Below are 71,483 nucleotides of genomic sequence, written 5' to 3' on the forward strand. Positions count from 1 at the left end.
TGGCCTTCAGCGGCTATCCTACGCAACCAAGTCTAAACATATGCAGAGATGGCAGGCTCAGAACTGATTTTCTCAGGAGAAGATGGTACTTCTATGCTAGAGTACCATTGCTAGATTATTGGCACGCAGTCTCACTTTACCTCATTATTGTTATTGCCTTCTTATAAACGTTCACAGAAATTCCACCTGCAGAACCAAAGGCAGAAAGTTATCTGTGCAATTCTTGTTCCATAGTAACATCTGGATGCAGTACCGTTGGGGAAAAGAAAGCAAATTCCTCACTGAACTATGTTTAACCAACTTGCAGGTGGCAGCTATCAAAACAACTGATGCACATGCACCGGCTAAAGTTATTAAGGGATGCTCTGACATACCAAGTCAGACAAATGCCATAGGTAAATAGATCTTCAAATGTATACTTACAAAAGCTGCTACTGTATCTAGATGATCATTTTCGTTTGTTTCTATACCCCATAGCTCTGAATCTATCCACTGAATGTTTACTCAGCACGTGTGGTATAAATATATTCATACACTAAAATTGACACTTGGCAATTTTTTTTTTTTTCTTTCTTTTTTTTGCTGACCAGCAACAAATTCTGATATCTTTAACTGTAAACCAATACTCAATAAATATGCCGTGTTCAGCAAAGAGACATGTTTTGTCGATGAGGGTTTTGCTGCACTCTAAGCCATGGGCTGGGGCGGGGGGCGTGAAGGAGGAGGTCCAGGAGGGGCTCGGGATGGGGGTGGTCCAGGAGGTGGCTGCCTGGAAGGGGGCTGCAGAGACACAGGGGGAGAAGGATTCCTTGGAGCATTGTTGAGAGGAACATCATCACGCCGCGGCAGCTTCGGTGGTGGGCTGTAAGGGGCAGAGGTTCCATCCGATTTCACCCGAGTGAAGTTTATGCATCTTCCCTAGAGGTAAACAAAAATTCATTATTCATAAAAAGCAGGTGTTTTCACTCATCAGTGGCTAGCCAAAGGGACTATAAGCAGAGGGGCCAGGCTGCACTTAGAGATCTTCATCCAGTATCATTCACTGGGTCTTAGACATGACATTCAGATGATGCTGTACTGAAGGTCAGCACTAGAAACCAATGCTTTTCTTGGCTTTCAGAGCTCCTGCCTACAGAGAACAGTCTAGGACTGGTTTATACCAAATGGGACCCCAGTGTGACTTCGCTCACACGTGCCCTCTGCTCTGCTCCTAGAGCTATGCAGAACACGCCTAAAGCCACAGCTCCACCAAAGTCATGCCTGCCGTGGTGAGATCTCTGACCGACAAACCTGTGCTTGAAAAAAAACTCATAGCAGAGACAGGATTATTCCAGAGGAACAACCTCAGCGAAGACTCCATCTGTAGCTTTCATTTTCACCGTGATGCTAACCTAGCTGGTGCCCGTGCTTTGAACACCACACTGGGATAGTACATCTATCTTCTGGGCTCCGAACGTAGACGTGGCCTCCCTCACAAACACCAACAAGGTGTGGGACTTGCACAAAGGGCTCTCCAATAAGTGTGTTTCCAGAATGGATACGGGATGCAGGCAGGCAGGACCTGATGGGAGAGCTGTGGGTGGGGATTTTCAAATAGGAGTAGCTTGGATTTGAACAAACAGCAGTCACTGGGGATGTCCTAGTCTGCTAGGGGCTACCTGCAAATACGGCAGGGTTTCTTTTAGCAAAAAAAGAAAGGTTTGCATAGGTTCCAGACCAATTCCAGACAGGAAGAGAGACAGACAGACCCCAAAGACCACCTAGCCTTCCCTGTGAGGAGCAGCCAGAGGCTCCTGAGCACATCAAAACCTTCAGTCAGACACCAAGATCTGTCTGCTGTATTTGATCCCCCCCACAACCCCTAAGTTTTGTTACAAAATGCCCCACTATTTCTGAAGAGGCCTCATGAAATCCTGCAGACACAATCTTGTGTGAGGAGATGCAACACTTGGCATCACTGTCTCCACCTTCTCACCTAGGGAGGTGGGAGGAGACGCTTATGCAAGAACCCAGCTGCCACAAGCTTGGCAGATGCCTGCCCCTGGAAGTCCAAAAGGCCTCTCGGCATCACGTACATAGGCTGGAGATGAAGCCTGCATATATATATACATAATATATATAATACAGAATATAATACAAATAATACATATATAATACAGAAGTGACACTGCCAACAGCCCAGTTACAGGAGCTGGAATGTGGTTTCCAAATAAGTAACCGTGGGCTGGAAAGTACCCACCCCATCAGTGATCAACCCCATTTGCCAGCATCTTTTCCTTCGTGCAGCACGCCTGTTTTGGTCCATGTAGCAATCACCCTAATGAAAATGGCCTCTACAATTTAGCACGGAGGGGAAGGTTACTTGTTTCTCTCATTCCAAGGCAAACACTAGCTGGGGAAAAGGAAGAAAACTGTCTTGTTTTGAAAATATTTGCCCCAGAAGGCACCTTCCCTCCATTGTTTTGAAAGACCCACAGGGCCACCGATGCCCAGCCAGAGGTTTAGGCTGTATGCTGGAATCAACAAACCAAATTCAGCTCAAGGTTATGCCAACATCCCCCAAGCAAAATTCAGGACAAGGACTCCAGGTTTAGCACAGCTTTTCTCAGAGCCAAGCAGCTGTAGATCATGATAACAGGGGAATACAAGAACCCACACCAGCGACAGACCGCTGCTAGCTCAGTGCTGCCCGGCATGAGGAAACTCTGAAGGTGTTGAGGGAATGGGCTGAGTTTCTGTGGCAACTCCACAAATCACAATTTCCCCTGGAATCCAGGCAAAAGCCATCACAGCTGAACCACAATTATCTGTTAAGTGACTTCCAATGCCTACACCTTCATTCGTGAAAACTATTCCTTTAAAAAGAAGGGAATCACTTAAGTCTATGGATTCTCTGAAGAAAGTCAAGCGGAGTAAGCTCCAGAGAGCTCAGAAAATTATTCAACAAAGGTACTAACGCCCAAAGGGCACCACCCTACTACTTGCTTGGCTTGGATGGCTCAGGGCTTCACGAGCTCAGCTGCAGACAAGGGTCGATTGAACGGGCATGTTGTTGCCTGTACGAGAGACATACTCAGTAGTTCTCAGTCCCAGCTTTCACCATCGCAAATTCACCAGTACACTTAAACAACAGCCTCAATAAGTAGGATAAAATACCTTTTCTAAAAAAAAGCAGGCTTCTCACAGCAGACTTTGGTTTTGAACCAGGTCCAGGGCAACACCGTTCTAGGGCCAGAGCCTCTGCACGGAGGTATCAAAAAGCAAAAGCGAAAGGTCTTGGTCACTTCTGCAACAAAGATAAACCACTGGATCAAAAAAACCCCAAGTCAGCGCTTTGCTCTACTCCATCAGAGAGCTCAAGCCCTCGCCAGCGCTGCAGCGCGCAGTCATCCTTGTCAGTTTACAACAGCCATTTGATTCTGCTGTGCTCTGTGGTACTCAGAGCCCGCTCGGAGAGTCAGCAATACTTACTGCTACGCAGTGAACGCTACAGATGTATTCGATAGCTGCACTGCTATCAATTAAGAAAACTTAACCTTGATATTCATAAAGTTATGGATTTAGAACAGCTAAATAATCACTCAGGACAGAAAAAAAAAAAAAAAAAAGGAAAAAAAAAAAAAGATGAAGGCAGGGGTGTTCCGCTGAGATGCAGCGTATGTGGAGGGAGAAAATTAACAGAACAACTTCCCTCACAGACTGCAAAGCTGCAAACCCAACGCCAGTGCTTTTGCCTACCACGCTCTCCTGCCCCTCTGTTGTGTCTCCCTCCCAAACATCAATTCCAAATATATTCATAGTCTATAATCAAAGGGGATCCCATAAATCTGTTTGCATTACTTTCACTTCAGTTAAAGTGATAGGCGACGTCAAACTGCTGCCAGTTTCTGCCACACTCACTGATTTGTCAGACAGATGGGTAATTTAAAGGCCACGCACCGCATTGTGTCATGAAAAATACGGTTGGGTTGGGAGAGTCTGACAGACAGAGGCTTGGATGATCGATGTATGTATTGTGACACTTCCTCACAAAAGATTATTGGTGTTAGCCTACAATCTCATATATCAAAGGCTTCTGGTGAATACTGGAGCAAATCCTCCCGAGCACTTCAAGCAGCCATTGATAAAATGAGGCCAAACTCCTAGCCAGTGTTAGGATTAACAGCTGAAAGGGAAAGGGAGGAACAAATAATAATAAATCATAGTTTGCATTATCAAGTGTATTTCATCAAAGGATTTCTAGGTTGAAGAATTAAGCTCTCCACTCATCACACTTGCCTAATAAAAGAGTGCCACAGCTATTCTACCTAACATGCACATCCCTCTGGAATCAGTTCAGAAGAAAATCCATTATGTTTCTCAAATAAACATGCTAACCACAGGATTTTTAATATGCTGTGTTTGAAAGGATTATGTAATTTCCTCTCCAAAGCCGTACGAAGGCTTTTAAACCACAGAGAATATGGACAGAAATCAGATATCCGACACACTCACCTACGCTCTCGCTGCACGGGGGATTAACAGGGGTGAAGAGCCACCACCGCTGTAGTAGCGGCAGCGGTATTTTTTTCCCAGAAGCAGGGTATACGCTAAGTGTTTTAGGGAAGGTGTCAGAGTTGCAAGGTGCGGCGATACTACGATGATCTCAGGCACAACTGCTGCCGGCAGCCGCTTTATTGTTTTCTAGGAAGCAGATGAACGGCGTAAATCCAGTTCTGCCCAGTTTCAGCCCCACTCCCGGTACAGCATCCCTCGGACGGTGCGACCCGCACCGCGTACTGGCATTCAGGCACCAACTGAAGGTCAGCACTGCACCATATGGAGTTACGCCCTTACTTCAGCTCACAGCTGCACAGTCTTCCTAAGGCACAATTATTTTGCCTCCCCATATGTCCGTCCACTTGTTAGGCTCTTGCTATGCTGCTTGCCAAATTGCCTTTTCAAAAAGTACAAATACTGAAGCAGCGGGATCTGCCCTTGCTCCGACTCCAGCCTTTATCCCAGTGTAACAATCACATGTGCAATTCAGGCACTTTGTACTTTCAGCCAATGCCTCCTCGACCACCTAGGATGTGTTTTTGTGTGTGGTTTAAGTGGGGGAAGGAAGGGAGGAACCTCTTGAAAGCCACCGCGTCTTGTTTCTGGGCTACTTTCATTATAGTGCACTCGTTCCCCCCAAATCTTTAGCTACTACTCAGCAAGTTTTCAATGGAAAGGAACAACTGTTAAAAGGATCCAGGCAATTCAAAGGGTGCCACGGGCAATCTCTTCACCCATGACACTAAGAGCACTTGAGCAAAAAGGCTTTTAAAAATCTGCCCCATCTGCCAGTAGCTGCCCCTTTTCTCTGTCCACTTTAATACACGCATTGGTGTTTATTTAACAAAACTCAAATCCAGTTCATGCACGCCAGTGCATGCCAGAGTGTTTGTGTACGCAAAAGTATGTCTGTTTCTTATTTTTAGCTACATTAGTTGACATAATAAAAGATATCCTTCCTGTTATAAATTTTGCTTGAGTTTTCATTCACTCTTAGTTTTGCTTATGGAATCTCAGTGCTGCAATTCTGACTAGCGGCGGGGGGGGGTGTCTGAGGAAGCGTTGGCTTCACTTAAATGTTTACTGAAATTTTTTGGCCTTTGACTTTGTAAGAATATGAACCTTGGCTTTAAATTTTAGAATGGATTAATATAAAAATCATGCCTGCAAAAGTTTGAGCATAGCAATCCAAAACACTGGACCACCAAATGAAAAAAAAATAAAGTAGCTCCCAATCAAAATGATTACGTTTAGGATGAACATCATTTCCTTAGGCTCAAATAAGTAGTCACCTTTCCCACCAGTTTTCTTTACGGATGTCACTGGGATGACTCTGCCAGCCTGCTTAGACATGGGTCGTCAGCATGTAGCTTCACTTCCCAGACAAGTATTGATAGTTCAGTGTAAAAGTAGAGCTCTAAAACTCAAAAGAACAGACTCAGGTTATTATGCTACCTACAAAACCACAAGAGCGAGCACCTACAAAGAGCCAGAATCACTTTAGCTAAGTGGAGGTTTTGATCCACACACCCAGAAACCGATGGGATACATACACCAGTGTGTACAGAGATATACACGTCAGCGACTTCTGCAGAAGCTGAATCTTGGCAGAATTAGAGGACAGGGATTATCTGTCCGGATAAAGAATGAAAGCTCTCTAGCAAAAACACCTCTGGTGAGTATCCTAAAGCAGCAACAGTATGGGAAACTTGCTTAGCAAATGTATTTATGAATGGGGTAGATTATGGATACGGTAATTTTATAGAGGAAGAGCTGAACCGCGGTGGTACCGAGTTCCCACTGTTTGAGCTCCCCGGGCAAGCGTCAGGATTAGCAGCTGGCCCCTCAGAAGCCAGGATCTATGCACATCAGCCTTTGCCAAAAGCTTCCGCACACTGCGCTGCTTCATGCTGACTGTGCGCTCAACGTGTCACGGCTCATTAAAACCTTCACGGATTTCCTGGGAATTGCACTGATTACCCTGCAGCATACAGGCTAGAAATCAGTGAGCCACTGAAACAGTTTGTCACATAAAACCTAAGCCTGCCTGGTTTCCAGGCATATTCAAGTAACCCTTACTAACTCCTGCTCTTACATTTGGGACTTAGATATTATTTTCGTGTTGAAAAATGAAGTATTGGAAATGTCAGAAATTCCTGTATCAGCAGTTTGGTAGCTGACCATGTTTTCAGGTCAATAAATATATAGTTTCTAATTATTTTCTCATTATATTATTTAACAATTAAATTTTAATAATCACAATTATACTGTGGTTATTGCATTAATCATTAACAATCAGTTTATTAACTTGTAATTAATTTTGATAGGGAGCCATTTAAAGTTATTAGGTCTCAAAACAAAATATTAAGTATCATCAATGTAAAATATTTGTTTGCACGAGAATCTGACTCTTTAAATATCTTCCAGTTTAATAAGTCCTCTCTTGTCAATAACAATTTTCTGGCGATCTATTTGGCAGCTCAGCAGCGATGCCTAAAACAATAGTAATCCAAAACTATGAAGAGAGAAGAGAAAATGGGGTTGACTGGAGAGAGGGGGATTTTAAAATTAAAGTCTAGTAAAGTGACACTGTCCAACAATGAGAATATGATTATTATTTTCTTTAGCGCTGCTTTTAAAAAGGAGCTTCAGTTCAGCCCATCCTTTATCCAGTGCATTAGCTGGCCTCTTTATAAGTAAATCCATATCGGTTCTGCTCCCTCCTTCTGTGATGGAGTTAGCGGAGGGGAAGGAAATCACTGCATTGTAGACTGTGAATCACTGATACGGTAAACAACGAGGACCCTATAGCAGCCTTAGGTACATCAGCTCAATTAAAACTGAAAATTACAAACCGTGCAAATGCACAAGGATGATCCAAGCAGCAGCAGCAGCAAACTCTTGTTTACAGCACAGAATGAGCAAGGCGGTGCTGCCAAGAGGTGTAACCTTACTCAACGTGCTTCACTCCGCAAAAGGAATTAGGCTGAGCTTTACGATGTGGGAGTTAACACAACTTTAAAAGAGGACACACGTCCTCACCCAGGAAGGGGCAATGATACTTAAAAGCAGCCGAGGCGTGCACGGATCCTTGGCACAGTCCACAAAGACACTCTTATAAGCGAGTTTTGTGCCTTTCCTCTTACTTTTTAGCAACCAAACTAAACCCGCCACAAGCCCCAGTCGCTGGCTCTCTGGTGCAGCACCAGGAAGACCCAGCACAGAAAGTCAATCCCTGCTTCAGACGCTCGGATGCCCGAGTCACAGATGAGAAGCCAGCTGCATAGGGGCCGGCAGCAGGGCACACGGTCACAGCGAGACACAGCTAAGCAATGCCTTGGTCTACTGGTACATTCAGGGTAAAAACCTCTTGGCTTAGCTGATGCCTGGCCCAGAAAGCCCAGGCGAGAGCCGAGATGCCTGAGCCCCTCTCACAGAGGCAACAGGGAACCAGCCGTGTTTTGTAAAGGCGCTGGGAGAAGAAATCCTTCAGAGGCCCAGTACCCTCTCAGACACCCTGGCTGTGGGAGCCAAATAGCTGAGAGAGTAGGATTTATGGGGTAGGGAAGGGAGGAGAGGGCACTGGAGCTCTTTTTTTTGCTACCAAGTGTGTGATAACCCTGTCCAGGGGATCCCCCGGGGGCCGAGGGAGGTAGGTTGCCAGGGCAAACCCACAAACAGGCCCACGGCATGCACTGCACACAACAGTGGTGATAAAAAATCATCTTTCGGTTCACTTGCTGGCCAAGTGAAAAGTCAACAACAACCAAAAGCCTTCATTTTTCAGGTGAAAGAAATATATCAAAATAAGTTTCACTTGGGCTTGGAACACATACATTGTTCAGTTCAAAACATCTTTTCTTTGAGTTTTGGACAAAAGAGGTGTTTCAAAACAAAAATTGAAAATAGTGAGACTTTTTGAAGGGTATTTTTTCCACTTCAGTTAATTCTACTAACATGCAAAAATATTTACAGACCATCTAAAGAAACAGATTTTAGCCAGAAACAGAGTCATGTGGAAAATTGTGTTCAGATCTACCAGGGGATTAAGACACAGATAGGAACTGTTCTGCAGTAAGATTAATAGTTGCAGTATCCCAGGCTACTGTAGCTTCTTTAACCAGAATACCCAGAGTTGAATACAGTCAGGTACTGATAGGTTCCCGAGACACCCACGTCTGCAGACACCGCTCCCCAGTTCACAGTCCCAGCTGTGCATGGCACTGCTTGAAACCAGGGATGGGCCTCCTGGGAGCAGCCAACTCAGCCTGAAGACCAGCGCAGGACCACGCTGAAGAGAAGCGAGCTACTTCCAACTTACCCCTGGAGTAACCAGCCAATATTGTGGAATCTGAGCGAGGAATAGCTCACCCAGGGAAACTGGCCTTTTAAGCTAGGACAAGGAGCCTTCAGCAAAAGAAACTTTGCGCTGAACATGCTTCCACCATCCAGGTCTCATATGCCTGATACCACTTTTCCAGCTTAGGCACACAAGGAAAGCGATGTGGAGCAGGTGGCATGGAAAATCCACCCCAGTATTGAAGACAGGGCTATTCAAGTAACTTGTATCACACTCCACTCAGCAGGGAGCTGCATGTTGTTTCCAGCCTTGCCTTAGCAGGAAAATGCTGCAACAGGCTACAGATACCTCCTGAAAGAATGGCCAGAGTCACAAGATATCTCGCAGGAATGCACAAAACATCACATGTCTTGGACCTTGCAGAGGTTGTGGCTGAAGTAACATGCAGTGCCGATCCGTAACAAAGCCTGTTGATTCTGAGCCCTAAAAAAGCCCAAGTGGCAAAGGGAACAGAAAAGGGTAACACTGGGCATAATCAAAGTTAAGGCTATCAGGCATACTTCGTGATCAGTATCGATCTCAAGGAACAGTCATGCCAGACCAAATCCCACCCAAACCTGAGAGAAATATCTTAACCTATACCTGCACTCACTATGCATGATTTACTGCCTTCCTCTTTTCTGAGAGCTTTTATGGATGAGGGTCCCAGAGTGGAAGAAGTGAGGAGAGCCACTGTCACATCATATCATCTACCCAAGGTTATGCAGCGGCTTCAGGGGGATAAAAATGGTATTTACAAGTTCAGGACTCGTGACTCACATCCCTTGTTTTAACCACAGCACCAACAACTTCCACACTTGAATGCTGGCCAGACTAGAATGTGGTTCAAGAGAAAAACAACAGTGGTTGGTTTGCAAAAGATTTTTCTCTTTCCTTTGGCATTTTCAGGGAAAAGAAGATTGTGTTTGTCCATCACCTAGAATGGGGAGGGTTTGGAGCATAGCAACGAGAGCAACAAACATTTGCTGGGTGCAACAGGCTCAGCCTTGAGGTATTGGCAGCCTGCTGACAGGAGCAAATTAGGCCACAAAGGACCATAACTGGTCTTGCTCAAACTGTAATTAAGTGTTATTGTGCTTTCCAGGGTGAATTATTTGATTGTCTCTTCAGGAGCAAGCTGGGATTATGGTGTGCACAGAGGAAGAGCACAACGCTCTTTACCCGCCTAGGGTATAGGATAATGCTGGAGACTCAGAGAGAATTTCTGGTGAAAATGGTTATTCTTTTCCCTTGCTTCAGCTAAAAATGTAAGATCCTGGCCCACCACACAGACAAGCTGTCTCTTTGTTTAGAGTCTGGAAACAGCTACAAGTATCCCCAACTCATCTCTGCGTAACTGGCCCTTAAACCGCCCTGCTGCTACCTAGAGCAAGTAGGGGGTAAACCCACAGTTCCCAGGTTCCTCTGCGCTTATCTCACAAGGATTTTCCTCCCATGGGATGAGGCTCATACATTCATTAACAGTGCTGGCATATTTACAAAGCACAGCAAACCTCTCCTCCCCCAAAAACTCCTACGTTAAGTTGGATGGAAGAACTCCTTGGGACCTTATTATTTCTAGGAATGAACACACCAGGGGAGCAACTCCAGTACCAAAGTCCTGACGTGGAAGTCTCCTTCCCATTTCAGGTATACTATAGAGACCTAACACTCTATGCACATATATCCCTGCCATGATTCCCCTACGCAGCTTGACCAGTCTATCGAGTACCAGCTCTGTATTTTGAAGTTACTCTTTTCCATGAGCACCCCATTGCCACCTCTCTCATACAGATTTTGTTATACACCCTGGCGTCAACTTACCAGAGACTGCCTGTCCCCCAGCAGTACAAAAAACCCAGGCACACCTCCTCTCATTTTTCAAAGCTCTGCTACCTGGCCGTTAGCACTGCAAGAAGGGACACTGCTCTTGGTAGGCTTCGCTTCAAAGTTTCAGTATAACCACACCTTAAAATTCTCAGCCAGTGAGGACTGAGGCATCTACTTGGGTAATTACGTTCCCTAGAAGAAACCCAAAAAGGAGCGGAAAAGAAGGAATGTGTTCACATGCCAAAAAAAAAAAAGGCTGCAGAAACCACCAGTGTTCCTGCAAAGAGCGCAACGTGTTTGCAGTCTTGTTCCAGGAACAGTTCCTATCTGAGATTTGTCTTCAAAGCAAGATTAAATTAAGATTAAGACTTAATAGACACAGCTCGTAAGCTCTTCAGGTTGTGTAGTATCTTTGTATTACTCGTACAGTGGCAGACATAGTGATTTGGGTTTTCTTCTGGTACCACGACATGAACCACAGTAGTTTGTACAAGAACAGAGGCATCCAGAAATACAGCTGCTCTGCAGAAAATAATGATGCAAAATCTTTTGATTTTTAGTTATCACTCTGTACAATAACTGTAATATGAATAATAGTATTAACATATTATCTTACACAGTGCTTTTTAATTCTAGAGCTCAAATACTTTCAGAGGAAGGTCACAGCATTACTCATTCTGCATATGGGGAAACAGATTCCTACACAGTTACTAGAAGTACGTAAGCAGAGAGCTAAGGCAGGCGGGATGGGCTGATTTCTGGACTGTTACTCAACTCAGAAGATGAGGGATGCACAGCTCCCAGCAATCCAACTGAAACAAGGCGACATGGGGTTCAGCATTGATCCAGGGGTGCTGCCAGGAAACAAACACACATATTGGCCGCAGCATATCTGTTCATTTGCGTGTGCGAATCATGGATCTGTACATGCAGTCCTAGTAAGACACTGCACGTGCATTTGTGCACTTGTCTTCTCAAGAAAGATGTACCTTCAGTTGTGGGCTTCCTCCTAAGCCCTAAGATAGTCACCTGACTCCAAGCCAGGCCTGCATAGCTTAGACGCACTGTACTCTTAATACGATTGTGGAGCATCAACAAAGTGCTGCCTGGAAAACTGATAACACCACAAAAGAGCCTATTATCCCAAGGCAGATGTATCAGACTTGCAGGTAACAAGGGACTAAGTCACCAGTTCTTATCCCAAAGTCACGTTCTCTATAAAAAAAAAAAAAAAAGAGAATCAGACCTGATGAACCTGTTCCTTTACCATAAATGTCAAAGAAATATCAGTGGCACACAGCCTTTAAGGGTTGCAGAAGAGCTCCCTGTCTACCTAACAGAGTCCATCTATGAAGTGCTCAAAGTGCTGTCAGGAACACTAACCTCCTCATCCTCCCAGAATTCACTGTTCATCTCATTTTTCACTGCGGAACTACAGTACAACAGAAGTGAAGTAATTTACATCATCTACAGCCAGGGTCTCCGAAGTCACATCTCAGTGTCTTAACCACAAGGCCAATCCCCCTTCAACCTGTTGTGTGCGAAGTGCCACCGGCCGTGGGATCTCACCCATCCTTCAGTGGTTGTTGCTACTGAGCGTGTCTCTGCCTCCCAAAGGTGTGGAGGGACTGCTGCTTCCACCCGAGGGCAGGCAGCATCTATCCCCAAAGCCTATTTGTGAATTTTCCCTCCACCTCAGAAATAACACGAACCTGGCAAAAGTGAGAGGTAATGCCAGTATGTGGGCTTCTTGCAGGACAGGAAAGTCATTAGCCACTGAGTACTTGCTTCCAGCCGCAGAGCTCGGCACGTCCTGGGAACTGCACGTCAGGACATTGCTCCCGCACCAGGCAGCTTTCTTCCCCCATGCCATGCCTGCTACAGCAGGAATGAACCTTACAGACACTGGCGTCCTTCGCAAAAAGACAAAAAGAAGTAAAATGGGAACTACATGCACCACGTTTTTATTGAAAGTGACAAAGTGGGATCACCTACTGTGGCAGGCAATATCCCCGTCTTTAATTTTGCACCAGCTTATGAAGGTAATTGGCTCCAGAAAGGTTAAGCAAAGGGAGAAAAGCCCCGGAATCAGGCACCAGTAGCTGATAAATACAGCCTGAAGGAGCTCAGTGTTGCTTTTCCAGCACCCCCTGTAGCTCCGCCTATTACTTGGGTGATTACAAGACATCTCCGAGCAAGCGGCAGAGAAGCCTATTAAAGGCCATTACTCGGCCTTGAAAAGTAATTAGAATGAGCTCCGAATAGCACCGGTACATGGGCAGCTACCGTGGAATACGGCAGACAGGTGCTGCCGTCCCCGTGGGCTGCATTCAAACTGCTGACCACCTGCAGGTAGCAGCCAGAAAGTAATTACTAGTCATTAATAATCCATAGGCTTGGTGTCCCACCATTCATCTGAGGCATCTCAAGTGCCTGAAAGGACTTAGCTAAACCTCACAGCTGTACGGAAGGTAAATACTGTGTTCTCATGATTATTTTGCAGTTGGAAAAACTAAGGTACATAGATACCATGGTCAGCATTACAAGGAATCTCTCAAAATTTGAGGGTAATCAGACTTTCTAAGCTTTAACAAACCTATCCGCTTAAGAGCGATCACTTTGAAAGAGACACACAGAAAAAGGAACCCAAATATTCTTGTTATCATTTCAGAGGCTCATGTTTAAAATCCCAGCTGCTGTGCTTTGTTCAAAGTCACAGTCACTCAACGGTGAGAACGTGAAAGGACTCTGAAGTCCTGGCTTAAAATATGACCAGCAGCTCATAGTTTGTAAAGTTTTTGGCTGCACACCGGCCTTTTTACCTTCAGTTTTATGGAATGAAGAAGGAAAAAAGGCTTTCAGATTTTTGTACAACAGCCTGCTTCTAGTCCCCTTCTCCAGGAAAGGGCTTTGCATGTGCAAACCGCAGGGTAGTACTAGTAAAGCATTGTTTTTTTTTCTAAGTCAAGTCCCAGGAGTGTACAAGGGTGATGGTGACAGCAAAATCCAGTCTAAGCTCTCACTCTCTGTTGCAGGTAATTTTCAGTGAAAAAATGAGATCACTTTCTAAAGCTTTAAAGTAAACAAGCGCAATTCTGCCTGGGGGAAAAATGTCCTTTTTTTCAGCTGAGGTTTTCGGTAAACCGAACCTCTGAGAATTTCCTGTGACAGTGTGTGCTGAAATGCAAAACCGAATGGATTTGCTGAAAGCAGCAACTAAGCAGACCATTTGAAAGAAGCATCTCACCTTCCTTCCTCTGCACATATTGGGGCTTTTAATGGTTAGTTGCTGGCATTGGTAACAGCCATAGCCATACTTTCGGTCTGTGAGGCCAAGGGGGAAGAGCCTGAGAGTTCCCTTTGGCAGAGAATACTGACAACCTGCCCCACCAGCTGCCATGGTTTCTATAAGATGCTTCAAGATAGCCAGACGTTAATATTTCCCAAACTCTAATCTTCATAGCAGCCGCCTACAAGCTCAGAAGGACACCAACACAGTGATGGGGAAGTCCTCAAGACAGCCCAAGTTATCTCGAGCAACACGTAGCTCGCAGGCCATGTGGCTACTCTGGCATGCTCCCTTGTTGCTAGATGAGCAGTGTCCCCACCTCAGAGCTGTCAATCCCTTCCTTGGGCTAAAAAAGCGACTGCTGGTCCTCTGAGCCCCAGCTTTCTGGGGGAGGAAGGCAGGAATAGCAGCCTGGCACTAAGGGATCCATCACTGCAGCAGTAGCACAAATGCCTCTGAAGGCTTCACCTTTGTACGTTACTGGAAGGAAGAAAGCCCAGCAATCCGCAGCAGAGACACAGCCCTTCTTCATCTCTTCGCTCCTCTGCTGATGCTGTCCAAGAGCTCAGCAAAAAGCCACCCACAAACAGCAGCCTATCTGCTAATCATAGAATCATAACGGTGGGGTAGAGCTAAGTGTGTTTATCTCCTGCTGTCCCATCCTGGTGCAACAGAAGCTCCTGCTAGGGGTGACCTGCAGAATTCAAGTGAGAAGCGTCCTGTGACCATTTACTGAGGTACTTGACAAACTAATAACCAATTTCAGTGGTGATACTGTGACATGATGGAGACCAAGAGGAGGAGCTGTCTGCAGAGCCAAGGCAAACACATGAGCACAGATCCCAGGAGAAGGGGCGTCAGAGCTTGTGTTTGTATGGTTTTCTTTAACTAGGCACTTCTGAAAAGCACCTGTGATTTCCACAGCCCATCTTACTGATGCAATGCTGCCTAATACTGTTGGGTCATCCATCCTGAGATCCTATTCTTGATGAGTCTGCGGAAGGCATGAGCTAGGGCAGGGGAGCTCTCAGGAGCCTCCTCCAGCTCTGCAGCAAGGCCGTAACCCAGGGCATGCTGCCAGCAGCAGCTCGTTTCCTGCAGTGTAAGAGGAACAGGAGGAAGCTGGTCAGCAGCCCATTGCTCCCAGAGGGCAGGGCTGCAAGGCACCAGTCTGTCTCGTCAAGGGCAGGTGCAGGGAAACAGGGACTGAGAGAGAAAGCAAGGAGTGGAAGAAACCACAGACGGAAATGGAAGGGAATGTCTAGGGCGGGAGTCCAAGGGGGGCATAGGTAAGGGGATTTGAGAAAGGCAACAGGATCTTGATGAAGGAAGACATGAGGATGGATGGACAGCAGCCCTGGGCACCGAGAGCGAAGGACAACACAAAATCCCTTGCACCAGTCAGCCTGAATTTCCACTGCAAGGCTCTCACACACTCTGGAATGGGCTTCACCACATGAAGACTCAAAAAAACCCAACCCTACAAACAGTGCCATTTTTAACTTCACTTCACGATGGGAGTGGAGGACAAGTCATGATATGAAAATCTGAGGTAGCAATACTCCCTTCGCTGTACCGTTCGCAGAGGCAAAGGATAAGAGGGCTGTGTTGTGGGGAAAGATGCTGAGCAGCTCTGAAAAATGTCATGGACAGGCAAAAGTCTGTTAGACAACACCAGATACGTTGGTGAATATACCAAAACCATTAACATAGTTTTGGTGGAAAACAAAATATCACAGAAAGTTTTTCTACAAGTACTTTTCAGATTTTTTGGGGAAAAAAGCTCTGAAACCACAGTAGTAAATATCAGATAATGAAAGAAATTAAACTTATCAAAAGACTTTTTAAAGAATGTTTTAATGTCAAAAAAATCTCCTTTGTCACCTTCCCTGTCCCAAAAGCCTTGTGAAAAATATTTTTCTCCCTGTACTTGGATGTTCTCTTCCTCTGTAATTAGTATTTTCATTATGCAGAAAAAAGTGTTTTGCTATTTCTCCCAATGGCTGCAAAAAGCAAACATATGTCCAACTGACGCAGTAAAAATGGAAAATGAACCCTTATTTTCAATGGAAGTGAACTGTGAAGCAGAAATTTGGAAAATGTCACTTCAGCGAGTGATCTTGTTCCAGTGGGAAACAACGTGTAGCTCTGGTAACCTCTGAAAATGTAAAGATAATATTTTGACTGATTCTGGGAAATTCAGAGATAGGAACTTTTTGCGTTATGAATCCAAACGCCACTCCCAAAACAGAGTTAAGTTGTGTTCCATTTGCTTTCTAAGCTCAACGTTTTCCCGAACAACCAAGACAACTATGAAATTACCTTAAAAATCAAACAAAAAGAGGTAAACAAAAAACCCCAAAGAACTCTTCCCTCTTCCCCTGCAAATCCCACAAATCCCACGAAGCAAAGCAATCCCTCTCTCCGAGGTCACCCCAGTCACTGGCCGCTGGATGGGGCGGTCGGGAAGAACACCACGCGCCGAGGCGTATCAGGCTGTACTTTCACGTCCACCCAACGGCAAACCAGAATCCACTGACTGCTCTCAGCATGCCGGTACAGGAGTGACCTTGTTCCCGCCTGGGCTGGGTCTAGCAGAGCTGTGGGCTCGCTCCTGGGGCTGCCGGGCTCCTCCGACTGCACAGCCACAGCTCCGTGCTCTCATAGCACTGACCTGATCTCCCCATTCTTCAGCCATAAAGTAAGTGTGTGCGTTGTGTGTGTACTCATATATACTTACGTGTACGTATATGTATATTTATACACTCCCGCCCCAAAGCCTAACTCACAAGAAGCCAATTCTCCACTGAGGAATTACTATTAGAAAAGTCAACCAAACAATAAATAACTTTGCTCTTTTCTGTGCTAGCTTCTCCATGAAATACAGGCCTGTGATATCCCTTATTTTTTTTTTTTTTTAAAACCAACACAACAAACAAAACAAACCAGCAGAAGGACATCTAGTCATTTTCTTGTTTCGCTTTCAATATTCTTCAGCTCTAGTTAATTTTACAGGCCAGGGAACAGAGACGATCCTATTCTTCCACTGAATCTGGCTCAATAGGATTCTTTCCACCCTATTTCCCAGATGTACGTTTGATTTTTCTAATGTTCTCACTGATACAATAATCCTTCAGCTTGTTCTGTTTTACATTGCCTCTTTTGAGCCCCTCGTCCTCCCTACAGCCGAGCTGGAAGGCAAGGAACTGAGGGTGCCTGTTCAGAGCCAGCCCCCTGCATGTTTCCTTGACCGCACAGGCTAACAGAGGCTCCGTTGTGCTCTGCGCTGATAGAAATGTACCAACCGAGAGAGTGAAAGGCAGAGGATAGATTCATATTATACAATGTTAGTGCTATCAAAATACAGCTGGGCCTAAAGAGCCTATTCAGAAGCTCTAGGTCGTGCTTAAAAAGTAAATAAGGTGTCTCGAGCGCAGCTGCCTTGAGAATGCAGCTTAATGGAACAGTTAAGGCCATTTTACAAAGCAGCATAGGAAGCTGAGCTTGCTCTTAGTTTCCTTAACGCACCAAAAGGAAAATGGAAGAGTCTAAACTTTAGATACTGACGCTGTGTGTTTGGTTAATAACTAGAGAAACGCCATATCGGTATTTTGCCAAAAGCCAGAGGGATGTAACTCATCCGCCCTAGGTGACACCAATTAGGGCTACTTTTAAAGTCTGTTGTTTGGTGTGAAAGTCACCCACGCAAACGAGCCCAGCACAAGGGCTTGTGCCACCCCTGTATCTGTGCAGCGCTTTATGGCCCCTACTGCTGTAACGCTATAACCCCCTCCCCGGAGAGCAAAGGTGGTGGAATGGACTCTGGCCGGAGAAGGGCCACACTGGGGAGAAAGATGGTGTCATCTCTGCTCAGTCCTCACGTTTCAAAGTGCCACCACAGAAAGCCTAATCAACAGCCTGAAGCAGCAGCACTCAATTCTTACAGAGTTGTCCCCCCCAGAATAACAGGACAGAGACAGGCTCCCACGAGGAAATTGTGAGGGCTTTGAGCTAAGCTATCGTGAGTGACCCAGCGGCAGCACGCAGATGTGTCTGTGGCTCCGAAAGGCACAAACTCCCTTCGCCCTCCCTGGAGGAATCTAATCCTGACCTATGTCTGACCAACAGTCTGTAGCAAGGCAGGAGATGCTCTCTGCCTACATATAGGATATGACCAAGAAATGCGTCTTTGCACAGAATTCGACAGAAACTTTATTCTCCGTTAACTTTGCTATAATTTGTTTCTTCATCACCTGCACGGTTCATGATTTCTCTCATTAGTCACTTTATTATTAAATCTAAGAAGCATTTTTATGAAGTTGGGTAGGAAGCGTAATTACTGTTGTAGAACGACTACTGCATATTTAATTCAAAATGAGCAGAATCCACAAACAAAGAACTTATCCTTTGACTTCAACACACGTGCCTGGAAAAAAAGGCTAAGAACTCATAGGGCTGAAAAGGTCTCATATCCTACTGTGGCTGGCCAGCTTCTTCCCCGTTGTGCTCAAATCATTACAGTGGAGACATTGCTGTTGACCTTTTGGGGCAATACTTTTAAACAGATGCCACAGCAAACATTTTAGCTCATTTTGAAATCTCTGGTTCTTGTGACAAATTTTTAGCCTTAGGGTAACGTGGAAAGAGACGAGCTTACAAAAAAAAAAAAAATCAGAGTAAATAAGAGAAAGATGAGGTGGTTGGGAGAGAAGAGCATCGCTGCTGCTAACAGGGAAGTGACATGCCAGCATGTCTGCTACACCTTACCTTATCCCCTGGCTGTGGTCTCATAAGAGAGACTTGATCATAGCCTCGTCGAACCAAAGCCCACAGTGCATCAAGTTTGCCCTGCAATTTAAAAAAAAAAAAAAAAATTGGCACGACCAAGCAATCTGTGAAAAACAGCATGAGATTAAACTACAGGTGAGTTGATCCAGCATTTTTGTATTAAACTGTCTGCAGAAACATTGCTTCTTGTGCCCTTGCCCTCTGTATACTGCTTATCCGGACCGCCAGAAAAGAGACTCCAGCGAGGTAACATGTACCTGATAAACAATGGGCCAAATTCAGCCAGCTCAGAACTCCCTGGGGATGACTGTCGTTTACTGTGAACGACTCCAAGAGGCACAGTTAGACATGTGTTACGCTAACAAAAGGCAGAACAACAGAAGTACTGGACTGATGGGAGGCCAGGTGGATCATGGTTAAACAGCCAGAAGACAACCCACCTAGGCAACCTTAAAAATTCACGGGTACTTTCTACACAATAAATTCAAGCACTGTTACACTGATCTGTGAGCACGGTGGGGATGGGGGAACCTCATTCCACAAAGCACTGGTTTGGGACACGGCGGCAGGTTTCTGGGATAGGCATAGCATGCTGCTCCCTCAGCCTGCGCTAGCCCTCCAGCCTCCTCTGTAAGCGGAGGGAACTACTCCGCCCTGCCCCAAGGGTTGTGTGAGGATACATGCATGAAATGACAGGGAGACACCAGATACTATAATGACATGGAAGAAATGGGGATGAAAGCGTGGAGAGACCGAGCAACTTGCCCAAAATCAAACACTACGTCTTGTGGCTGAACTAGAGGGGAACGGAGCTGAATCCCAACCCAAGACCTTAGCCACAGTGCAATCAAAGCAAGGACGGTGCACTTTGATCCTCTTTGTATGCCGCCTTGAGATGGCACAAAAGAGCATCCGTCCTCCCCAAGAGGTGCGATATCTGCTGCTGCAATCCAGGCTGTGCAAAAATACCTGAAAAGAAGGTGTGAGCCAAGAGAGGGAAGATCTCTGCTCGTGCCCTCCGAAACCCTCCACTCTTCCTCAAAAACCTATGGCAACACAGTGCCAGGTGAAATGCACGTTCCAAGAAATGGGCAAAGTTGAGGGTTACTGGCCATTTTTTCTAAATAGGCTCTCCCAGCCCCGCCGTAAGCAAGGCTGCGCTAAGGAAATGGGATGTAGTAACATGCAGGACGTAAGAGACTTGGTGAAACCGAGGGGCAGACACATTACCTTGATCGGAGAGTACCATTTCGGCTGGGAAGGTGGTTTCCTCACATGGGGCTTTTTCGGCTTGGGTTCCCATGGCTCATACTCTTGTTCTGGCAACTTAATAATAGCATTTTTGGGCTTCTCCAGTTTTGCTCCTTCCTCTGTTGACCCCTTATCTCCCCATCGCACCTGAAGCCAGGAGAGCACACCGTAAGTAGAGACACTCCCACAGTCCCCACCGGCAGGTGGATTTCACAGACGTTAATCTGGTTCCCATCAGATGACCCAATGCCACCAGACATGAAGCCAAATTTACAAAGGCACCAAACTCCCACTGTAATCAGAAATACACATTTAAGAGCCAGTCTCACTCAAAAGCTGCTTGAATTACTAGCCTTGGCTAGTAACCTAAGTGTGTTGCGGGTAGTCACAGCATCCAGGGCAGATTAATCCATTTCCAAGTGAAATCTGAAGCACTCTGCCCAGATCTACTAGGACACAGGTATAAAACGCTTCCCATTGCCTTGTGCAAAAAGCAGGCAGCAGCACCGGCTGAAGGTAGGCAGGCTTTGCAGCTAGCCCTGAGCAGCCCCTGTTGTCCGGTTCAAAACTGAAAAAAAAGGGCCAGTGGACAAGAACGTGAATGGTTTAAGAGCCCCAGCCCTCAAACTTGTGCAGCTACTACTAAAAACAGCTCTTGAAAAGATGGCCTGGCACAGTCACAAGAGAGGTCAGTAACTTTATCTTCACATACTATACTCTACTTATTTCAGGCTGAAATTGTGGTTTTGTTGTCTGACTTACCTCAAACAGAAATGTGACGCTACTTCCAAGGGCAATACATGATCCATAGGGTTACACAGCATCGAGGATAAAATTCTCCCAAGGAAAATGGTTAAGGATATTAAAATGCCATTCATCAACTGCAGACTTGCAGGGATGTCCCAAGAAGCCACTGCTTTCATTCTGTTAGCCCTAGTTTGGTCCAGACCCTCAGCTGGTTTACATTAGCCCATCTCCTTCAGCTACCAATTAAATCTAGTGGGAGTTTCTGGTGTGACATCCCTGAAAGTCACCATTAGGCCCTCAACTGATACAGGTGTGTGACAGTTCCCTGCCTTATATTATCCACGGTAAGGAGTATTGAATTGATTTCACTAACATAGTTATTTACATGAGTTAGCGGCTGATCACAGAATTATCCACCGAATCCCTGGAATGTACATGCCATAAGACAGCACAAGGCCAATTTCTTTCACAGTAATACCTCACTTTGCACATCGAGACTGGCTTGTGCATGAATCCCAGCACAAGATCTGATTCATTGGCCAACTTCAACACAGATGGTGTTTTGTGCATTAGGAGTTAATGCTTAACTGAAAAAACAAAGAAACAAAACAAAAAAAAACCACCCCCAAAACCAAACCCCCAACAAGACCCGAAAGAAAAGAATAAAGAGGGGGGAAAAATAATTTAAAAAAAAAAAAAATCACTGGGCACAGTGCAGATGGCACCCTCAAATACTCAAAACCAGTGGAACTCTGCCTGGGACAAGAGAACTGGGCTCAATTGCACTGAAGGGTTTGATTCAGTAAATTAAGACTTCTTTTGGTGCTTAACCCATTTCTTAACCTGCAAGTTTTCTCTGGCTCATAATGGTAGATTCATTTAATTATGCACCCAAAGGATGGCAGCTTGATGTCTGTTACTTGGACAGCAGGAGCAATCAGGTGAACAAGCCCCAGTTAAATCCCAGTCTCTAGTCCATCAAGGTAACTTTTTAAAAATACTGTTACGATTATAATTAAATGTGCTGCTTTTTACAACACTAAAGAACGAGCCAAATACCTCCATCCTCTTAATCCCACCAACACCTCGACCTCCATAATAAGACGCGTCCACGGTCGGCCACTTTTTCTTTGGCAATCCATCTTCGTCATCTGATTCCTATGGGAAAGACGGTAAGATATTACTGCTAACTGCATAAACTATGGAAAACAACCGAACATCCTACGGTCCGATCCTTGGATATCTGGCTTTGTGTGTTATAGTCTTTTGCTGACAAAAAACAAAAGTGTCTTGTCTCTGCAGCTGCAATTTTAACTAGGGAAGCCAAAGAGGATTGCCTATTCCTCTATCCAGGCAGCTTTTATTTAGTCAAATATGCACTGAGCTTCAAAATCACAACTGACTTGTAAGGGAAGGCAAAGTGGAGATGAATCGTACATTATACTGACTCGCCACTACGCTATGCAGAAAATGCGGCAATCGCTTAGCCCAAAGAAATCATTTATTAATTGCGCTTTTAGAACTTACTGTCACCTAACAGGGGAAAAAAGCTACCACTGTGAGTTTTCTAACATGTGCATCAGACCCTTTTCTCATGGCAGCTGTAACCAGTTATTCTACGCTGCTTGATTCTTTGTAGGGTCTGGCTCAAGCTGTTCAGTTTGGAACCAGGACTCAGACTGGAGCTTCTCCAAATTGTCAGGAAGCTCAGATCCAGAGTTTTTGACCTGCAATTATAAAGACTGCCGATTATTTTTCTGGAACGTGGGAGAGTCTGAATCAGGGTTTTACTTCAGGTTCATTGTCTGTTCTTGCTTAACTGAAAGCTGGCAAGTGTTTCTGATTTGACGACCCTGGGAACACATTTCCAGCTCCATCATCCTGAGCCGATAGAAGTCACTGGGATTTCTCAGACTCCCTATCATTATACTGAGTTGAGGCAGCTGAAAGTCACACTCCAGGCACAGGAAAGGGCCCAACAAGCCTCCTACAAGACCATCTTCGCTCCTCAGACTCTTTAATAAAGATAAATAACTACACCTCATGCTGAGATGCAGATATATGTGCTGCTTTTGGACTGGCCATGCACAGTGCGCTCTGCTAATTCTCATCAGTACAAGTATGTTTCTAGAAACACTGCCTGGGCTTAGTTTTTACTAAAAAAATAGCAAAAAACCCTAAAACGTCAAGTGAGATCCAAACATTAGAGAAGGACGCAAATTATTGTCAGATTACTAGGTGACGTTTTCTCAAAATTGCCCTACATGTTTCTATTGAAATGTAAAAGGAATTGAGAGTCCAAAAGCCAATAATAGCTTTTAAAAAACATGCCTTAACTTTTGCTTGTTCATGTTTAACTCTTAGGTTATGCCTCGGAGATAGGTATTCCCATCAGTTATCCAGTGACATCTGGTCTCTGATCTATAGTTCATGGGTCAGTTCCTCCAACAAATTCTTTAGCATGGCCAGGCAAGGCTGGAGCTGACATCCCCATTACCTAGCACAGGGGTTTGGGTTTGATATTTTTTGTTTTCTTTTGGTTTTTTGTTTGGGGCTTCTGTTTTTGTCCCAGGTCAGGGAAATAAATATACAAGGAAGGCACTGTGGTTTGGTGTTGGGTTTTGTTGTTGTTTTGTTTTGGGTGTTGGGGTTCTTTTGTTTTTGTGTTGGTTTGGGGGGTTTTTGGTGTTTTTTTTTGGGGGTGCGTGTGGGTTTTTTTGTTTGGTTGGGTTTTTGGAAGACACCAACAAATACACAAACAAATTTTATCCCATTTCATGCCACATTTAAAACAGCACCTGGAGAACTACATCAGCAGTTTCAATTCATTTATATTTGATTTCATTGTGAACTTGAGAACTATATAAGATATCCTGCCTCTTCATGGGATGTAGCACAGATTTTAAGCCTTGGTGTCTAACAACGCTTATTGCTGGTGAGCCTGACAGTAATGTCAGTAACGTCAGTAGTGATGGACGATACTTTTCCTGCTGATAAAGGATTTATACCAAATACCCCCTACTTTAAACACATAGCAAAGCAACATCAACAGTCCACATATGTTTTGAAAAGGAATGGAAATCTAGTGCTTACAGTTTAGAACAAGTTTTAGATAACTATATTCAGTTTAACTGCAGCAATACCAGACTACATCAGCTAAAGGAGAGGCAGGCTGCCATACCTAGGGAGGCTAGGGCTGAGTACAACGAAACAACAACCCATACCGGATAAAGACAAGGCCACGTAAAGGGACGGATAACATCTGCACTCTGCATTATTCCTGGAGGCTTACAGCAGCTCACAGTCCCTTTGATTGCATTTAGAATCTCTGCTGATCAGTATAACCGCAAAGCAGCTGGGAACTCTGCTGCAGGGGTGCAATGCTCTCTGACACAGCATGGCTGCAATTGCATGCCTCATGACAGCACTAATCACCCTAAAACCTGCACGACCTTTCGTATTCTAAAGTTAAATTGTCACAGTGCTGCTGCCCAGGACAAGCAACAGGATCGCATACACAGTAATGCTGGCCTCTGGCAACCTCAAAACAGCAGCTGTGGCTGCCTCCTGATAGTCATGCCAAGTTACAGCAAGCTAGCAGCAAACTGTGAGCTTCTCTTGTGGGTTAGGCAAGTATTTTTCCATCATTTAACTGCCTATGCCTAGGAAAGAAATAAAGGCAGGCATGAGTTTTCTCTGGAGGTACTTTGATTTATTACTATTATTTTCATTAAATTAGTACAGTGAAACAAAGCTGAAGTCAGGGTTAGTGACGTCAAGGTCAGCATGTTACTGTCCCAAAAAAAGCTAAATAGCCTCAAACAGCTCGCAACCTAAATGGAGAAAGGCTAACACTCCTTCCAAAGGTCACTCTGGAGCACAGCCACAGCCGCGGCAGGCTCTTGTCTCCCTCTCCTGTACCAAAGACACAAGAACGTGGCCTTTGCTGTCCTTTCTTCAGCTGCCAGACTTTGTTCCTTACTGCCAATCTGGGCTAAACCCCTGCTGAGAACAACAGCAGCTTTACTGGAGGAGGGAGAGCTTTCAGCACAGCTTGAGAAGCAAAGATTTGCTTACACACCTGCTTGATGCACAGCAGAAGGAACAAAATCCCACAGGAACTATGGGTCCGTGGACTTCTGAGCTATGTAACTATTTTCTCTGTGGATGGAAATAATCTTGCTGTATGTATATAGAGGCCAGAAGGCAGAAATAACTGTCCTGACCCAAGAGACTTCCTCTCACAGCCTTCAAGGTGTCATTAAGACACCTACAGGGCTGACATTCCTGGGCAGCACAATACACTACAGTGGCCTCAGACAGTGCAACAGCTCAAAAATAGCACACTTACAGGTTCTGGAGGTGGTGGTGGCGGCGGCTCCTTGATCACCTGGAATATATAAACAATGGGAGAAATCTGAGATAATGGTAGGGTTGATCCATCTCAATGTTATGTCCTCTCTGCTTTCTTGCTCATAGCACAGATGGAACGGTTGCCCTGTTCCATTCCCCCACATTCAATCCTCTCATTAGCCCCATTGCTTTTCAGCAGGCATAAAATAAATGCTGGAGAGAAGCTAAATCCGTCACATTGGGCTATCTGATTAGCCAGGAAGTACCCTATTAAGTAACTCATAATGCAGCTCCTTATTCTGGCAGTTCTGCCTTAGAATCATAGAATCGTTATGGTTGGAAAAGACCCTTAAGACCATCGAGTCCAACCGCTAACCTGTCACTGCCAAGCCCACCACTAAACCATATCCTCAAGCACCACGTCTACCCTTCTTTTAAATACCTCCAGGGATGGAGACTCCCCCACCTCCCTGGGCAGAATGTCATACAATTACCAAGGTAGTGAAAAATATTCACTCAGAATCTGCAGCGCCTCAGAATAAAAAAAGAAAGCCTAGCTCTTGTCTTTAAAAAGGATCATAACAGCTTATGCACATACTAGTAAATCAGTTCCACTATGCTTTTCTGCAGCAGGTTTCAGGTCTTGTTCTAAGGAGGTCTTGATCCCTACAGAAACTTGGGCCATGTCCACAAGCTCAAACTTCTCATTCAGTGTCAAAATCACGTAGGCCTTGCAACATTCAAAAACCCAGGCCAGAGTGACTTCAACAAGCCCTTTAAGCAATTTGTTGAATCGGGGCCTTACAAACCAGGCACCGTTTTTCTTAAACAAAGTTAACCACCCACTCCAACACTTTAAGGCTGTGCTTTTGCAGAGAAGAGATGAAAACAAGTCAAAAGAATAAAATCCTGTACTTACCACCGTGCAGCAAAGGGGCCAGAACCACCACAGAAGAGCCAGAGCCAGCAGCAGAAAGAGAATCAGGAGAGCAATGAACAGGACGGTCCCAGTCAGCTGCAAATAAGAGGATTACCTCTGAGTTACCCGCACGTGCCACAAACAAGGCAGGAGCCCTGAAGTTACACAATTAGACTGGGCAAAACGAGGCAGGTTTCCCTCACTATGAGGTCTCATGTAAATTGTGCAGGCAATTGCTATCACCATTAGGGTCACATCAGTGTTTGGTGGGACAAATCCTCATTTGAAGTCATGATTCAGGGAAGCACATCCTGTTTGTGGTATGTATTCGTATAATTTATGTATAAATTTATGGTAAGTTTATAGCCCGCTAGATTCAAAGGTGTTAAACTCATATAGAAACCACTCCCAGATCTGTGCTGACAGACCCCTTAATGCTGTCAGAGGAGCACCGCAAACGACATGACCACAGACTCCCAGGTGTGCAGGGCAGCCTTTCATCACTAGAGGTGCAGAATATGTAAATGCTGATATTCGAAGAATGGGAATACTGGAGCTAAGACCTTCTGGGTAAGCGTCCGCATGTCCGCACCACAGAGCAGAGCACAACTTCGCCTCAGCGCCCAAGCCTGCCTGTGTTGCCTCTTGACTCAAACTGCACGCACAACCCCAGCCTGAGCGATTACGCAAACTAGTCCTTATGCTGCTAGTTCTTCATATGCTTCCTAGGGATGGTTTGACTATTTTAAGTGAGATGCTGTAATCATGCTTGTAAGCATTTCTGATTCTTATATTCCATCTATTTCTTTGCAGAGAATGGTGGGACTCCGGGCCTGAATAGCTATGGGTCTACATTCAAAATCAAAGCTAAATTTTCTTTAAAATTACTAGAATAAAAAAAACTTAGGTGTTAACACTTGAAATCAGCTTTTCAGAGCAGCCAGACAGCCAAAGAGAATCACAGTTCTGATTTTCCTGGGTACTTCTTGATTGATTCTTTGTATTCGGAGCATTTCATGGCATCAGTGTGTTCAGAAGAGCTATTACCTCTGCGTATTGTTCTGACGACTATAGGAAAGCAGGTCTTTGTGTGCTGCTTGGCCCCTGCAGAACACACAGAGCACATGGCTTTCTGGAAATCAAACATTTATTGCAGACAGGCAGTGGCATCGGGGACATGCCGTTTCCTTGGACGGCACTGGGCTCTGGGGTGAAGCTAAGACTAGCTTTGGTGCTCTGGCCATTTCTTTTATACTGGGAAAAGAAACCTCTTCAATGGTAGATTTTCTGAGTTTGAGAAGAGGTTCAATTCACCAGCAACAGGGGTACCAGAGAACAGGCAAAACCTGGCAGCAAACTAGAGAAGAGCCTGGGACTAGGAAGACGTGAAAAGAGCTTGAAGAAATGTCTGTGAATCAGGCTGAGGGAACAGGAGCTGGCTGGAGCAGAAGCTGCGAGAGATTTTCAAAGAAGGATAGGTGGGAGGATAAATGGAAAGAAAGCAAATTCTAAAGATTTATGGAGGATAAAGTCTATGAGATTCACCTTATTAAATCAGAAAGTACTTGCTGGATTTCTATCACACCAGAAATGATGCTTAGCCCCTTCTTACAACAGGAGTTCCCTTCACTGTTCCAAGTGGGTTTGTTTTCCCCTTGGACAATGAAAAGGCTGAAGAAAAGAAAGTAACAGCTGATAAGAGCTTTGCAAAGTCTGGGTGAGATCCCAAGTGGCTGAATTGGGTGGTTCCTAAGTCTTTCTTAGGCGAAATCCTAGAGCTGCCAGGACTGGCATGTTGAAGATGGAACTAGCACAACCACGACTCCTACTCCAGGCTTTTAGGCAGGTAGCCCAGTACCCCGTATCTCCGTGTCACGGCATCACCATCCCTGCACTGCTCTGTGGCTTCTTGTTACAGATGCAACAAACTGACCTGTTTTGGGATATACTATTTAGCTCGTCTTATTCATTTGGTCAGGGAGCAGCTGAAAGCCAAGGTGGACTGCTGCCACATGTGCCAGACCCCCTGCTCAAAGGAGTACTGTTAGAAGACACACTACCCAGCTGCAGCTCAGTGCTACAGCCCCCCTCTCGGGCCCTCCTATGGCCCCATGTAGCACTAACGCGTCCAGAAAGCACTTGGGCGGCATGAATTTCTAGCAAAGTCAGTTTGCTGCAGAAAGGATGAGTAAAAGTCAAGCATAACTTTAAGAGGTGTTGCTGCATTCCTTAAAAACAAACCCAAGCACAGCACCAATGCAGTGCACGAGCCACGGATGCACACACCACTGCTACTGTTACTCCAAACACAAATTATCTCCTTGTTTTGTAGCCTTTGTTCCCAGGCGTTGCTTTTCCCATGCTAAGTGCTCATATAAATCGCCAAGACATTTGCCAGCGGCAGCTCGGGAGCTGCTGGCAGCTAGAACCTAAAGAGTTCTCTCAATGATTAAATGTACAAAGCATCGTAGTGAAGCTGGACTTGGAAAAGGAAATAGCAGGCTTCATGCAGCTGAACAGAAATAAGCACAGGGATCACACAGAGGCTTTAGGAGCAAAGTGAAGATACTTACTGTAGAGAAAGGACAGAAGGGCCAGCTGAGGAGGGGAGCTGAGCAGGCCAGCCAACTGCCACCCACAGAAAAGGAAACGGGAGAGGAAAGGAAATGGAGGGAGTCTCTAAAACGAGAAGAGTGAAATGCATGAAATTAAGACAGAGTTGGAAACTGAACTGCCAACCTCCCTGCTTACGGGATGTAACTGGAGCGAGACAGCCTTTTTTTTTGTACCAGCTGAGAATCAGGCTCTCTGCCTCCTTCACATTCAATCTGCAAGCAGCTGGTCAAAAACTGTCAGATTGACAGGACTGGAGATTGGATTCCTCTCTTTATCCTGAGGCTACCGAGAGGAAAGCTTCCTCTGTCCATGTTCTTGCCTGTAGGAAGCCCAGCTAGGGCTAAGACTTCAGTCTTTATCAGAGATAAACTACATATGGGTAACTAAATGCACCAGTTAACACTCGTGTTTCACCACAGATTCAAAAGGTTTTATTGTATCTGAGGTAGAAGAGAGGAATAAAATGTGAAAATATCAGTCTTCAGTGTAGAAAATTTGGAGGAACGTTTTGGAAAAATTAAAATAATCAGGTGAAGCAGCAAACAGATCTCTGCTAAAATGGGTCCCTGCTCCCCGGACTGTTGCAGTAATCTGGTGTGAGATTTCCCACCTCCATTGCTGAAACCATCAGAAAATCTGATCTGCAAGTTCCAGTCACTGCCTCTATCTTCATTCCTGCCCTTCTGTTCTGCAGCTGACAAAAAGGGCAACAATGATTACAAACCAGTATGACAGCATTTGGCATAGGCTATAAAAGTCCTTTTGACTCTAATAACAATTAAGCTCAGCTTTGATACAAAGCGTGTGGTATCAGGTACTTCAGCAAACTCTGTTAGTCCACAGGCACAAGGCCAGATCTTTAGCTACTGTGCTGGCTTGCACCAGCTACGGCCGTTGCCTATTTTTACTCCAAGGCAAGGAAGAGGACTGCTTCTCTAGTAGTCAGCTGCTTCATATTGATTGTTTGATCCTAAAAATCAGGTTTTGATGAAGGATCACTTCTAGCTGTTGGCCCCTTACGCTCCACCTGGGGATAGGTGGTCTTTCTGACCAGATCCTCGTATCACAGCCAGCGCTGTCCTGCAGCAGCACGTTCTCCCTTGGCTGGGCTGCGCAGCCGCCTTTTGTCAAGGTTGTCCTAGGATCTGAGGGTGCTATCTCTCTCTGGTCATCCCCCGTGACACCAAGAGAAAAGCAACCAGCTCCTGCCACTAAAACTGTAAAAATGCCTTAAAGAATCCTGAACTAGCAAAGGAAAATTGTGGCGGTCTAAGGAAAAATGCTCTAAGCTCCAACTGAAAAATAGCCATCCATGCTGTGGCCCTTCCAGATCCAAGCCCTGGTAGTTGCACCTTCCTCCCCAGATCCCATAAGGGATCCCAAAGCTCAACAAGGTGTTGCTTCCTGATGCTCCTTCCCTCATTTTCCCAGATTCCCTTCGAGTCAGCTTTGAGGATCTCTCTTTCCTGGGATAGGAACGGGCAGGGTGCCTTTTGTCGTTATTTTTTATTCAGTAAATCCATCATGATCTATGCATCACCAATAACGATTTAATCTTAACTATCCCTGGTTAGTTTTCAAAGAACTGCCGGGATCCAGTCAATAACCATGATACCGAAGCTGAAGAGGGCTCACGCTCACTCAGAGGAGGCTTTGCCTGAAGAGCTGCTGTCTCTTTCCAAGATCTCATGGTTTCTCTGTCAAGCCCCATTGCAATTACTTACACACTGTGTGCTGGTGATGCTGACAGAGCTGGAGATGAACGTTAGCCCGTTGTTCATGCTGACTTGTAGGAAAACCACCCTAAAGCACAAAACAGATACACTTTTTTTTTTAGTGTCATCTTTATACCCATTGTTCCCTTTATTCTGGCTGTGTTTTAGCCATTGGCTCGTGAACATGCATGGATAAAACGTCCTGCTGAGTCAAGGCATTTTCGTGGCTTCAGGTGCTTACCTGCATTTGTCTCTCTGCTTGCCCAGGAGCCACCCTTTTTATGTTGGCTTAATTGAGTTGGGGCATATGCTCTTTATTGAAAAACCTCCACCTGGGGCAAAGGGCACCGGGACAGTGAGCCATAACATAAAGCCTCCGACATTTGCAGTACTACCCTAGATAGCACAAGAAACTTCAAGGCTTTTTTTTTTTTAAATGCTTCTGCAGCTTAAAGAGCCAGAATGTGTTTTCTTTTATATCCAAGCAAATCCAGAACACCTGCACTGAGGTCAAGGGGTAAAAACACTGAAATAACAGTGAAATTAAAGAAGAATCTGGCCCTAGCCATTCTCCAATATCAGAGAAAGGGTCCGAGGGAAAAAACCAAACCCAAACACGAACCAAACAAAATAACCTACAACTCCTGCACACACCCACCCCCCCAAGAACCTTCCCTCACCCACAAATAGGGAAGGGGAGGGAGGCATTCCCCCTCATCCCCAGTACAGTATTTAAGCACCCACAAGATCACCCAAGGGGAAGGTAGGGCCGTGTGCCTTGTCTCCCAGGAGTCTGCAGGATTACGACAACTGAGGAATACCAACGCTAGCCAGAGCAGGGCAAAACACAGGAGCAACATCTACAACAGCAGCAAAGGAATTCAAATCAAGCATCTCTTTTCAATCAAAATGAAAAGTTTGCCTGGAATTCAATTACTTTTTTGCCTGAAAACAAAATAGGATATAGCAACAGAGGAGGAATTACCATTCTATAATTCTATGATACGGGAACATGGTCCAACAAGGCCTTTGTTTAAGCTGTGCTAAAGACCCAGCATGGAATAAAGCTATGCTGGCTCATACTAGGAGGGGATTTGGCACAAAGCGGATGGAGGTAATTCTCACACACACACAGATTTATTAGCCTGGCACTTTGGGCAAGATTCTGAGCCCTTGGCTCAGTAATGACATCCTCATCCAGAGGCCTCCTCTCTCTTGACATGTACTAGAAAGTAATACTTACTGTCCAGCATCTTCTATCACCGGGGCAGGACAAAGTAAGTAAGTGTCATGAACAAGGGTCGGCTTTTCGTCTGAAAAGAAATGAATATAACTGTTAGGGATGAAAAAATAAATTGTTCCAAGCAGGCCACGCCCTGGAGAAGCACTGACACCAATGAGAGCCACAAGCTCAGTATATAGGCAAGTACCAATACTCCCCAATGGCACTGATGACAAAGCCAAGTACTAGAATGACCATTCTTGCTGATGCCAATATAACATTACCCAGCTAAGGATACCACAGCTAAGAAGTGGAAGTACATCTCTGCTCCTGACAGCAGTTATCAGCCATTTTTAAGCCAGCTTTGAGCAATATTTATCTTGTCTGTCTGTCAAGTGCATGCAAACTCTACTCACACTGAATACTCTGACCCAGAAGTTACTCAAGGGGTCAAAAGTATAGGGTTCAATTTTTGCCTGCCCACTTCCAAACATACACACTGTTTCAGCCCAGGGAAATGGAAGAACAGAGTTGGGGTGGAACCGAAGCAGACAGACACCAGAAGAGAAAAAACAAAACCCACCCCTGGTTAGCCCTATAGAGAGGGCAGGGAGAGAGGGGCCATGACTGATGTTACTGTGAGGACCTGTCCTGCACTAGCTGATGTTTCTCCTGTCCCCAGCCTCCCCTCTGTGGCAGCACCATCTGGAAACAGTCCATGTTTATAGAGGTCTGGTGCAGGCAGAGCCCAAAGCAAGGCCATGGGTGGTTTCCCACCTCCCTGCACTCTGCTGCTCCAAGCATCAGCGGTGCTAATCCTGTTGCTTTCAAAAGCCACATGCAGAAAGCCAAGTCCTGTGAAAACAGAGAGGAGGCCCAGCAGTAATCCTGCAATGCCACTCCACCAAAAGAGCATGAGCTGAGGCACAAGGGCAGACAAGTCACTGCTGTGACCACACGTTAGCTCTGAATGGCCCAAAGCAGTTAAAGTGCTAGCCTAGAGAAAGACTGGTTCACAGAAGGCCAACCCAGGTGAATTAGGGGCCAATAAAAGCCGCCTGCTTATTTAAAGCTTAGAGGCTTGATTACTCTTTTTACCTAGGAAAAAAAAAATTAGCTTGTGCAACAACAGATATGAGAGTTGTTCTTTCATGCTTCACACACCCCAAGCGCACCTGAAGACAAAGCAAATGAGCAAATGTTCTGGCAGGGGTGAGACCATGAAAATTATAGCGAATGTGTTTAGGGGCACCCTTGGGGGAAAAAGGCCAGCCAGGTTCGATCAGTGTCTCATCACAGCATCTGCTGCAGACCTAACGCAAGGGGAACACAGCACAGAGGAGATGTGGGATTAGGTTTCCTTCTGTGTAGTTCCAGGCCCAGGTCAGCACTCGCTGGGTGAAGTCCAGTCAAGCTGCCAGTGCATTAGGGACAAGGAAGAAAAACTGCAAGCCTGTCTACCTGGTAAACCACAAGAAACAAATCCCTGGCAAAGGCCACCTGTAAGTCGAATGGCAGCGAGACCACCAGACTTCAATGCAGCCTCCACGTAGGCAACTAGGATGGAAAATGAAGGAGCAATTCATGCGCTCCCTCTCGTAAGCGAATTCACTGCTGGGGAAGGCACCCGTCTGACGGCGACAGGACATGAAAGCCTCTACTGTGCTCAGCCAACAAGGGTAGCATATACAGAAAAGGAGCAGAGCTCCCCTCCCCACGCTGTGCTTCACCCTGCCAGACGTACGCTGCTTCTCGGGGTATGAGAGGGCTGCTGAGAAACTGGACACTCAGTCTTTTTTGGCCATTCGGTCCTTTGCCGAGACAGCAAACAAAAGACCCCATTTAGCACAGCAGTGACAGGGAGTTTCCATGTTACATGCTCGCTGCGATGAGACCAGCAACCAGCGTCAGACAGGAACGGAGCTGGGAGGGCCCTGCTTTATGGTGAGTGTCTCCTGAATTGGTCAATAAAGAGTCTGAAGACACCACCACAGGATCAAGATAGCATTATTTCTCTTTACTGGTGATGAACAAGGGAATAGGGAGAAATTTTATCTCTCCCTCTTAAAACCCGATACCCCGTCCTCACTGGCTGCGTGCATCACCCATGTGCACCATTACAGCAATGCTGAAATTCATTGTGCAGCAGCACACTCCACCTGAGTCCTTGCAACTCCAGGCCCACAGGTCACAGGAGTGATTAAAGATGCGTTTCAAGCTTCTGTTAGGTGTAGATCCCTACCCAGCTCCCCCAGCATCCACTGCAAGGACCCCCCCAACACAGAGGAGAGGTGGGCTGTGTCACCTCCGTCACTCATGAGGTGACACACTGGAATGCACCAGCCTGCAAACTTACTGATAGTAAGGCTGTCGTTGAGCTTGAAGCTGCAGAGTACCTGGTCGATATTTCTTGCGTGATAAAAGCCGTTGCCTCTCACCACAACTTGAAACGATTCTGTAAGTAAAAATACAGAAAAGTAACGACAAATGGCTCAAATACAGCATTTCATTCCAGAGTGATCTGAATTACAACATAGCAGTGGCTGTTCTCTGCCTTATGCCTGAAACAAAACACTCACCCTGACACTCTCAGTACTCGGCAGCAATGGTTAAGAGTGCTCTAGTGGCACTGGTGCTTCACAGAGCAACATTCACCTCAAGGTTGCTCCCACAAGCATCCCGCTGACCCCCAATGCCTTAATTAAGGGTGCCACAGTAATACTGTGAGCCTGACACGGCCGATGTCATCTCATGACTCCTCCATGGCTTTTGGGCCAGACACCTTTGCTAACCATAAGCACCAGTCCTTCCTCCTACATCCACAGCAGAGTGCTCTTGGCTTTCAGCAGCAGCTCTGTTCAGACAGATAGGACTCCCCCCATAACCCCCCCCGTGAATCAGAGAGGAAGGTTTCCATCTGGTACAAGTCCTGGAAAGATACAGTCTTTCACTCCATACAAGAAGTGAGCCCGTGCACAGCCCCGTTAGCATCTGCTGCATGTGGGAATAACTAGAGATGCAGGTGTTGCAAATTTGTGTTCTTCCCCCACACCCCTGCCCCGGCAGCAGAAACCGCCAGCGGCACAAGAGGAGACCTGCCCCATCGACACCAGGCTGTCTGCTGGCCAGGGCAAGCACTGCTAACCCGCCCTTCCGCTGCTCTCAGCTTCGGTTGCTTCAGTCCTGGTGGGACAAGGGGGGGCCACCTCTGATTTCTGTCATCCCCGTGATAAGCAACTGCCATTTGTTCCTTTAAGCAGGAAAAGCATCATCAGTTTTTTCAGCCAACCTTTCAATGGTCTTTTTACTGACAGAGCCGTTTCACATTTGAGTCAGGCTAACCTAGGAAGGCTGCTGTCAGAAGGGAGATCCCAGCCGCGCATGCCCGCCACCGTTGGCACCGCTGGCCATGTTGCAGTGCGCTGAGCTTGCTCACACACCTGGAAAATATCCCTCTGTGTGTTGCCAGAGACATCAGGAGGGTGATGTGCCTGACTGAGCATCTGCTGGGAACGGGAATGTGCAGGAGAAGGGAAGGGACAGAGACAAGAGATGGTAGCATCAGGCGAGTTTATGTCTATCACGAAACCCCCTTGAGTCAGCGTACCCGGGACGGTTAGAGACAGGAAAGGTAATCTGAGGAAGAAGGCATTAAGAAGGCTGGTTTGGTTTCTCAGGTTCTCCACGGCAAGCTTTTAAAATTATTTCTTAGTAACCTATATGGATAACGCTTCCCAGAGCTCTGGTAACAGCACAACACAACCGTTTGCTGCTCTTCCTTCACTTTTACTTTATGCAGGCGGAGCCTGACACCGATCCGCAGTCCCCGTCCTCTTGGGGCCAGCCTGAACTGCCAAGCTAGGCACCAGATGCACCAGGAGAAGCAGCAAGGGAAGACTTCCCGCCAGGTCACAAAATGCACTGTAGCTGCTACGCTGACCACCGAGATAACATCTTTAACGCAGGCAGCTGGAGAGACACCCTGCAAATTTGTTCTGTGCCAAATGTATTTCTGAACCTCCCTTTGATGCTCCACGCAAGAAGCCAGCTGACAGGCGAGACCCACAGCACGCAGCGAGGGCAAGCCCTAAGCCCAGAAGAAGTTGCACTTTCACACCTAAATCTACTTTAGCTGAATCCTCCAGAGCTCGCTTACACCAGCTGCTGAGCAGCATCTGAGACCAGCCCAATGCCAGGGGAATACCGGCACAACACAGGACCAAATAATCTTCAAGCTACACATAGAAAAATACGAATAACTTGCACAGAAGTTCTCCTCTAGCAGCAAGTAAAACCATGAACAAGTCCACATGCATTATCAATTATACTTTGACCAACACTAAAAAAAAATGTTGATAGTTTGAGGGGAATTTTTAGTGATGAGATTTGGCTTTTGGTAACATTTCATATGATGCACTCCCATGTTATTTGTGTGCTTTGGAGGAAGGACCTGTTATTGGATAACACTACATGAGACCCAAAGGTGGCTGAAATGTATATTCAGCTGAGACTCCCTGCTCTTCACTATCGAGTCAAGCTAGCATAAGGATGTGGAGTGCTTTAACTTTCCGTACAAACAGCTTGTTGTTGCCAAAACCACACTCTCGCTACATTGAGGTCTAATGCAATTCTGGGTGAATTGGACAAGGGCACGGACAAGTTACGATCAAGCACTGGAAACCCGCTTTTCCTCATGGTAACTTTCCCTTAGAGCGGTGCTCTGAACTGACCCAGGCTGCAAGGAACATGGGAATCAGAGAAGATATTTTGGGAGGGGAAAAGGAAAATATCTACTGCAGTGCATATTAAAGTGAAACACATGTGTTGGCACTTTACTGAAGAAAGATAATCAAATTTGAGACCTCTCTGAGCACATCAAGAGCCAAACACACAAAGCCAGCATCAGAATTTGCCCTGTTTTTTAAAGGAAGGGTAATTCCTCCTGGTTCCTGCCAAGGGTAGAAGGCACTTTAAATAAAGGAAAAAGGATTGTAGGGCAGATTCAGCTGCTTCTTACTCCAGTAAGAACCTCGAGTTACTCTGATTCATGCCTTGTGCCTCTCTACATTTAACCTAGGTGATAGGCTGAGAGTTATTCGTGATGAGCATCCCTACTTCTGCCAGCAGAGCCAAGCCATGGCCAGCCCAGAGGGCAACCAGGCTCTGCCCACCCACCAGAACTGCCTGCCCGGGCCCACGCGTTACCCCAGATCTGCCTGGAGCCAGCCCACTCCACAGTGACCTGAACACCCAGCTAAGGTAACTTCTTTTTGTGTCTGTCTTATAAAAGTAAATGGCCGAAATAAAATTGCAGGTAGATTTATTTTTTCCCCTTCTCCTGAATGGATGGTCTTAAAAGGCAGCAGCCACGAAGGCTTGACTGATAGCTATCGCAGTGGCAATGCCTTTAAAATGAGGCAGCAAGTAAGAGCCTTTCAACACAAAACATCGAAGGCAAAAGCTACATGTAGAAGTTTAGTCTTGTCGAGATAGTTTACCTCTCCTGCCCTTCTTTCTACCGTCGCTGCCACTCTGCGGAGTCAGCTGTGAATAACTGACTTGGTAGTAACCTGTCCGCCAACACAAGCTGACAAAATAGTCTCAATACCGGACCTGCACGGAAACGCAAACATCTGGTACCGGATTTGGCTGTTGCTGTGAAGAAGTCTGCCCCTTTGGATGCTCCAGAGGATGAACGTGGTCTGGATGATGGTCTGTTGAAATGGCTAATTCCATTTAATTTTGCACCCTGGCTCTAGCTGCGTCCTTTTCTTCCTTAGTTACTGTCAGATCGTAGATTGTAGCTTTTGACAAGACAGCGAAGGGAAAAAGGTCAGCACTGAAATAACCAGGCGGCGCTGGCAGCGAGATGGTAGGTCGAAGCTGGTGTGCGCTGGCTGTGCTGTCGGCTTCACTTCTGTGACTCTGACGAGAAGCTGACGGCTTGCATCCACACCTGGTGGTTGATGTGGCCAGTAGGTTGCCACATCCAACAAAACCTTTCAATCACATCTGCGTACCGTAAGCATAATCAAAACAACGATGCTGTCAAATGGGATATGCGGCACCTCCGACTCTGCACCGATAGCCTGTTTACAGGCTGCACGTCTCGGTCACTTTAAATCAGAGGGAACGGGAAGGACCCAACTGCATTTCTCCACATCGAGGACGATAAATTTGCAGGGTCAAAAAGCATTAAGCGTCAGATAGCTGTCACAACGGGACAAGATCAGTTTGTAAATGGGCTTGCCGGATAGCTTCGTCAGAGAGTCCCACGTGGAAACTGTTTCATCAGCAATTTGCAAAACCTCTGGCAAGTCAAAGATGAAGCCGAGATCACCAGCGATCACCGACCCCGTGGTAATCAGGAGTCGCAAGAACGGTTACAAGGAGTGGGTCAAAGTGTGCTCTAAGCCCTGGTCACGACTGGCTTCCACTGAGCAGCACAAAGCCCTCATGATCGCATACCGGGTTCTAAAAATTAGTAATAACGCCAAATAAAAGCCAAATTGCTTATCACCTCCTCCCTCAAGTAAGTTTCACACAAAAAGCCCGGACAGAGCCACATTTCAAGGCTGCAAACACGCAAGCTTCTTTGCTCTGGTAATACTTTGCGCTCTTTCAAAAGGTATACTATTTTTCAATTGGAATTTTTAAATGCGAATTTCAACTACATTTTAAAAAAAAAAAAAACAAACAAAACCCCTAACTTAGAAAAAAGGAGGAAGGATGTTGCATTTCTAGAAAATGTTGTTCTAATTTAAGCCAGTTCTAAATGCCCATGTAGATATATTTTTATATAGGATTCAACGGCTATGTATCTTACCTATACATTATCAGTAAATTACATTAGTAATTACCTAAATTTAAAATGCATTAAAATTCTGATATTACTTCATTGCCTTCAGTATTTTTTGCGTTTAAGTCCAAATAAAGTACACTAAAAAGAATAAATCTCATTACACGTAGACTAGAACCATATCTGACCATCCTGCGAACTGGATTCAGGATCCGGATTCACACTACCATGAAAAACATCGCTCAGCCCCAGGAGATTCCCAGGAGACAGCGGTGCACGCAGCTGTAAAGATGACCCTTGGCTACACTGAAGTAGGTGGGATAACAAAGGGTAATAAAGCCAAGCGCAAGTGCGAATATTTGCAGCCTCGTGCTGCCAAACCTCTTGCAGGAGTTCATTTCGGCTAAGGCTTGTAGGACTAGGCTCACAATAAAAGCTGTTCCAGGCCTGACTCTTGCTGCTAAAGACCACTGAACACGGCAGGATGCACCATTCGGGGCTGCGGTTCCGGCCGCCTCCCGTTCCCAAGCCCCCGCTGCTGCAAGCGAGCCCCCGGCACGCGAGAGCCAAGTCGCCATGCCCTGCTGATCCAGCACCCCACTCCACCACCTGCCAGCCTTTGCGGGACCGTTTTGTCATCAGGGACAGAACCAACCTGAGAATTCAAGCGAAAGAAGTGGTGGTATTTTGCTGAATCAGCAGCAACACGCAGAAACTGGGGCTGCTGCATTTAAAGCCGCAAAGACGATGAAAAACCTTTACAGGTGCAAGTAACGCAAGAATTTTTGTATTTTTGTTTTAAGGAAGGCAAACTATTTTAAAGTGGACTTGTGTATTTTTAATCACACTTGTGATAAACTAAACTAGTTACCTAGCAAGCTTGGCAAAAACCGAAGTGGTTTGAACTCGTGAATCAGGAATGAAAGTGATGCCTTTTAAAACAAAAAAAGAAAAATAAATAAATAAGAAAAAAAATATTTTACTCTTTTTGCTGAAATATATCCATTTCTGAAAAGTAGATATTTTCTTGAAAATTTATTATCTCAAAACTTCAGAAAAATATTTTCAAATTTCCATTTGAAAATATGGTTTCGAACCCACCTTTCCAATATTCTTAACATTGCTCCAAACACTTACAAGAATACTACATCCACATTTTCATGCAACTAAATGCAATTTTTGTTGAAGAGGAATGTTTGCAATAAGGTGTTGCACAAAAAATTGCCTAGCGCACAATAAGCAGGCAAAAAAAGAAAGTATTACTACGAAATAAAGAAAAATGTTGAGGTGTCAAAGCTTTAAAATTGTTCTTGATCAACCCCACAAGAAGATTTTTAAAAGCAAAATCATTCCTTTTTTAATTTTTCCACAGCCAAAATTTTATCAAAAACATCCAGTCCACAATTATATTTTTAGGAATAGTTCAAAAGACAGAAGGATTATTTCATTTTAAATGCAAATAGTCAGGGTGAGATCATATTGTGATCGACATGTGGCAATGAAGAGCGAGCAATTTCTCTTCTCTCTGATATTCAATAGATTTTTCCTGAGTTTCCTATTTTCTATCTGTTTTCAAGGTCAGCTTTCATGCATCATAGCTATTTTATTTTTATGTGCTCATTTTTCCAGCAAATAAGGAAATGAACACAAGACGGTAACATCAGATCTAAATAACCACGCCGTAAACGGTACCTTCCAGCAAACTTATGGTGTCACTCTTACTCTGCTGCAACAGCCTCTTAAGTAGACAAAACCACAGCAAGTGAATTGCTAATGTAAACCAGAACAAATCCAAGTTAAATATACTAGACGCGAAAGGCATGAAATTATCAACAGATCCTCTGGGGATTCTTCATGTTTACCATATACACTAACAGTTCTTTCACTGCAAATACGTAAAACATTAGTCTTTGGAAAACACGTCCGGTATCTTGCCCTGTGCAGTTAATTCTATCTGGTTCACTAAACCTGCCGTTTCCACGAACGTTTTGCAAAATCTCGTTCTAACGGCTGGCGAGTCCTAGCAGGTCCCAGGAACGCAGTCCTTCCAGAAATTCGTGAGACGTCGCCTTTAGACCCCAAAACCACTTCTGCAGTCTGACTTCGTATCACTTCTCTCTCCTCCTTCTCCCGGATACTCGAAGGGCAGTGTCCCCGACTCCCCGAGCGCTACCCCAGCCAACTCGCCAGCTGGCGCCCGGCCGCAGCACCAGCTACATGTTTATCAGCCCAGTTTTTATCTCAAGCCTCAGCTTTAGCTTTAGCCACGGCCCGAGGGGAGGCTCTAACACATCCCTGGGCTTCAGCTCCGATACCACATTAGGTCGTTACTGCCATTTCGTCGCTGTCATTCGTTTATCACACTGTTCTCGTGGCAACTTACCTCCGGCACAAACACTCGATGGCTCAGCCGCTAGGATCTCAATGCAAGATTTCTTGAGAATCTAAAAGATTTAGATAAGGGCATTTTTGGTAATCACATTTTTGTCTATGCTTTAATAATAGAGGAAAGGGTGCCCTTTTCTGGGTTTCAGAATACCCAACTTACGGAATCAATGGTTCCTCTTAGGGCATAAAAGCCTCCCGTAACTGGAAAAACATGATCGATGCTGTCAGCAATTGTTGACAGCTGCAAAGAAAGGCAATCATAAATCATGAGGAAAACAAAATTACGGCGAACAAAACTGGGCCCTTTCATACTTGCTAAAAGACATCATACTGACACGAAATGATTTATGCCTCAAGTAATTAAATAAATGCCTTCGTCTGATGCTGTTACTTGTGCAGCAGTATAACAGAAAAACAAACCAAGAAGAAAGCAAGCGAAGTTACCTGAGTTTCATTGAAATCTTTCACTCCAACACAATAAACAATAGCTCCAAAGCTTCTGGCTCGGTTGGCCTAAATAAAAAAAAAAGGTGGCCATTAAATGCAAAAGCATAGTCAGTGGAGCCAACAGTAAACGCCTACAGGTTTGACATAAGGTAGTTTGGGTACACGTGAAGGCGACTTACTTCTTGTTCTGCATAATAAAACTGAACGTCTTGCAATTCTCCATCCGTCAGAGCAATAATCACACTAGCAGTCCGAACCCCTGCGTGGAGGATAGTTAACAGATTGCATACGCGTGACACAAGATTCAGCAATGAAAGCAAAGTTTGAAGTGAGACAGACCTTGTTCTGACAAATAAATACAAAGCCGTAAGGCCGGACTCTCAGCCTAATTTGTATGGACTTTGCTGGAGATGCGTCAGCTGGAGGTCAGAAGTAAAATAGCACGCAGTAAGCCAAAACCTGTGCGCCTTCATACCGCAGGCGTCGCTGAAGGGGAAGTACAGCTCTAACGAGGTCCAAACCTCTCTGTTCTTCACAAAATATAACACCTACCAGGATTACACCTAGACCCTTGCCGTGGGGAAGTCGCAAAAAGGACCTGCAGAGAGGGAGAGGTTTCCCCTCTTGGCAAACGTGTCTCTGCACAAACCTTGCCCAGAGACTGGGGCAACAGACCTCTCTCCGAAAGCTCTCCTGCCATCCTACCTTCCCCTCTCTGAATTTCGAAGTGCAATCCCACTGCACATGGCGCCAAGTGGGCTTCTACAGGGGGTTCAGTCCTACACTTGGAGCAACAGGAGCTGCCAGCGAAGCTCGTCAGAACTCTGAACGTGTGAAAACCTTAACATCGGGTCCATTGGAGGAAATTCACGTCTTGTGATAAGACGTTTCATATCCTGCCTAAGCTTGAGTGAAAACATTACACAGGCTTTGGATAGCTATATACGTAATGCAGTATAACATACAATACTACCCAGAAAAATGCAACTTGTTAACAAAATTACAACAAATTAAGGTGCAAACTATGGTTCAGTCAACCAATTCCCCATCCATAGTTCTTACGCAAAGTAACTGATACACATACGTGCTACTTTCAGGGAAGTATTTGTTATTTTTTCAAAATAATGTTACAATTTCAAGTGTCTTTCCCCATACTGTCTGAAATTAAAGACTGATTAGTTCTGACAGGTTTCTTATGCCACGCAGTCCTTCCCATGTCATGTCAGACACAGACATAAAGCTTTAAAAAAATGACCAGCTATTTGGGGGTGGTGGTGGGGGGGAATAGCTTGGATTCCTGTACAGTTTTTCTGCCCAGCATACTTGAAAAATGCTGAAAAATTTGAGATCTTATTTTGTTTTCTTTTGAACACTTGTTTCTTCCCTGATATTTTAGCTTCTAAATCCAGATCTCCCCTACTCCTCCTTCCTTCCTAATCAACTTACGTTATAGCTGATTAGTTCTTAGCTATATGTTATGAAGACATAAAACAGTTTTTAGTTGGACTCTTCAGGACTCAATTTCTCTGGCAGACGTGTCTGAGAAGCCACGCAGCGCTGCTGCTGAGGACTCTGTACTCACAGCCTATTTTATTAAAAAGGCACTGACCCATTTCTCCAGCTTCCAGCGAGACCATCAGCCCACAAATGAGAACGACCTCACACCAGGGTACAAACCGGGCAACAAGTGTTCAGTTTAACCAATTAGGTCTTCTTTTGGCATGGACAAAAACCACAAATACATTTCCCTATTGAAATTCAGTGAATTCTTACATTTCAGGAGATCAGAATCTGATCCCGAATCATTTGCACCAATGCAAAAATCTTAACTGATTGCATTCATACCTACACTACTGAGAACGAAGGCTAGGGCACACGAGACAGCCGGGGCTGAGCGTGTCAGGAGAGCCTCGAGGGCGCAGGAAAATCTGGGTATTCCTGTCCCCTGGGCGCAGGACAGGCAGTCTGGCTGTAACGCTTTGGTCTGTATTCTGCACTGGGTCAGATCTGTGATCATACTCGTCTCCTCTGGTCTTAATAAACCATGAATCATGCATTTAAAACTAAAGCTGTAGTCAAAATGGAATGTAGTGATTGTGTAACACCAGTTCCTTCTCCAACACTTCCCTCGGCGGGTTTACTGCAGGTCATGTAAAGAACTATCATCCCTGTCTTCCCAATGCAGGTATATAGCGAGTGGTATACAATGCCTACCTCCATAGGTTTCCTGGTAAATCTGCTCATTTGCCTGCAACAAAGTGTAGAACATTGTTAGCTCCTAAGTACAGCAGGAGCAAACAAAGCAAAGTTTGTACGTATAAATCAAAGAAAGGAGGTACTGTGATGTGTACCCTTTTAAATCCCTCATGCATGAACGTGTCTCCTCCAGGCACTTCATACTGAAGAATGTCGAGCCCTCGTCTTATGGCTTCCCTTTGGAGGAGAAAAAACAGGAGAAAATAATTTCAATAAAAGTTCTGCTTTGTTGAGACATTCCTGTAGCACAGCTAGATCATGCACCCTGTCAGTACACTGCACAGAGTGCACGCACCCCAGCTAAAACGTTGGTAAACCCAGGATTTTTCACACAATTTTTCAGCCAAACACCCATGGGAGCACAAAACCGGACACATGATACAATGCTAGGGCTAACACATTTTAAGGGTGCAATTCTGTCCCTGCTCCCTCATTCTGCTTCACTGTCAGGCAGGATAAGATTGAATGAAAGCAAGTGCCAGATATTAGATTCTGACAAACTGCAGACGGAATAAGAATTTAAAGACTTATGACCCCGTCATGAAAACAGGACAAATAAAAACTCGGTATTCAATCAACCATCAGGACAGTTTGGACTGGACTTTTCCATTATAAAGACAGATGCCAAAAGATAAGAGAACTGGATGGGACTGATGAGAACTTCCTAGCCTAGACCGGGGACTGATCACCCTTCCTGGGGCACAGACTGCCCCCGGTAAGAGACAGGCTTTGATACCACGACCCCTGAGGCATAGCTTCTTGCTCCACGAACACATAACCGAGAGGATTGCTCAGGGAAATAATAATGTAATTGATCACTGATCACTAAAAGACCACGATCCTTAGCAAAGTTTTCATATATTAATGGAACACAAATAAGGCCAAACCACAAAACGAATATTCAACAGAGAAGATGTAGGAAGTCCGAACATCTGCCCCAGATGCTACGGGCATCCTTTTTTTAAAAAGACAGCGAGAGCCTCTTTAAGCTCCATTTTGCAACTGGGCATTTTAGATGGTGCAACCCCAGTTACAGAGGAAAGAGGAGCCTATGTGGGATGGAGGTAAAATCAGGAGTTGGGATTGGGGATGTCCTTAGGGCAAAAAGCATATTTTTACCCTTTCAAAGTACAAAATGAGCTGGAAAGGCACGCATGGTGATCCGTACAGACAACAGTTTAGAAGAGGGAACACTCTCATACTTGCCACAGCGTCCCTGTCTACTTTCCACTTTGCAAAGAGCAAGTCCACCTGGGAGAAGTGAGCAAGTCTGAGCTCTGTCACCAAGGTGCAGGATGGAGACCTGAGCCAAAACCCAGCGGAGCCGGCAGAAACGCAATGCTCCTGGCAGGGTTCTGGCTTTGGATGAGTCCCTGGAGTACAACGTGTGTGGGGGGGGGGTGTTCTTTCAAGGTGGCTCCAGAGCCCCCCTTTATTTATAGGGTGCACTGTACTACTGAGGCCCCCTCACAGACAAAGCTGTTGCTTTTGCAACTGCTTCTAAGCTGAAATAAAAGAAAATACTTTAAAATGCCTCCATGACAGGGATTTCTCTGTGTGAGGCAAATTAAACCCAAAATTGTGCCTTTTGTTTTCTTTTCTTTTTTTTTTTTTTTTTTTTGAGGTGGGGGACAGGGGTTGTTATTGGGTGTTGGTTTTTTAAAAAAGAAGACTTGGTTGTGAAGGTGATAAGATTTTTGCTCAGCCTCAGACTCTCTTTTTCTTAAGAAGCCTGTTGCTGGGCTGTGCAAACCACCTGGGCTGTCTTCAGAGACCACCCATGCCAGAGGAGAGGGGTGCAATAGCCTGGCAAGACAGTGCTCCAGCGCTGGGTACGACAGGCTGCTGGCATAAAGTTCAGGGCTTCAGGCCACTTCAAAGGGCACCATGGGACTTTCTACAGTCTTTTTCTCATCAACTCAGGGCCCAAGATCTCTTACACAGAAACTGCCCATATTTGGGTAGCTGAGGACAGCAAGGATGTACATGAATCCTTGACTGGAAACACAGTTTCTCCCTGAAATACTCTCAGAAAGGATGGCCTGGCGCTGCCTTTCTATTACAAGGCTGAAAAAATAACGAGAGACCCAAAGGCCTTTAAGACCTCTTCCAGCTGGGAATGTTGGGAAAGATTTCAGCTGATGCCACACTGAGGACCAAGACAGAGCTCTGAGTTCTGGTTTTGGGGCAACTCGCTGCTTGAGAGGAGGGTATTTCTGGCTGAAAGCTGTGAAGTACTTGCCTGTTTTCTGTTAGTTTCATGACTGTCGTGCCTCGTGAAGAAAAAACAATGAAAGACATCCGCAACATTGGACTGAAAGAGAAGAATAAGCCAGATCCACATCAGGCACACATTACTTTTTGCTAAGAAGTAGTCAATGAAAAAATAAATTATAGCTATAGCAAATTAAAAAAAAATCATCTTAAGAAAACGTTACCTTATGAACTTTTCAGCTAGGCTTTCCACAAAAGAGTAAATCTCTGTCCAATGATTTCTGACACTTCCAGATCTGCATACAAAACATAATTGATTATACTCATCTTATTTCACAGCAAAACTCCTTGTTCCACTCTGAATTTTAAGCCTGGGCTACTGCAAAGGTGGTTAGGGACACAGCTTCCCTAAAGGTCTACAGAGATGCAGCAGCTAAATCTGTTGAGGCTTCAACAGCAGTTGTGTTGGAAGCTGTAACAGGAACCATCATGACAAAACCCACTGACTCAAAGAGAAGTAGAAATACGCCTGAAATGGTTTACCATACAATTTTGAAACAAGTTCAGTAACTCTTCCATCTGCTTTTGTTTCTCTCATAACATAAAATATAAATATTTTCTTCCAGTTTATTTCATTTTATTTGACTTCACTAAATCATCTGCTAGCAGATGATTTACTTTCCTAGAGCACATCTCTGCCTTTGCAGCCACACAGAAAGTCCTGACTGATATCCTAGTCTCCCAGAATGCATGAGAGAATGTTTCCATGAATTACTGTTTGTTTCAAAAGAGAAAGCTTTTGAAGTCATTCCAAAGGGAACGGCAGTGCTCGTAGCTAATTCGCTGGGCTAGCATTCTGGACGGTCGATCCCTGGCTCCATTACACACTTCTTGTGAAAACTTGGGCAACTTAGTTACATGCATAAACTTACACATTCGTGCTGCCATTCCCAGTGTATAAAACTGCATTATTGACACTCCCTGGCTTTTTTCTGCCCAGTCTTACATTCTCAGGGACCCCCACAGTATGGTGGGACTCGGGCCTCAGAGCCTTGCACACAGCAACTCTACAGCGAATGACAGGTGATTTCTACCATGCAGATCTATGCCATACACTTTCAAGCCTTTAAAAAGGCTACAAAGCATGAGAAGCCAGTGATTTTAAAAGCCCTCCCTAGGACTATGGTGCTACGAGAGAACGGCTCATTCGCTTTACTTGCCAGGCAAACTCACGTATCTGGTGCCTTAGGCAGAAAGACAAATAAAACAGCAGCACACGCAGAAGGATGGCAGGGGCTTAAGATGCAGAACTAAAAAATTTCTGAAATTTAACTGCTATAAAGCAGTAGGTTTCCTCTACTGTTAGACATTTTTCTGCATGAATGGATTTAAAAAAGCAGGGGGAGAAAATGATCCCACGCTACAGTTCTACTACGGGCTTTCCAAGCGACCCGACACCAGTCACTTCTGGCCCGGTACCTGAGGCACAAATTGGCATACAGAAGCCCGCACAGTATGCCACTGCCTGCCCTGCTGGAGTGGAGGAGAAGAGCAAAGAAGGCACCAAGGACCGAGAGGAGACCCCTGAAGTACATAAGCTAAGCTAAGCTTGCTTGTATAACCCTGTGCTTTCACGAGAGCTGGTGACTCATTCACAGAACAAACCGGTTCTCAGAGAATGAAGAAACTGCCAGGCACTGAGGGAGGGCACAAAGCACCAGGGACTGCTCGAACCAAGGACCTGGATCCCCTGCAGTCTCCGAGTTATGTGTGCTAGGCAATGGATGAGACACGATTATTCATGAACAGCCAACAAAAGGTGCCGGCACTATTAGCAAATGAGCCCTTTCCCATCATTAAAAAATAATCCATGCAGATGTGAGGTATGTACTTTAAGCACGGCTCTTCCAGAAGAGATCTGAGGCAGTCCAACACCTGTAATTCTGAAAGTCCCAGACTAAACCTCTAACCATGCGAAACTCAGAGATTTTCCTTTAATCTAGGCAAGATGCATTTACAGCTCTCAATTTTTTTTAATTTAATTTTTTTATTATTATTTCCCCCTGGACTTGATACTTCCAGTTTCATTCTGATCCTGCCATCTCACTTAAGTCCAATTCCTGCAATTTCCACTGGAGTCACTCCTCTACACAGAATAGCTTGGAAAAGACTGACCTATTTGGGATGAGGTATCAAATTTCTCCCGCCAGCTGCAGAGGCACTGATGCAATCCAAAAAAGAAGGTAGCAACGAATTTTCTTTATAACAGCAACAAATCATCATTTCCAGTACCTTCTTAGGACTGTCAGAATTACTTCCCTCCCCACCCCCACTTTTTCTTTATCTACCCTTCAGGCAAAGAACAGCTTGGCAAAACAGCCTAGACACTGAAAATTCAAGAAAAGCATAAGCCAGTAATGGTGGAAAGAAATGAAGACTTTTAAAGTGAAAACGCACAGATAAACTTAATACTGTGCACTTCCATGTACTCTGACTATAACGAAACACCCCTTTCTTGGGAAGGGCACAGCCAGTGAGACTAAGAGTAATTAGAACTGGCTGTAATAAATGTATAGATGTCCACGTCTGAAAAGCTAGGGAGGTCTCTGTCAGGGGCTAGTCCTCACAGGACGCGTGCTTGCTCGCAGAGCACCTGGCCCTGCATCACTGAGCTACCGCCCCGTTGAGCAGAGGAACTTCAGCCGGCAGCAGGTCTCCTTCTCCCCTGGGAGGAATTCTGCACCCACATGTTGCTTATTAGCTGGGAAGCGTCAAGGCCAGACAAGCAAGCCACACAAGCCATACTAGCAAGAAAACCGTACTGTTTCAAAATCTCATATAAAGAGTACCAGTGAAGCGGTCAGCACTTAATCACTTTCCCCACCACATCCCTCAAAAGACCAGGTGTGTCACCTCCCACTGCAAATGATGCCCAAGTGCCACCCATGGTGGTCATGTCAACCCCCTCAGGAACACCGGTGGGGGTGGTCTGATCTGTAGAAGAACCTGATTTCCCACCCAAACTCGCCTCTAAATACCCCTGTTTGCAAAGTCTGGGGTTTGTCCCGATACAGTTGCATCTGTTGCCCCAGAGGCCTGAACCCACAAAGCCTGAACCCACCAGCAGTTCTAATGGCAGATTAAACAAAAATTTACAAGAAGATGTTCGCTAAGCTATACACTAACTTGCCAAATGCTGTCAAACATCACTCCCAACACTGACAAACAGAAGCTGCCCAACACTGTTGAAAATACTGAGGCATTTCACTGCTTTGCCGATCTTCCCTTTCACATTGCAGAATCACTTTTGCTGGCAGCATAAAATAAGTTGCTGCCCTTCACGGCTAGGTCACTCTAGTAGGTTTTTGCCTTGGTTTCCCACGGCAAGTGGGAGGCTCCAAGCATACTCTAAGCTCCTTTCCAACCATGGCCAATGCTTGAAAGCCATACTCCACAGTTACAGAGCCTAGAAAAGCACAAGGTCTTTCAGTGATGCTCTGGGCACAAGTTGGAACACAAGAAGTTCCACTTAAATATGAGCAAAAACCCCTTCCCTGTGCAGGTGCCAGAGCAGGGGCACAGGCTGCCCAGAGAGGCTGTGGGGTCCCTTCCCTGGAGACATTCACACCCCACCTGGACGCGGCCCTGTGCCCCTGCTCTGGGGGTGCCTGCTCCAGCTGGGGGTGGGACGGGGTGAGCTCCAGGGGTCCCTTCCAGCCCCCACCAGTCTGGGATTCTATACCACAGGTTATTCTTGGACATGCACACAGCATGATTTTTACAGCAGTTTTGGTGCTTTTGTTGTTTCCCTTAGAACCTTGCAATAACTAAGAACAAACAGCTCCCGAATCAGCGTACCCATGCTAATAGGAGCCTCGGACAAAGCCGGCATGTCGGCTCAAATTGCCATTAGTAAATAACTACAAACCGATTGCTTGTTTGGCCATCAAATGATGCACTCCTGTGAGATTTCACAGGAACCGTGAAGACTTCTAAATAATGAGGAAATAATAAATGAAGCACAAAAAAGAGCAGCACTGTGCAGAAAAGTCACGGTGAGACGCACTCATCCATCCTCACCAGTAACCGGGAGAACCTTGGGGAAGCCACACAGCCAGGGAACCCTACATATCCTGCTGGGGAGGTCTGTAGCAGTGGATCCACCAAGCCAGCACAGCGGCTGTCAGCAAGGACAGACAATGTTACAGCTAGACCTATCTCGTTCAAAAAGAAAGATTTTCTGACGTGTTCAAAAAACATGCAGATGTGACACTTTGGGACATGGTTTAGGAGGCCTGGGGGTGTTGGGCTGACGGTTGGACTTGATGATCTTAAATGATTCTATGATTCCACGATTGTTGGCTCATGCCTTGGAGAATTCCTGCTTTTCGGGTGATCACCTACCTGGTTCAGCTCCGCACATCAATCAGAATGGCCGCTGCCACCCAGCCGAGCCCGGGGCTTCCTCCCTGCGCCCTCCCCGCTGAAGCAGCCCAGCGAGCCCGACGTTCTCTGCAAAAGCACCAAGCCCCACAAGCCAAAGACCTCTGTGGATAGTGACCCACAGCCTACAGGCGGTTCGTGTGCCTTTCAGAGTCAGGCGGGATGGTGAGGTTTCAGCCCTCGGAGGTTACACAATCCTCACGGCGAAGGAAAATGCAAAGCCACGAACAGCTGCTGTGGGTAGCTGGAGCACCGCAGAAAACATTTCAGGGCCTGTTTCTGCAGCTGGTTCTGCTGGGGTGAACCTGGAGCAGGTCTGGAGAATCAGCAGAATTTCCCTAGGTTCATACCTACGCAACAGGGATCAGAATTAGGCCCAAGCAAAGTGAAAAAAAACACAGGAGCCATTTGTTGCGAGCGTGCTCCCCGCTCCACAAGCTCTGTTCCCATTACACACGAGACAAAGAGAAGAGTCAGCAAACCACAACATAGGAAGGAATGTGCTCCCGGCCTCATCGGGACTCGGCTCAGAGGAGCAGCTGCTGCTGCAGCTCCTGCTTCTGCTGTTTTCCTGAATTTCACATTGCTACTGCTTGATGGGAGGGGAAAAGAGGAGGTCAGTATTTCTGGGGGTGGAAGGAAGTGATGTGATAGCAAGGCTTCATTCTGCTCCTGTTTACTTTGGAGAGACTCCTTCCAGCTTAGCAGAGCTATCTGTCAGTATTAAAATGGTGAGCGTGTTAGTCTCACATCTGCCTCTATGGGGTTTCACTCTGTTTGAGAAGACAAAGCACAACACAGGCTGGAAACCTTCTCTTCTTTCCTAACAGGCTCCCAGAAGCAGTGGAAGCTGGAGCCCAGAGAAAACAAGCGGCTCAACCCTGGCAAACAGGGTGCCGCTTTCAGCCCAGTTACTTCAGCAGGCAAAAACCAGGAGCATCAGTTGTAAGGTTTCTCTCCTAGGACACGTGTGATTCACGGTTACAGCTAAATGCACTGCCTACACAGATCCACATGGTGCAATATACACCAGACCTGCAGCTTAGCAGGGAAAGTTACTACCCCAGCTCTACCCAAACAGTAGATATTTTTATTGCCGCATGTACACAGAGAGAAGGCAGCAGGACCCAAAGCCTTTCCTCCCTGCTGAAAGTGAGAAAGTGAAACCCCTCGAAAACACAGAGCTGCCTCTTGTCCTGTTCCCGTCCTCCCCCCCCGCCATGTGCATTTGCCTCTGTTGCAGGTTAGCTGAAGGTAGCAGTTCCAGAGATCCTGGAGCAAGAAACAGACCCGTTATTACTGATGCTGGGTTCAGTTTGAGCACGGTGTCAAGGGAGTACAACACCCTCTGAGTTTGCAGGTCCCTGTCAGCCTCTATTCCCTCGAGCTAATGGTGGCCCTGTATACGGCCCATTGCTCAGAAATGTGGCACTTTGTTGTTGTTATTTGGAGAGCTCTTTGTGGCCACAACCGCACTGCAGACAACAGAATTCTTGCACATGGCTAATAGGCTCTGCAATAAAAGCAAACCCTGGGGCATCTAGTTTGTTGTGGTTTCAGAGATGGGTTCGTCCACCCCTCTGCTCCCTTCTGAGCCAGCAGAGCATTCAAAGTGACAAGAATCCTCCTCTCCCAAACAATGCTTCTTGCAAGCATGGAACAGACCTTGACTGGGTGATTCATCCAGGCAAGGAGGGACTAGTTTATATTATCTGCTCCAAAGGCAATTAGAAACACTGGCAGAGACAGCCATTCTGAGACAGCCCTCGCTTCAGAGTACTTGTAACATTAATGGATGAGACAAGGGCTGGAATGGGGAGGGGAAAATACAGAGAAGTGACTGGAAAATGGATTTCTTAGCCCTAGGCCAGCACCCTGAGCACAGGACCCAAAGTACTTGAATCCAAAAGATTTCATGACCAAAACCATTAATTTTATAGATAGCTTTTGTCCTATAAAACTACTGAGAAAATCTGCAGCAACAACACTGACTTCTGTAAGTCAACCCTCAAAATATTGCCCGTTGCTCCTGCAGTAATCCACCCAATCCACAAGTCCCATCCACCCGGTGCAATAGCTCTTGCTGCATACCCAGCCACCAGAAGAGCAGAAAGTGAAATTCAGAAGCTCAGGCTGCATCCAACCACTTCAGATCTCCCCGTAAAGTTCCAGAGCCGCTCTGAGCAGCACCAGGCCTGGAAGACCCACCCTCAGCATCACAACAAGGGGAGCAAAGCAGAGCGCTCAATCCCAGTCACGCCGCAACACTCTTAACAAGGTGCAAGTGATACCCCGGGGCAGGGAGACGCCGCTCTCGCACGGTTGATAACTCAGTCAATGCATCTTCTCCACACGTGAGATGAAAAGGTTCGGCCCAACCATGCCTCCTAGGAACTCAAATCACGACTCGCGCCAGCGTTTGGCCTGAAAGCTCAGACAAAAGTAATGAAATTCTCAACCAACTGAGCGCACACAAACCAAAATCCTAGGTCAGTGGGAATCTTACGGTTTACTTCCTTGGCTCAAGCCCCAAATAAATCAGATTTAGTTACATGCATAAATAGACTGCAAATGACAAGCTGCCATGGCTTTTTCTTCCCGCTAACTGTACGCATTTTATTTCAAATAACCACTGCCCATTAGCTTCGCCTTGTGTTTTATAAAGAATTTTTTTTTTTCTTGGGACAGAGGGGAAAAGAACTGGTTTTCCTGAATATCTTTTTTCCCGCCACACGGAAAATCTGGCAGAATAATATCAGACAAAATACTAACAAATAAAACCTGGTACCAATAACATAGGTATGTCTGAAGCTGAATAAAAATTTGTTTTGGAACATTCCAAACAATTATACCTGGTTGTAAGAAAATCACAGCACTGGCTGTGATCTAACCACAATAAAGAAAGATAAAAAGGCAAAATACCAACAGATTATGTTTTGGAAACAATAAAGATATTACTTTGGGGCAGTTGGAGAGCATGAGGGGTGTCACGTAGATGATGTGGCTACATTATAAGGGGGGGAAGTCAGACAGACAAGGAGGAAGACAGATAGACACAACCATTTTTAAGTAAGTGGATTGTAATCAATGCCATCTAAGGAACAAAGTTAATACTTTTATTCAGACAGCAAGTCCTCTCAACCTCAATAGGCAGCTGACCTGCGTCAGGTCCCACATCTTACGACAAGCTGAGGCCTGGCTGCAGTAGGTAGATATTCTTGCTTACAGAGAAGGGAATTCAGCAGTGCCTTCAGTCAGTCAATAGGAGATTTTTTCAAATGCAATTAAATTAGGTGTCAGAACATGTGTTCAGGCACTCTGCCAGCGGTCCAATTTCCAACCACAACAACATTGCTAGCCACGCTCTTCTCACGCCCTGCATAAAACCAACACACAGAACAGCACCAGACCAAGACTGCGCGGAGAGAGAGGCTGCGGAAGTTCCCACAGGATGTTCCAGCTCTGTCCTAACACTCTTGAAAGGCAGAGGGCTGCAGTGAGAACCTAAGGCCAAAAGTACTTGCTCTCACGAGTACTTGTAATCCATGAGTGCTAAATTAATTCAAGTCATTGGCAAGGAAATCATGCGGGAGGGTGAAGGGGGACGCAAAATGTTTTCCAAACTGTCGTCGTCTTTTGCTTAAAATATGGCATATTGTGAAAAAACAAGGTATGTGGAGATCAGCAATTCACTATAGTTGCCTTAAAATGCTAAAATCTGGCACAGAATAGCAGCTATTGAAATGCTCTTTGTTCTGGAGGCTTTTTGGCTTGCCAGAAGTGAATTAGGAAGTCTGACACTGTTTCTTACCTGACACAAAGCTGGCTTTTCAAGGCAAGGTGGGGGGGACACGATGGGGGACAGGCACAGGGACACACACAGTCCCAAAAGTGAACGCCAGGAAGGAGATGGGACAAGGGGGTGGCTAATTTCCCATCTGATCAGAGGTTGTGCTCTTCCCCACCAGTGAGGAGGAAGGAGTGATGCGTACTAAGTTTAAAGAGGGGCAGCTGGAAAATGGATTACAAGAGACAAAGCAAAACTAATGTGAAAGCCAATATAGTTGTGGGCCCAAGAGACAGGAGTATCATGAAGAGGGACTACCCAGAAGTGCAGGGGGAAGAGGAGGAGTGGAGAAAGGGTAGTTGGGCACGCTCTTCCCGCCTGCCCCTGCCTCAAAAGATGACTTAGAACCTCTGCTCTAGAAGTAAATTGGCCAAGATGCTTGCACTGCCATGGTCTGTGCTGTGGAAAAAGAAAACATTTTCCCAAGGCTGTGTAGCTCATTTTTCCTCAAAAACCAAACAATTTCTTAGCAAACATCCCAGCAGGAAAAATGAGAAAATACCTTCAACTATCTCACATTCTTTTACCCCCTCATTTCCCATCCTGTCCTCATTAAAAAAAAAATTCTTCACACCTGTAAATACAAAATACAGACAGCTCTGCAGCTCAGATCTGCCATGTCAAGCATTGCCAGGAGCAAATATTTATGGCAGTTGTAAATCCCTAGTTTAAAAGGATTTCTATTTGTTGCACTAATAAACAATCATAATGACGCTACGAGGCACTGTTATAATTAGAAAACACTAGAGGTCAGTCATCCTTTCTGCTGTGCAAGTGCATTTCAATGTTGTAATCATACAAACAACAGCTGAATGTTAACAGAAGGCAGGAATGAGAGTGTTATTTTCATACTAAAGCATGAGGATGTCACTACAAGGCCTGACCAGTCAAACAATCAAATCCCTAAGAGGAGCTGTCCTCAGCAGCTTGGGACAGGACGGAAACAAGTTCTTCATGCGCCTGGACAACCGAAGCAAGTGAGAAGTATTCAGCTATCCATTATGTTGAGCTTGTTCAAAGGTAAACATGGGATCTTTGATACCACACGCGACTTGCTCTTATCACACGCCAGAGGGGAGACAGGTACCCAACTGCCCAGTATGCTGCCTTACCTCATGCAGAGGGAGCAACTTAGTGGCAAACTGAAGAGTTTCTGCTGCTTCAGTGCTGCACCTCCAAATAAACTCAAGCCTGCGCAACTCATGAAGTGTGACATACAGACAGCACAAGGCTGCAGGCTCTAGGCAGCCGCCTCTGCAGCCTGCAAGTGTCCCGTTCTCGTAGCTTCAAGATGTTTGCTCATTTAAGCATGCCCAGGGACAAGGCAGTCCTAATGTGGCTCTGGTACAGTCAGACAATCCTAAGGAGGATGGTGGCGGGTCTCCCTCTCGCACATGCTGCTTTTCTCTTTCACCATGTCAGCTTCTCAGACATCCATGGCTTGGCTCCACTCTTCTGGTCTTGCCTATCCCACAGAGTTAGCATAAGGGGCTGCAAGCAACTCCAGGCAGAGAAAAACTAAGAAATCAGTGAGTTTCTTTTTCTAATTGGCAGCATATATATTATACCAATAACTTCACCAACAGATGATCTTATCCATCTGATGGCTGTTGCCTGCAGGATGAAATCCCCACAGGCTTTGCCTGGCAGAATGAAAAGGGGAAAATCACGCCCCAATAAAGTCATTGCAGTAACACACAGTGCCTACATGCATAAGGAGAAAGGTTTGCTGTCTTCTTCCAATTGCCTCCTACTGATGTGAGATTACATCTTTCTGTGGGGAACCAAAGCAAAGCAGATTTAAAGTCATTTTGGTTCACCCAGGCTGACTTCAGAGACAGGGTCTGTCATTCAGCTAAAGAGCGCACTACAAGGTCACACGATTAAAGCCTGGAGTTTTCACAGAGCCAATGCTTCAATCCATTGTTCAACAGCTAATTAAGACTGAATGCATCTAACTCCAAACTGGCAAGGCACCAATGAAGGGAGGCAATCCCCAGGCCATGTGGGGATACTCTGTGGTGTATAGGGCTGGGTTTTCCTAGGGATTCTCCCATTAGAGGTTAGAGCCAGAATTCTTCCCAGATATGTATCAGCAAGGATCCAATTCTTAAAAAAAAAAAAGTGTCCACTGCATTTTCAGATCTGACCAGCTGCTTCTGACCAGCTTCCTGCCTTCTCCCTACCAGGAATACCCTGACCCTTCTCAACACCAACGGATTATCTAATTAATGATAAACTGTCCCAAGATCCGGAGTCTACCCACTCAGTCAATCCTCCCTGCCTCCATGAAGCTCCCTGCGCTGTGCTAATGTCACCGAATACAGCTGGGACTAAATGCCCCCTCGGCCAGCACACCCCAGCGCTGCCCCCCTGCCGAGTACCACGTGCATCTGGTCACAGCCGGGAGGCAGCGCGGGACCTGCGCCTCCTCAGATCGGGCACTCTGACATTACCCATACGGGCTGCAATGCAATCTCACCGAGGCCAGAAGCAGCTTTGCCGCCGCATTGCCACTGACTCGGTAGGAGCAGGGATGGAGTCTAAAACCACCCAGTGACCCAAGTAACTTTTACTGCAGCTTTTTACAGAAGAGTTCCTCTCTCAGCCTCTCAAAGGTTATAAAGACTCAGTTTGCAAGGGAAGCCAAAGAGAATTTTCTCACTGGAACCAAAGTACGTGACTTTTACTTCAACCGTGATCTGATCCAGCCTCCAGTGGACCAGCGTACTGAGTGGATAGCACCTGAGCCAACATACGAGACCTGTAGCCTGCCAGAAGAAAATGTATGATTTCACATCCACAGCACTGAAGAGGATCTTTCTTACACAACCAACTTCCTATTGCTCGATGTATCAGTAGCTCTGAGCAAATTACCCTCTTCTCTGCCTTGATTTCCCCAAATACAACATGAATAATAACAGCAATCACACCAGTAAAGTGGTTTCTGAGCTACAGATGAAAAGTAGCATAGGAGCTCAGTGTGGGGATTGCTAGGGGTAAACAATGCCATTTTAAAGACAGAAATCGTACTGTGGAAGACAGATACCATGTCACAGAGAGAACCCGTATTGCAATCACCCATATTTATTGTTACAGGGAATTCAATACGGGAAGCGAGCACAACAATAGCACCAGTCACTCCTTGAAAGCCTGGCGAGAATGCATTTGAGAACCAACACCAGCCCCCCACAGAGCGCTTTCTAGACATGAAGGTTACTTCAGGAACAAGTCCTTAGCGAAAAGAAAACAAAACAGTGACCACATGGTGTGTTAGTGTATCTTTCAGAAAGGCAGAATGCCTTTGGTCCTCAGACCCTTTTGCTCAAAAAACAGAATCACTACTTAAAGACATTTTTTTTCTTCTTCTTGAATACGGGAATACACTGGCTCCTGAGCGAGTGAAGGTGGCTTTTTTGCCTCACGCAGGCTGTGCAGGAGGCATGATGGACTGAACAGTTCTCCCAGCTGGGAAACAGCACAATGCAGCCTTCATACCTGGCTTATGGGTAAGGACCGTGAAGAAAAAGGCTTCAGTCTTTCATAATACCATGTCACATACATAACCCAGGATGTATTAGATAACACAACCATCACACTGAGTATATGTGGGAGACTAACAATCTATTCCTTGAGTTTAATCCTTGGCTCCCAAGCCGGAGCAGTGCACCAGGAGAAACAGAAATCTGTGGCTTCTGAAAAACACCCGTGGGTGCACCCCTTTGCCACTCACTTTGCTAGTGCTTGCTAGAACATGCCTATGAATGAGAGCTTAACCATACCCCCCGGCCACAGCTAAACTGGGCTAACACAGTATCAAAGCATTTGCCAACCTATTTTAAGAGATGTAACTCCAACACAGGTTTACACAATTCCAAAGACTTTGAGCAGAAATAAGTTTTATAAAACCTTACAGTGAGTCTATAATAAAGCAACCACTGCATACAAGCAGTCTAGTCTTAACTTTAGGTAGGTCTGCAACAGCCCTGGCGCTGCTAAATCCCACAGGTGACACCTCAGCACTCAGCCCACATCTTGACACCAAACTCCGGGAGCGCCGGTGCCACAGACATCCCGGCAAATCCAACCTTCCCAGCCCAGGCACCACAACCTGAGGGTGACCTGAGTTCCAAGGTTTCCATGTGCAGCTAACCCCGGATACAGCACAGCGCTCCCCTAAATGCTCCGCTTGGGAAACGTGCTAGATTTGGGGAGCAAAAATCAGGATCCTGCCCCGCACATCACGTTTGGCACCCGAGGAGACAGGGCAAACAACGTCCCTGCTGCTGCAAGGAGGCACTGAAGGGTGAATAAACGTTTTTAAATGCGACTGTCACTTACTTATCCAGGACGAAGTAGAGATCAAAGGCACCGTGACAGGAGCGCTGCTCTTCTTGCTCTCCCTCCTCCTCCGGCCGAGCACAGGAGGTTAGGCTCCCCGTTGCCAGCAAGAAGCAGCACAGAACCGCGGCTTTCTCCACGCTGCTCCTGCAACTCGCCATCTTTTCCCTTCCTTAATTCTTCCTCCTCCCCCAGTCTCTCTCGCTGCAGACCTTACGGGCTCTTCGGCAGCACCGGGGTGGGGGGGGGGGGGGGGGGTCGGGAGGGAAGGGAGGGAGGGGGAAAGAAAAGGGAAGGAAAAAAAAAAAACCCCAAACCACTAATTTCAGTATCTCGGCTCAACCCTGCGTGCTCAAGGCAGCCCTGCCCGCCGGACCCCGGACTGCTGGCTCAAGGCTGGGGGCTGAGCCCGGCCGGATGGTCCCCGCAGCCCCCTCCCCATGCCCCGCCGCCGCGGCGGCTGCCCCGGGCGGCTCAGCCCCGGCCCGCAGCGGGAGACGCGGCTCCGCTCGGAGCGGCCGGAGGCAGGAAGGGGCAGAGGGAGGGGGGAGGCAGGATCTGAGGGGGGAAAGCTGAACCGGGACTTTCCTGTTCCGGGATACCGCGGTGGGAAAGGCTGCGGAGAGAGGGGGACCGAGGTTTGGGACCGCTGCGCCCCAGCCCCGCCGCCTCCCCGCGCCCCCGGGGAAGGGCAGGGCAGGGGGGCGAGGGGCAGGGGAGTGAAGGCTGGGACCTCCCGGCCGTACCCCAGGGCATCCCTGCGGATCCTGCCCTGCCTCTCGCCCACCGACCCTGGGAACGACGGGGGTCCTGTGGCCAGCGGGGCTGGGGGGCGGTAGCCACCGGGGAGAAGTTGCTGAAGGAATGATGGGCGTCATTGCAAAAACCTGAGACAAAGCGGGGGCGGGGGGGAAACCGGGGCGGGACACACACAACGCGAGGGAGCACTTGTGAAAAATTGAGTTGCGGGAGATGAGTGCGGTTAAAAAGGTTATTATTGCCTGCGGGTGGGCGTGAGGACGAGTTTTCACGACTCTTTTCTGCCACAGCAAATTATTTCTATTCCGTGGTTAAAAAAAAAAAAGAAAAAGCCCCTCGTTGCCCCCACCGGAGCCCGCACGCATCCCGCGCGCAGTGACCGAGCGAAGGCTCCCACCGGAGCCTTGGCGCGGTGGCAAAACCGCCGCCCGCCTGAGACGCGCAGGTTACGCAGCGCTGCCCCTGGGGGCTGGCCCGGCCTGTCTGGCGCCTGTCGCCGAAGTTGGAATGATTAGTGGCTTCCAGCCGCGTGTCGTGTCCCCCCCGTGTCCCCCCGTGTCCCTCCCCCGCAGCCCCTAATTAATGCCAAGAGCCACGGGGAGGGATGCGAGAGAGTCACTTCGCGTGACGGAGTTGGGACTAGACGTTTCTCCCTCGGGGGGAGGCTGCTGAACGCGAGTCAAGGCCGAGGGGATCCATCCCCCGAGGGGTGCCGGCACGCTGCCCCACCGGCACAGCTCCCCCCCCCCCCCCCCCCAGACCCCCGTGCCTTCCCCGTCGGAGCCGGCGCCCCCTCCGGCAGCCCCCTCGCGGGTTTTGTGCGGGGTGGGTTGCCGCCCGCAAGTCTGACTGAAGGTTTGCGCTGCGGGAAAAGCATCGCGGTGGTGTCGGTGCCCTGGGGCCGTGCTGGACCGAGCTCAGACGCGGCGGCGGCGGGGACTTAAGGAAAGATGAGAGGGTCCACCGGTCTTCAGCCCTCGGCCGGTTTTAGCCACGCACAGCGAGAAGCTGAACGCAGCGCTTGAGCAAACCACTTTAAAGGAGTTTGTGCGCCGGCCAGCTGAGACCCGGCGATTACTGAGATCATGGAGAAATACAAGAAACCCACATCCTCCCTGGTGACATTCACGAAAAATGAGCAAGCGGCTGCCGGGCAGCAGGAATCCCCCTTCCTCCCCCTCCGCCGGGCTCCGGCCTCGACGGTGCCCGCTGGTGTCCGCATCCTGCGGGGCCCTCGGGGGCCCCGGCCCCGCGCCCCGGCGCCCCCCGAAACGCAATAAAAATGTTAATATCTTCAGAGTCCCTTGGTGCTTCGTAAATATCTGTTTCGTAAAATAACGTGGCGGACTCCGAGGCAGCCTCCAAAGCGGAACGGTAAGGCACTACGAGGAGAAAGGAAAACCAAAGCCATCCTCAGCCGAGCTGAGCCTAAGGTGCGGGCCTCACCCCGGGCCACAGGTCACCTGCGCCCACTGTCCCGCAATCCCCCGAGCTCCCGAGGCAGCAACGTCTGATGAATCCCTCCCCGCGCCTCCCGCCGCCCTTTGCGCAAAGGCTGCAAAAATACCCGCTCCTGCGATACCGAGTGCGGTGGGAATTGTTCGCCCGGGCTTCAGGACCACAGCATGGGGCTTGACATCTGCACCCGAAAAGTCAGGAAGTGCTTCCAAAGAAGTATTAAGCGACGATAAACCCGCTTTGATAAACCCGTCCCGGCGAGGCCGGGGGATGCAGATGCCCCGCAGCGGTGGGCCGCCCCCCGGCCCCCCCCCCCCCCCCCCCGTTATCCTGGGTAACGGTGGTCGTTACTGAATTAGCTGAATTTGAAAAGAAAACACAAACTCTTGACTCATCCCATTTAATACCTGTAGCAGAGAACACGTAAAGCATGATTCACTCTCTCTATTGGTATGAGATTACTCTTTAATTGCAGCGAAAATCTATCCTTTCAAAAGCATTACGGGGTTGACGTTTCTTTCCCCAGTACAAGCCAATATTCAGATTACGCGGACACTAATCAAATAACCCGGGTTATTTCATTTGTCAACACGTTCATAAGAATTTTCTACCAGGCGTTAAAGGCATTTATATGGAACGACATCTTTCAAAAGCAATGTCGCTAGTCCAGATTTAGGGAATATTTGATTATGACAAGAAGTTTGATGGTTTTATTTTACATACCAGCTGTGCCACAAATCGTTTCATACCTCAAATTCCTAATTTTGTAAGCCTGCGAGTACTTTCTACGAAGCAGTGGTTTTCTTTTTAAGCCATTCCTGTCAATACCTGCAGCTCCCAGAAGAGCCTTCCACTGAAAAGCGTTGTCAGAGCTCTGCAGGAGGGCTCCCGAGGCGGCTTTGGAGGGGGTTGGGTTTGGTTTGGGCTTTTTCCCCCCCAACTTCAAAAGAAACTCCTCTTTTTCAAGTGCCCTTACAAGGGGGATCCCGCCCACCGCCGGAGCCCCCCTCGCCGCCGTCCGCCGCCGCTCCCGGGATGGATTCGGCTTCTGCCTCGGGGAGGGCCCCGGCGGCGGGGGGCGACCCGGTGCCGGCGGAGGGGCGGGGGGCCGGGGGGGGTCGGGGGACCCGGGGGGGGCCGAGGGCGGCCGGGGGGCCCCGGGGGGGCCGGGGGTCCGGCAGGCGTTACCCGGGGTCTGCTCCGGGGGGGGGCCGTGGCGGGGGAGGGGGGTGATGCCGCCGGGGCGGGGCGGGGCGGCGGGGTTTGGGGGGGGGAGGGGGATGCCGGCACGGCTTGGGGGAGGGGCGGGCGGCGCCGGCGGTGGGGTGGGGGCTCTGCGCGGCCGTAGCGGCATCCCGGGAGAGGGCTGAGCCCTGCGCCCCGGGCAGGGGGCCCGGCGGGCACGCCGCTGCCGGAGAGCCCCTCTCCGAGGAGGGGCGGCCCCAGGTGAGCGGGGCCGGGGTTGGGGGGGGCCACGGGGCGGCCGCTGGCAGAGCCCCTCCCTCCGTCCCTCCACCCGTCCGTCCCCCCATCCCTCCACCCCTCCATCCCTCCACCCCTCTACCTCTCCATCCCGCCCTCCCGCCCGGGCTGCGCGGCCGCGGAGCGCTGCGCTGCCCTCCCGGAGCGGGCGCGGGGAGCCGCGGAGGCCGGTGAGCACCGAGGGGGCGGCCCGAGGGGTCCCCGCAGCGCCGGGACCGGCCTGCGAGCCCCGGGGCGGGGGTTGGGGGTGGTCGCCGGGGAGCGAGCGAGGGCAGGGGGTGCCCCTGGGTGACCAGGGCTTAACGCCGACCTTGTCAGCGCCCGCCTGGGCGCGGCAGCGGGGCCCGGGCAGAGCCCCCCGGTGCGGGTACCCCGGGGCGAGGCGGAGGCGGCTGCGGGGGGCGGCCCCCCTCGGCACCCCCGAGGGTGGCAGCCCTTTGCCTCCCTCCCGCTCCCCTTCTCCAGCCCAGACCTCTGGAGCATCGGTTGCCCTTTTTGCTGGCTCCAGCCCTCCTCATCCGCCAAGTCGGACAGGTGATCGGGGCATCCTGGCGGCTTTAGGTACTCACTTAGGGCCTCATTGCTTCTCAGAAACTGATGAACTTTCTTTGGAATGCTGCACAGTGTTATTCTCGATTTGTAGCGAATATAAGGATATCCGTGTTCCTTATATATAACAGAATATAGATCCTTATATAAAGCAGAAATATCCTACTGGTTAAGTAAGTTAGTTGCTGTTGTCGCTTTAAAATGCCTCATTATCTTTACGTCTATTTGCATTGATTTTTTTTTTCAGTCTTGACAGTTTTCAAAATTTGGCAATATTTGCAAATCCTTCCATGAAAAGGCTGCTGTAGGAATTCAGTCCACTACAAGTGTTTGAAGCATTTTCATGTCTTTATTCCATGATCAGACTGGCACTAGTTGGAAAATACGCCAATAAAAACTTGATGGAAGACATGATTTTTAAATAGTTTTATATTTTTAATATAGTTGCTTTTAAACAAAGAGCAGTTGCACTCATGCGTGAAATTCAGAACTAAAGAATAAACTATTGCCCAGGAGCTATCCCCTTGTTTTTTGGCTGTTAAAAACGCAAAATCTATTGCTTGACAGCTCTTGTTATCATTTATCAAATGCAATTGATACTAGAGAGAGGGATTTATTTAGGCAACGGGAAGATTGGGAGACTAAATTTAAGATTGATTTCTTTTAATGCATAAAACTACACCAAAGCGTAAGCCGCTCTGAGCTAGCAAATTTATTCAGTATTTAAGCATCTTCCAGTATTTCAAAGCAAAGTAGAGCTGCATTATAGAACTCTATAGAGGTATCATCTTCTAGATAAAATAGATTTACACCCATAGAAATATTAATGTAAAGTCAAAATATTATTTCAGCTTCTATCACCTGAGCATAATATAACCAGATGAGAAAGTACAAAAATAAATTCTCTGTAAAGGGTTATAGATTGTATGGAGAATTTTGCAGAAGAAATTACTTGGCTAATCCTAGTACGTGGTGTGTGGATATTTCCATGTCTGTAATGATGTGAATCAGTTAATATAATTTTCCTATAGCAGAGTCATATGTTACTTGCAAGGGCTATTACTAAACATCAGGTCAAAGAACAAAGTACTTTTTGGGGAAACAAATGCTTTTAGGTCAGACCTATTTTAATTTACAAAATTTACTTTCCATTAAAAGGTTTCTTTGCTTCATTGTAGTGTAAAATAAGTTGCTCATGTGGCTCCCCACAATTTCACATTACATAGTGTTCTTCAGCTCAGTTACTTGCTGTTATTGGAGTTGATGTTAAGTAGTAAGTTTACTATTAATGGAAATAAGATTAATGTAAGTTAACGTTATTTAGTACTGTTGAAGAAATCTCCAGGATTAACCATATGAAAGTGACTGCTTGCTCTCCGTTTTAAAATGTTTCTCTTCAAATACAGATGATGAACATGTGAAATTGCAAAAGATTTTATACCTGTATGTGTAGTTGTGAGTGCATGTGTGTGTCTCTATATTTGGGTACATATATATATGTATATGCTTACACACCGATACATTAATTTCCTGTCGGAAAGAAACGTTTGAACAGATATAACTTTTATTTTTTTAAATTGAGAGCTACCAAAACTAAGTAGGAGGACTGTTAAATAAGAACGTACCTCATATATCTTGAACATAAATCAGATAACATAATTTCTTTTAATTTGTGAAAGGGAGACATGAATTTGAACCGTATGAAGAGAGAGGAAAAATGATTTGCCACAAGTTACAAGTTTTGGCTCAGCCTGGTTGTGTTTGGGTTGGGTTGGTTCGTTGTGTCACCGTTTTCTGTGGCTGCAAGTAGGGAATGGAGGCTTTGTCTGCCTGGATGCCTGAGTGAAGGAACAAATTCGCAAATCTGTGTGAGAACAAATGTGTGAGCGCAAATCGCCGTCGTCAGGGCTCCTACTTACGTGAATCAAACAGGGATTTTGCTGAAAGTGGGTACACGCGTACGTATGACAACTCACTCTCTTACACTGCATCCTATGCTTTTTTGTGTGTGAGAAAAGTAGAGGCAGTTTTACATCTGCTTTCTCCCCCTTCCTGCTTCTCCCCTGTAAAATCCAAAACTCCTGTGACATTTTGGGGCATTATGTGTATTGCCAAACAGTGAACAATGCCAGAGCAGCGGGAGCAGAAACTAGACCAAGTCCCTGAGGTGACCACAGAGCACAATTCAGGTCTGGAATGTGAAATACTATGTGTTCTGAACTGAACTATATCCACACAGCGTAGGGCATGTACTATGCAGCTAAAATGGTGTTAATTCATAACATTTACAGTCTGATAATCCTCAGACTGGGTTGAGGCATTACAGCATACTCCCTTTATGCTACAGGAACCCTGGTTTTTAGGTCTTAGGCCTTGAAACCACAAGAGCAAAACGGTGGCTAAAGGTATTGCTTATATTAGACAGAACAGCAGTAGTCTAGTGAAGAGTCAGCCCTTCAGTACAGTGTCCTGCACACAAATACTATGTCTTTGAAAGCCAGCAGACTACAGAGCTGTAGTCAACTCCTCTTTATCCACAGCTGGATTGTCTGACTTATGAATGACTTGTATAAGCCAGTACCACCCACCAGGGTCCATTAGATCAGAGGTGGTGCCAGACAGATGCCTCTGGGGCCAACCTAACAGGAAAGGAGTATTGACAGTTTGTGCATTATGGAGCCAAACCCCTAGACCCAGCCTGTCTGAACCACTGGGGTAGCAGAAAATAAAGATATTTCATCCTTTCTAATTAGAGCAGCATGGTATTACTATTGCTCATTGTCCAGCTGGAAACATCAAGATCCCTCCCAGTGCCTGCACCACGTGTCATGTATTCAAGCACTGGGAGGTGTGGAACAGAGACCTCAGTGACTCTGTTGCTCACGTTCCACAAGACTGAAAACCTCCAGTTTACTGCAAGGTCTGCTGAATCAAAGAAGGCTTCACGTGGTGCTACGCAGATACTGCTGCATCACACACCCCAGCAAATTGGTATGAACCAGGCTTTCCTGCCATGTGGGATAGTCCATTCCTCTCCTGCCTACCTCGTTCCCTGCCACAGAAGTTAGGGGCAGTAGAAATGGGGGTTCAGTGCAGAAATTTCCCGAGAACATAGGGAAGTTGGTGCTTTGCTGCCATTTGGAAGTCAGTGAGGGAAGCGTACGTGACTCTCCTGGGACTTGTTCGAATCTCAGTTATTTTCTCATCAGGCTAGAGCTGAAGCTGTGTTTCAAGCGTTTTGTTCCTAGGTTTCAGGTAAAGAGTGGAAATTGCATCCCTGCGGTGTTCTTGGGGAAGTGATTCAATATGCATCTGCTTTGGAGAGGCAGCTTTGCATGCCTGTGAGGCAAATACCGTGCATCAGGAGAGATCCCGCTTCAGCTTTCCCTTTCCTCAGAGAAAACAGGAAGAAACTTGGAAGCTTTTCTTTTAATCTGCACTTCCAGATGGCTCCTGTATTTCACAAGACTTGCTAAGGCAAATGTGGAGCTTGAGGTATTTACTAATTTCCAAGCAGGGATTTTAGCTCTGTCTTCTTCATTATTCCCACTGAAGTTTGAGAGATTGTTCATAGTAAAAAGATTTGGCAGCTTCACGATTCACTAGGCTGGGTATCCAGCCAAGATATAATGATGGTTCATCAAGAGCTGTCAGCTTACATTGCATGTACTGTGGATTTCAGGTGATGGAGGGCAGTCTGGAGACCACAGAGCCTTGAAACAGTAAGAATTGGAAAACTGCTCCCTGAAGATATAATGATGACGCAACAACAAAATTGTGGGCTCCTCGTAACCTTGGAGGTCTCTAGTTCACAATAAAACCTCCAAATTGAACTCATGCTCCAGAAGGGGCCACTTTCTGGAATCTCAAAATAGTCCCCAGGCTCTTCACTCTGAGCTGCCTCATGATCTTTTCTGGGGATGCTCGGCAGTGAGTTTCCCTGTTTCTAATCACTGTTTTTAGGGGCTTGTCAGGTCAGAGTTGTGCAGCTGCTGTACAGGAAGGTATGATAAAAGGAAGCTGGGGATGCCAAGGGAAAACCATTTTCATGCATCAGGCTATTTCAGACCCTATTTTATTCCACCTTTTTTAGATTTAGTTCATCTCTGCAGTCAGCAAATTCCTCCTTGGTGCATAGTTTTATTTCCTTCTGCTTCTTAGATGCCCAGCTCAGGCAAGCTGCAGGGACTGAGTATAGGGGTATAGGAGTACAGTATATACTCCCCAGCAGCATAGGGGATATGTTCAGAGCAGCAGCACATCAAGGGCTACAAGGAACTGAGAAGAAAGGTGCTCACCATACGCCCCAGTTGTAGCCCTGGGTGATAAAAACATTCCAGTCTCCGCAGGATTTGCTCTATCATTATCTCAGTGCTAATTGGGCTGTCCTTCATGCGTAGATGGGAAGTGGCTCACTGGCAGGAAAGGGCCCTCTTTGGATCAGCTGCCCCCTTGCTTCTGTGCAGAATCATTGCTGCGATCCAAATTTACCACCTGCGAAACTGGGAAGACAAAAGAGCACACTCAGAGCTCAGGAATTCAAGGAATACCATCTATGGGCTGTTTCTCAGAGATGGGCAGGATGCTAAACTTGAGACTCGGAAATAAGTCACGCGTGACTTCAGGAGGTTTTCTATCTTAAAATCACCAGCAACGCTTTTCTTTCTAAGGTAATCCAAGACTTTTGTATACTCTGCTTGGGATATAATGCCTGTCTGAGAGGTAGCAAACCCACAGCTGGCTTTGTTTATCCCAGACCGGCTGGGAATGGCAGCACATGGCTATATCTGCCTGTCGTTTCCATGTACGCTTGCACAATTTTCTTCATGTATATGGGCTTTTCAGCTGTAAAGGTATGAAGGAACCACTTCATGCCCTAAAGGAAACATCTTTCAGACCTGCGCTCAAGCTGAGGCACACAAGCTCTGTTTTGTGGCAGCAGTGAGCTGAAGGAAACAACTTGTTTAGACTTTTCATGCTGTAAAGAACCTTCTCAGCTTGTAAGTTAATAGATTTAGGAAACAGGTTGGAGTTTGTTTCAGGATTTATTTTGTGGGTTTTGGAATTACTTATTTTGTCTTTTAAAGCAAGAATTCTCCATTCCTTTCATGCCAGTCTCCTTCCGTTTTAGTTTTGATTCTTCTCCTTTGCAGTTCACAACTTGAACAAAAAGAGAAGAAAACCTTGCACAGAAGGATAGCAAACGTATAAAACCCAAGAAGCGGATTTTCTCACTCTTCCATCTCTGTTTCCCTTGAAATTCCCTTCATGTGTTAAGAATCCTCAGTTCCTTATAACAACGGAGAATAATAAATGCTGCAGACAGAAGCACTCTGTCTGCATCAGCTCAGTTCCTGTAATAGCTGTAGTTTATTGTGCGTGACACTGCACGTCTGATCATGGGCTCCTCAGAACGACAGACCTCCTGTTGAAACCAAAGGCAGTTTTGGCAGTGGGCACAGGAGTGCATTGGCACGAAGTCACAGGTTATGTGCTTCAGGGAAAGCGCCGTCACACTTTTGGCTAGAGAGCAGTAAGTTAAAAGGTGAAGGGACTGATGGTTCCAGTTCGTTCTAGTTCGTTCTTTTTTTTTTTTTTCCCTTTCACTTTCTTGACATGGCAAATGCAGGGCTATCCTGTTTATGTTAATCTCTGCTCTGGAGAAAGTCTGGAGTAGATGTAAAAATGGCTGGGGAGACTGTGGGATGATGCTTTCCAGGATCAAATACTTTCATTAGTTTTTATGAGTAACTTCTGTGCTGGTTTTTTTTCCAGCTAGGATAATTGCTGTGAAAGTGGTATCCCTATATGCAAATTAAACCACAGTTAAAATGGAATGTGAAGGTGAAATAGTGGAAGATATTGGAATTCTTTTTCACTGAAGTAATTTAAGAGAAACCGTTTATATCATCTCCTTCCATTTCTGATTGTGAAGAGCTGAACTAGCTAATTAAGTTCTGGCTGAAAAGTTTCCCCTCTTTTAAAGGTGATCCATTTGTTTCATTCACACTTGCAAAGTCAATCGTAATGTTAAGCAAGTCTACCAGTGCTTTTATGGCCACCAAGGAACAGCAAGTGATGCCACAGTTCGACATAGTCACCATGGCAAGGAGAATCGGGCCGAGTCCTATGAAAACAGGAGGCAGGGGAGTCCTTGCTCACATTGGCCTTTCTACATTTGGGCGCTTCCAGACATTTCTTAGAAGATCTTGCAGTGACATCTGAAGGCCATAGAGTAGAAATTCAGGGATCTGAAATTCAGCTCAGAACTGTTCCTATGCCCTTCTCCCACTTCCCCTCTCTAGAAATTGATTTTTCTCATGAGGTGAGGAAGCCACGGAAAAATTTTTCCGGAAGGCAGAAGGTGTAACCCTAGTTAGTTAATGAGGTGATATGCAAGCGCTAGGAAATGGGGAGAGAGGAGGAGAAGGCTATCTGCAGGGTTCCACCTTGGAAGAGCATCTGGAAACGAAAAGATGACTAGCAATTTGTGCGCTCCTTCTGGAAGCAAGCAGGCTGGGAGCAGTTGCTGTGAGCACCATCTATTTCATGCGCTCTTTGAAGGAACATCCACAATTGCATAATCCATAGGGAGTTGCCTGCCCATAGGTGCTTGTTGTTTGACAGATCTGTCACACTTCTCAGAAATCAAGATGCAAAATCCATCACTCAGGGACATAGTATATGTGTATCAGATACTCTCTGGGGGATGAAGAGTCCATTAAACAGCAAGTCCCTAAACTCATCCATATGAAGAATTCGTGCCTGTGACAGATAGAATATGGAGAGTACCCATCGTCTAACAGGTGATCTGACTCTAATGTGCTACTAAAGCACTATAAATATTCATTTCACTTCACCCTTTCAGAAACATGTGTGGGGGTGAGGCCAGAGGGATAGGAACTGCTTATGCAGAACATGAGCGAGAACAGCAGGATTATGTTGCACGAGGGGGATCATGTCTCTAGGAGGCAATGGCACCCCCAGCATTGGCAGTCTGAGGCAAGCATATCGTTGCCTGCATGATACAGAGCTGAAGATATGACCTTCACAAAGAGGCTTATGACAGAGTTTGGTAAGCTTTATTATACAGTAGAAAAGGCGAGAATTAGATGTGGGCAATCTCAGGCCCATACCCTGTTGAGATTTACTCCTGTAAAGTGTCAATGAGTATATTACTGGGCTTACTAGGGGAAGAGCACAGGGCAGGTTTAGGCTTGGGATACTGCTAAACTTCCTGAGCTTTGCTGAAATGGCACCTCCATGTGTGGTTTCCAGACACTACCACCTTGTCAAACTCATTGGACAAAGGTAACATCTATGTTAGTAAATTTTCTTAATGAGTGACAGGCAGCCTGAGAAATTTCTTTAACAGCAACAACCATTAAAAAGTTATTTTAAAAAGTCTGCAATGTCAAGAGATATTGCCTATGTTGTCTGTGTGTGGGGGGTACCCTTTCTGTGCTGCAGCTGCTGAGTTGCACAATCCAGCCATAATATTGCAGTGATGCCTGAAAAGCTTTTATGGATACTTAACTCCTCTTCACCTCTTCCTCCTGTTGTCCATGGTCCTTTTATCTCCATTCGGCTTCTCTGTTGTGCTTCCTTTGCTCCACCAAAGCGTTCAGAAAGTAAATCAGTTCCATTTCTCTTTCTCCTCTCAAGATGTTTAGAGACTTGCTCTTTACTTTTGAGGAGGTCAGTAGTTCAGTTTTCTAAGATAAGGGCTGCAGCTACCAGAGGGCCCCTTACCAGCCCTCAGCTGTGCAGGAGGCAGGACTTGTTCCAGTACCGATCTGTGGATGAATCTGCGCTTTGCAACGGAGACCTCTGAGCGAGGGCTGCGCAGGCCGGAAAGCCCACGGGATGCGGCACATCCCTTTGCACAGGTAGCAGCTCATTTTTGAGAGCAGTACAGTAACGTTTGCTTGCTGTTACCCCTCAGCTGATGAACTTGCCTCTGTAAAACAAGCTGAGAGGTTGTTCATGCAGAGGGAAGAGCCTTCTCGTGCTATTTGCAGACTGTAGGAAAAAGATTCACCCTTTTTCTTCTAAAGCTGTTGCAGAGCATCACCACCCTCCAGTCCTGAGTACCAGAAGCACATCTTCGGCCTATCTTCTCTGTTTCAAAAACAGAGGGCAGTAAATTTAAATTACACTCCCTTCCTGACATAAGCCTGCCCAGGCCCTATAAAACCCAGTACCTTTGGAGGCATCTAACCTCCTGTTTGAGGAGAGGGTGGCGGAGAGAATGACCCACTCGAGAGAAGCGATTCACTCCTGAGAGCGTCAGAAGCTGCGGTGATGCAACAGGCTAACACCACCAGCGACTGGGGATGTCTTGGGACGCCGCGTTGTACCGAGATGTTGCACTAGATGGTGCATTTGACAAATTATTTGAAGAGATTGATCTTCTCCTGCCGAAAGCTTTTGGCGCAAGGCTGCCCGGAACAAGCCCATTTGCTGCATACGCACAGTACCTCCTTTTCGTAACTTTTCACAAAGTTGACCCGTGCAAAAGCTGGATGCGAGCACAGCTGCCAAGGCAGCACTTTTAGACTTTGGCCTTTGTGCCTGTAGGTTTGGGGGATTTCCTTGCCCATCAGAGATCTTTGGCTAATTCAGAAGTCAGAAACAAACCAACCGTAATGGCATATTGAGTCTGCGGGATGTCTGAGTTTGGATAGAGGAAAGTTCTTTTAGAAAATCTCTGATATTCTTTATTAACCTGCATTTCCCTTATCCCATCAATCTAGGTGAACTAAATGGAACTGAAGATGTGCACATACCGATTCTTTTGCCGGAGAACAAATATTTGCCCCACGGTCAGAGACCTTTGCCATAGGGCAGTGCTTCTAATGAGGAGTGGTGGCTTCCCTTCCCCTCCCCAGA

At 46.5% G+C, this 71,483-nt stretch overlaps 1 protein-coding gene across 2 annotated transcripts; it reads right to left on the bottom strand.

Annotated features, from left to right (window-relative positions):
• Positions 1 to 451: 451 nt before the first annotated feature.
• On the bottom strand, positions 452 to 58,810 carry ANTXRL (ANTXR like). Of its 2 annotated transcripts, none has more exons than XM_075107269.1 (18): positions 58,344 to 58,810; positions 45,937 to 46,008; positions 45,741 to 45,812; positions 43,594 to 43,675; positions 43,457 to 43,490; positions 41,422 to 41,501; positions 41,240 to 41,308; positions 40,956 to 41,036; positions 40,791 to 40,851; positions 33,965 to 34,063; positions 31,630 to 31,699; positions 30,396 to 30,474; positions 26,056 to 26,151; positions 25,135 to 25,173; positions 21,843 to 21,941; positions 20,016 to 20,183; positions 18,765 to 18,845; positions 452 to 918 (listed from the first exon to the last, which is right to left on the bottom strand). In XM_075107269.1, the coding sequence occupies exons 1-18, from the start codon at positions 58,502 to 58,504 to the stop codon at positions 688 to 690; spliced, it is 1,674 nt and encodes a 557-aa protein (XP_074963370.1). In that variant the 5' UTR covers positions 58,505 to 58,810; the 3' UTR covers positions 452 to 687. The 2 variants fall into 2 exon arrangements, with proteins under 2 accessions (XP_074963370.1, XP_074963371.1); XM_075107270.1 differs by lacking the exon at positions 452 to 918 and adding an exon at positions 11,096 to 11,923 and having other exon boundaries at positions 58,344 to 58,595.
• Between the last annotated feature and the right edge of the window lie 12,673 nt (positions 58,811 to 71,483).

Source organism: Phalacrocorax aristotelis, chromosome 12 (genome assembly GCF_949628215.1).
Source record: "Phalacrocorax aristotelis chromosome 12, bGulAri2.1, whole genome shotgun sequence".
NCBI lineage: Eukaryota > Metazoa > Chordata > Aves > Suliformes > Phalacrocoracidae > Phalacrocorax > Phalacrocorax aristotelis.

Bases quoted from the DNA above. Each gene is read 5' to 3' on its own strand.
- ANTXRL (XM_075107269.1), bottom strand. From the start codon at position 58,504: ATGGCGAGTTGCAGGAGCAGCGTGGAGAAAGCCGCGGTTCTGTGCTGC. The intron at 31,700-33,964 runs GTAAGTTTGCAG...ATTTCTTTTCAG, and splicing joins CAACGACAGCCTTACTATCA to ACGAAAAGCCGACCCTTGTT. The intron at 919-18,764 runs GTAAGGTGTAGC...GTTTACCTCTAG, and splicing joins GACCACAGCCAGGGGATAAG to GGAAGATGCATAAACTTCAC.